Source organism: Melanostigma gelatinosum, assembly GCF_949748355.1.
Source record: "Melanostigma gelatinosum genome assembly, chromosome: 15".
In the NCBI taxonomy this organism is placed as follows: Eukaryota; Metazoa; Chordata; class Actinopteri; order Perciformes; family Zoarcidae; genus Melanostigma; species Melanostigma gelatinosum.
In genome coordinates, this window is record NC_136648.1 from 23,803,029 (window position 1) to 23,868,028 (window position 65,000).

General features: G+C 42.1%; 3 protein-coding genes across 3 annotated transcripts in view; 1 reads left to right on the top strand and 2 right to left on the bottom strand.

Moving 5' to 3' along the window:
* Window positions 1–319, bottom strand: part of LOC306788694 (protein Niban 1-like) — an 11,590-nt gene extending 11,271 nt beyond the window's left edge. Inside the window, exon 1 of the mRNA XM_079284299.1 lies at window positions 199–319. Coding sequence (XP_079140425.1) covers window positions 199–253 — 55 coding nt within the window. The 5' untranslated portion in view covers window positions 254–319. The remainder of the gene's footprint in view (window positions 1–198) is intronic.
* Window positions 320–15,388: 15,069 nt separating this feature from the next.
* On the top strand, window positions 15,389–40,939 carry xkr4 (XK related 4; the record flags this gene model as incomplete). The annotated part of the gene is made up of 4 exons (XM_079285112.1): window positions 15,389–16,086; window positions 37,342–37,541; window positions 38,786–39,140; window positions 40,339–40,939. 4 exons carry the CDS (start codon window positions 15,389–15,391, stop codon window positions 40,937–40,939), a joined length of 1,854 nt encoding a protein of 617 aa, XP_079141238.1.
* A 12,989-nt stretch (window positions 40,940–53,928) lies between these two features.
* Window positions 53,929–65,000, bottom strand: part of tmem68 (transmembrane protein 68) — a 12,394-nt gene continuing 1,322 nt past the window's right edge. The window contains exons 3-9 of the mRNA XM_079284462.1: window positions 62,909–63,082; window positions 61,609–61,708; window positions 60,229–60,396; window positions 58,818–59,011; window positions 56,267–56,327; window positions 55,610–55,749; window positions 53,929–54,508 (exon numbers count right to left, since the gene is read on the bottom strand). Coding sequence (XP_079140588.1) covers window positions 54,404–54,508; window positions 55,610–55,749; window positions 56,267–56,327; window positions 58,818–59,011; window positions 60,229–60,396; window positions 61,609–61,708; window positions 62,909–63,082 — 942 coding nt within the window. The 3' untranslated portion in view covers window positions 53,929–54,403. The remainder of the gene's footprint in view (window positions 54,509–55,609; window positions 55,750–56,266; window positions 56,328–58,817; window positions 59,012–60,228; window positions 60,397–61,608; window positions 61,709–62,908; window positions 63,083–65,000) is intronic.

Genomic DNA, 65,000 nt, shown 5'->3' on the forward strand with positions numbered 1-65,000 from the left:
CCCTGAGGACCTTAGTTGCATGTCACACCCCTGCCCTTTTTTTCCTGCATGTCTTAGCCGAAAGCTACACAGAACAACATCAATTGTCATCTGGTGCCCCCCCCCCCCCATGCCCCCGCCCCCCAAATAAGAAGTGTCCAAAGTTGCAGAGTACACTTTAGAAATGTGGAACAAAGAGAAGAGATCTCCCAGTTTTACCTTTGATGTTGCTGATTTTAGCCTCATCCAACAAGCCAGAGGAAGATGCTCCCATAATGTGTCTCTTTCCCTTCCTCTCGAGTGAAAAGCTCAGTTCAGCGTTCTCAATGTGTGCACACAGTTTACACAGTTTACCCACAACACACGTCAACTGAATGAGCTCTAACGTGTCAAGAGCTTTTTGCCCCGCTCATTTCCTCTGAGTCATGTGTGGTGAGCTGGGCGGTACTATTAAGACCTGAAGCGAACTCTAACAGCAACTTCAACATCACACACAAGTGTCACAGCCTCTTTTGCTGGTGAACACGGAATTAATATTCTGCAACTGTGTTAATCTACCATCAGAACTGCAACCATAGTTTGAGTCTTCCTAACTGGAAGATTGATTAACTGTCTATGTAAACATACTGCTGACAATGTTAACTTTCACACAGGGCTTTTTATGCTGTTTTGTGCTTTTTCCTTTGAGAATGTGTTGAAGACATGCAGACTCATCTACATACTTTACTTTGAGACCATGGCTTTCTGTATCTGTTGCCAGTACATAGCAGCAATACTCACAGTACATATATATATATATAAATATATACTACACCCATCTATCACAGCCATGTTGCCTGCGTCCCCTGGTGTCGCTCAACAAGCGCAAACAGTTCATGGCAGTGTAACAATGAACAGACTTCCTATGCATTCAGACAGACGTTATCAAGCTGGCCAAAAATACTTTCTGAAGATGCTGAAGGACTAAGGGTCTTTGCAGACTTCATAAATGCTCATCTGCCAGCTATGCCTCATGTAAAGGGCCTGGAAGAATCTGCCAGATTGGTCAGCAGCCAGATGGAACCACCAGGTTATAAAGGCACCGATGGAAGGTAAAGAGTTTCCCAGTTTCAAATATTGTGTTGTATTTCTTTATTGGAAGCAGAAGTTGCCTGCAACCCAGTCACCTCCATCTATGCTCTTGGTTCTTTGAGTTGTGAGTGACTAAAAGGAATCTAAAGGACAGCAAGAGGAACATGGCTAGTGTCTTCTGTATAAAACAGATGCACACTGTGACAAGCAAATACAGAGCAAGCCATGCTAAAACACACATCAGCTCCAAAAATCAAGAGAAGTTAGATGGAAGATAGAAGTACATATGTTAAGGACAATAAACTCTGTTGTGGCAGTTTGAAACAAGGTCACATTGTGAAGACCACCTGTGACACAAGAATGCACTCAACCTGCCTTCACGATGTCAACTACATCAAGGATGTGGAAAGAGAAAACCATGTGAGTACACAAATGAATATATCAGAGCGAAAACAGCTGCTATGTCGTTTAATGTTACCAGGGAAGGACATGCTGCTAGAAGTTCTGCGTGAGAGGTTACAGCTCGGCAACATACCTCCACCTCCCTCCCGTGTACACAAAGAACTACAAACCTGTAAACTGAATGTATCGCTGCTCTTCAGTCGTAAAGCCGGTCTCTGTAGGTTCGAACCGCTCCAGAGCATTAGCACCAAGCAACAAGCGATATTGGGCAAAGATGATGAGCTGATGAGATATAAGGTGGAGCGTAGTTCAATTCAATTCATTTTTGTATAGCCCAAAATCACAAATTACAAATTTGTCTCAGACGGCTTTATAATCTGTACACATACGTCATCCTCTGTCCCAGGACCCTCACATCAGAACAGGAAGAACTCCCCCCCCCCAAAAAACCCTTTAATGGGGAGAAAAGAGGAAGAGACCTTAGGGAGAGCAACAGAGGAGGGATCCTCTATCAGGATGGACAGAAGTAAAAAAAATTCCATATGTACAGAATGAACAACATAACAGAGTTACAACACATTCAATGCATATGACAGAACCACAGCAGTAGGCAAGACCATGGTCCAGGTGTAACCAGGATCCACGGAAAACCTGTGAGGCGAGAAAGCGCAAAGACTGTGGTGAAGAAGCAAAGTCAGGAATGTGTATTAAAGTTGGAAGTTTAGCACCTTTCCTCGAAACAGGTATGAGGAGCAGCCTTTGTCACTGTGTTGCTGTGAAGAGATTTTCTCATTAACATGATGAGATTTTCTCATTAACAATGTTGCAATTCGTGCATTAGAAAGTGAGTTAAAAGAAATCAGTGGGAATGACAACACAGTGTCTCAAGAGGATCTCATCTTCCTCTACAAACTTATGGAAGGCATATAGAAAAATGAGCATGGACAATATGAAATGCCATTGCCTCTTAATGAAAGGCCATACATGCCTGATAGCAGACAGCTCACAGAGGTCAGTCTCGGCCATCTCAAGAATAAATTCGAGAGCTACAAGGAAGATTATGCTAAGTACATAACTGGAATCTTCAAAAGATGTGACGTAGAAGAAGTTCAAGGGATCACGGCATTTACCACCCGAAGAAACCAGAAAATTGTCATGTCGTCTTTGAGGACCAGTCTTATCGAGCACCTTCTGTCTGGACCAGACATGACGAACAGTCTAAAAGGTGTCCTCGTATGCAGCATCACATAGCTTCAATTTGTGACATATGAAAAATGTTCCATCAGTTTCAAGAACAAGAAAAAGAGCGCAACTACCTCTTATTCTTGGACAGATTTGACTTAATATAGACATTACTGTAGAAAGTATCAATATATATCTGCAAGTTGTTAAATCCCTGAGTAAACTGGTATGTAGTTAATAGCATATTTCCACCTCCTAAAAGTTTATATTTATAAGAGCAACGTCACAGTATTTAAGCCTTTAGTAATGTGAGGCAAAGGCAGAAATCTGCCAGTGTGTGAATGTGTGTGTTAATGGCTGAATAACATAAAAGTGCTTTGAGTGGTTAGAAGATTAGAAAGGCACTAGACAAATACAAGTACATTTACGAATAAATCATATTTTGATAGCCATCGAGATATGAACTTCAGCAATAAACGCATCGCAAAAGACTGCCTGAAAGTTGATAAATAAGATAAATCATCATCATTACAAAGCAAAGGATCAAGCGTCGACCATTAGCAACACTCAGAAACCATTTCACTGCAAGCAGTTTTCCTGTTTAACGTTAAATTAATTTGTTTCTTGAACTCGACAATCTTGCACTAGTTGTAAGTATTTCGCTTATCATCAGCTGTATTCTAAACCTAAAACCAGAAGTTTCCCAACTTTCCTGCCAATTGGGGAGCACAGAATCCTATGCTAGTTTTGAACTACAGCTGACTAAAGTGGGCTGACTAAAGCCGTTTTACTGTTTTTTAATTTACCGACCTCCAGGTCCTGCAGGTCAGTTTTTATCAGAGTTCACAGACTTTCTGACCTCTATTATCAAGCTAGACAAAGTGCTTCTGGTTGGTGATTTTAATCTGCATATCAATGATACCACAGACTGTATAGCCACTGAGTTTCTCAATATTACTGAATCTTTTAATTTCACGCAACATGTTTCTGGCGCCACTCACAGGGGTGGTCACACCTTGGACCTTGTGTTCTCTCTGGGTCTTGATATTGATAATACCCGTTGTGAGGACCTATTGATCAGTGACCATAAATGTATTTTCTTTGATCTTTTTGTCAATGCTGACCCCTTGTGTCTGAAACAAACATTCCTCAACCGCATTATGACTCAGAGTACAGCTGATCAGTTCTCTATGCACTTCTGCTGTGATATTAACACAAATCTCAATGATGTTGAACTCTTGATACAGTCATTTAATGAACATTGCACCACTTTGCTGGATAAAGTGGCACCTCTTAAAGAAAGGACCAGGGCTGCCTACAGCATTTCTGCGTGGATGACAGACGCTGTCTGCAGCCTGAGACGGAAGTGTCGCAGGACAGAGCGGCTCTGGAAAGCCACTGGGCTATAAGTGCATCGCTCATATCTCAAAGACCTCAGAGTTTCTTTTAATACTGGGGTAAAGGAAGCTAGAACTGCTTATTTTGCCAACTTAATCTCTTCCTCAAAGAGAAATCCCAAGATTCAGTTTGACACAATTCAGAGAATTGTTTCACCGTCTGTCTCTACATTGCCATGCTGTTCTGTTGATGATTGCAACAAATTCCTTATCTATTTTATTGATAAGGTAACAGGTATTAGGTCTGGCATTCAGCCTGGGATCTGTTCATCTACATGTAGCTCCTCGCAATCTCCTGCTGTTCTGGACTCTTTCCAGCCTATCAGCCTTCAAGACCTGATGGACTTCATTAACAAAACAAAGCCATCATCTTGCCCTCTGGATATAATACCATCCTCTCTATTCAAGAAAGTTCTGCTAACTATTGGCCCTGCAGTAACATCCATTATCAATTCCTCATTGTCTACAGGAATTGTCCCTTCCTATTTCAAACATGCCACTATCCAGCCCATATTAAAGAAACCAAACTTAGATCCAGCTTTGCCCATGAACTACAGGCCCATATCAAAACTGCCTTTCCTGTCCAAAATTTTAGAGAAAGTGGTGGCCAAACAACTTACTGCTGCACTGGAGAGGCACAACATGTACGACAGTCTGGGTTTCATAAGCAACACTCTACTGAAACCGCTCACCTGAGGGTTTCAAATGACATTCTCATGTGTGCTGATGCAGGTGACTGCTCTGTGTTAGTTCTTCTGAACCTCAGTTCTGCATTTGACACTGTAGACCATGACATCCTGATTAAGAGGCTACGTGATTGGGTGGGCATATCTGGCATAGCGTTAGACTGGTTTACATCTTACCTTTTGTGTCAGTTACCTCTCCACTGTCTTGTGGTGTACCGCAGGGCTCGGTTCTGGGGCCTCTTTATCTGTTACCTTTGGGGCAGATTATAAAAAGTTATAATGTGTCCTATCATTTATATGCAGATGATATCCAACTCCATCTGTCATTTAAACCCAGCGAGGCATTCACATTAACTAGGCTCCTGGACTGTGTCAATGCCATCAGAGACTGGACGGCAGAAAACTGCTTACAACTCAGCGACTCTAAGACGGAGGTCCTAGTTATTGCTCCAGAGGAGTTTGTCCCCATGATCAGGCAGAGTATTGGTCCACTCTCCTCTGCTGCCCATTGCAACCTGCGCAATCTAGGGATTTTCTTTGATCAATCCATGTCGTTTGACCCCCATGTTAAGCAGCTGTCCAGATCATGTTTCTTCCATCTAAGAAATATCAGTAAACTGAGATCTGTAGTATCAACACCTGAATTAGAGATGATCATAGACACGTTTATCTCCTCTCGCATTGACTACTGTAACTCACTTTTTACATCACTCAGTGCATCTGCTCTTAACCGTCTGCAGGTCATCCAAAACGCTGCCGCCAGATCTCTCCACTGGCTCCCTGTAGCATCTAGGATACACTTCAAAATTCTCACCATCACTTACAGAGCACTTCACGGTCAGGCTCCGACTTATGTAGCTGATCTACTTCGCCCCTATTCACCCGCCCGCACTCTCAGGTCAAACGCTCTAGGTCTTCTGTCAGTCCCACGCACACGATTTAAGACCCGTGGTGACCGAGCCTTTGAGGCAGTGGCCCCGAGGCTCTGGAATGCTCTGCCTGCAACTCTACGCCTCGCAGATACTGTGAATACTTTTAAGAACCAGCTCAAAACCCACCTGTTTAGGCTGGCATTTGAGTAAAAAGTAAACCCATGTCCTAGACCTGCTCTTAAAATATGTTTTACATTTTTATTTTATTTATTTATTTTTTATTATTTTTTTTATTTTTCTCTGTGTATGTAATTTATTGACCTGAGGGTCACATTGTGTTTTTTATGCTTTTAAATGTCTGCTCTGTTAAGCACTTTGTGATGTTATGTCTGTGAAAAGCGCCATATAAATAAAATTCATTCATTCAACTGCAATTTGGAGCCGCGGATCTGGATATGACCACTAGACTGGCATCGAATTAAATTGTCACCTTTGGTATCAGCTGATCCAGCTTAAAGCATCATCAGCTGTAGACAGCTGATGATGATAATAAAACGGATGATTTATTTTCATGATTTTAGCTGATTGTTGGAAATGACTATAAAAGTAATAATTTGGAAAGAGTGTATTATGTTCCCTTTTGTTGCAAAACCAGCAAAATCATACTTAAATAAAATGAATGAGAAACAAAAAAGTACAACGTAATTACTCTAAGGATGCATACAGAGAACAGGGGGCTCCGGTGACTCACCTAAAATCATAAAACTGATTTATGGAAGCTGATCTGTCGTAACAACAATGGGTGTTCTCAGGAAATGTCTCAGGAAATGTGGCTCCGCCCCCTCAGCTCCGCAGCTTCTTGACTGGTGCCGAACTAGGCTCGCCTGCCACAGCTGACGCTTTCCGCTGAAGTGCCACACACTGCCGCTGAGTGCCACAGAGGTGCCAGTGCCACAAGAAGGATCTCGGCCCTGCACTTGAGCTGTGCTGTTTCACAGCGAAGCTCGGTGGCTCTCACGAGGTAAAGTGTTGTCGCGAGTCTTTGAGCTCAGAGAGGAAATTCGGGTGTTTCTGGAGGAGGGGGGATGTATGGATGAATTTTTACAACGTTAAACATCGGTCAATTGAAATTGTACACATATTATCCATATTATCCACACATATTGTTCGCTAAATGTCTATACCTACATCTGTTCTACTTTTTTTGCTGCCCTTTTTTATTCTTTATACATATATTTTCTTGTTTATTGTAAATTTGTGTTTGTACATTGAGAGCAGAGTGAACCGGAGACAAATTCCATGCATGCGTATGGCCAATAAATGGTCAATAAAGCTGATTCTGATTCTGATTCTGATTCTGATTATCCATACACATATTATTCTGCAAAGAAGAGGTGGACTCAGTTCATCATTTATTTCATATTTGTAACGTTACTCGTGCATATACTTTTTGTCGTCAAATTTATTAATTTAATGTTAATTATTAATTTGCAGGCAAGTTGGCTGATGAAGAATTTCTGATGAAACTGGCCTATCTCAGTGATATTTGGAAAGCTGAATGAATTAAATCTTCATCTTCAAGGCAAAGCACCTTCCTCACCTGGCAGATAAGATCAGCGGTTTCACTCGGAAGCTGGAGATATAAGGGAATATTGATTCCTTTGAAAATCGGAGTGAATTTGCTGAAACCAGTGATTTGGATGCCACCACAGTGATTCCTTGTCTCAAAGATCACATCTCTTCCATGAGATGATACTTTCAAAAATACTCCCCACACAACAGTGCTCAGTATGACTGGGTGAGAGATCCCTTCAATGCAGCAGCACCTGCTGATTTCAGCTCGGCTGAAGAGGACCAGTTTATCGAGATGACGTCCGACTCTACCCGGAGGCTGAGGTTCACAGCTCAAACACTGAGTGAGTTCTGCCTCGGTGTGCAGAGGGAGCATCCACTCATGGGACAGAGGGCTGTGGGCATTCTGCTTCCCTTCACCACATCCTACCTCTGTGAGATCGGCTTTTCTGCTGTTGCCTCTCTCAAAACAAAATACAGATCTAAAGTCAACATTGAGCATGAAGTGAGAGTGGCCGTATCTAGTCTGCAACCCCGTTTTAAAAAGATCTGTAGTGGAAAGCAGCTCATTGCAGCCACTACTACTGATACAGCTTGATAGCTCACACATATCTGCACTCATTTAGTTTTCTTTTGCACAGGTTGCACGTTAGTTATTGTCTTGAAAAGATATTCAGTGCAAAACAGGTTAATTGCAGCCACAATAAGCTATATTTTGCCAAATATTAGTTATTTTTTGCACAGAGGGAAATTTATTTGCATTGTTCTAACAAAGTGATTGCACATAGTTTGTTTTTGTCTGATGGAGCAATCTGGTTTATTTGAAAGTGATTGCAATTTTCTTTATTCTATTATTTGAAAAAGCACAGATGGAGGAAATGTTGTTATTTCAATAAAAGTTCAACATGGACCATTCTGTTACAGTTGTGTTGGGGCGGTGGGGCATGAACATTTTTCTTCCTCCAAAGTGGGGCGTGACAAAGTTTGAGAACCACTGCACTAGACTATACTTCTTTAATAGAAGACTATGTCTGCCACTTCTGCTGTCAGAAGACAACTTACAGTGACTTATTAGCTTTTGTACCAATAAGACATTGACTTGAAATTGTTGTACGTGACTGTTATGAGAAAACTTTGCTAAAACCACAGCCTTACCATGTGTAAGTGTCTGGGATCCAAACTAAAGACTCTGGTCCTTCAGACTAGTCGAACCCTCTTCCCCTGTCCCTGAAACGTGTGATACAAAGGTGACGAGCGACTCTACCAGAGGAACTTAAGGTAAGTTCCCTGGGTGAAGACTTGGCAGTGTTAGTCGAAATGGTGAGAAACATAAAATAGGCAACAGTAAGGTATAGACGATCTACATCACTACTCATACTGGGTGTTAGGGTTACATCATAAGAGAGCGCAGCCGTGCTAGACTCTCAGAAAGTTATATATATATATATATGTATATATATATATATATGTATATATATATATATATATATATATATATATATATATATATATATATATATATATACATATATATATATATATATATATATAATTTGGGTATATCTATATTCAAGAAGTCTAGTAGTAGTAACGTATTTGTGTAGTAAACAACTGTCAAATCAAATAAAGAAAGTACACATCAATTATATTTTAACAAATATTATTCTCATTTTTCAAATTTAACTGGATGGATTATAAATAATACATAGAAATACATGAATACATGTTATTCTCATTTCAAGTACAATAACGGCTGTATTCAAAAATGTATTACGTAACGAAATTCAATTTAGAAAACTTATTTTCACTGAATTGCCCTGCAGCTTTAAATTCAGTCCATTCAGGGTGAAGTGAAAAAGCCACAATATTATATTTTTCTCATCTTCTAAAAAGAGAAATTAGTGTTTCAAGAATTCACCTCTATGAGTCTGTCGAGTCTAATGACTCTGGTCTCTCTGGACATTTCTCTCTTTTGGAGATCGTCCTATGATTTGACTTTCACATCTCACACAACAGTCCTGCTCTGCTCTCTGTATCCTCGTCTCTCCCCGTGTGTCACGGTGTTTGTACATCTCACTCAAGTCAGGAAACTTGTCAGAATACTCATATATATTCACATGATGTGATTCACAATGCATTGGTCGGTGTTTTTCTGAATAATTCCGCTGCATAAAAAAAATGCCCTTCAAAATAAAATCACAACTTATTTTTCATTTTTATTTTTTATTTTTTATTTTTTAGTCAGGCAAAGGCCCGCGACCCACTGAAAATGGGTCCGCGACCCACTTTCAGTTGAGAATCACTGGTCTAGGCTATACATTAATTATTATTATTATTATTATTATTATCATGAGCAAGTTCCTTTATGTAAACCTAATTTCAAACAGATCTAAAATGTGATTTCACAGGACAAACAGTGCCAGATAATTTAATGATCAAATGAATGCTGAGGCTTTGATATGTGTAAACAATAAAAATAATTAGTCAACAACAGCAACTTTTGTCTTTGACCTTCTTGGGTCACCAGCATTTCAGCCTCCTCCTCGATGAGTCCACAGATATTAGTGTTTCTAAGTACCTGGGGGTTGTGATAAGGTACTTTAGTGACACCAAACACACAATTGTCTCAACATTTCTGGGGCTTGTTGAGTTGGAGGGAGGAGATGCCAGATCTATATTCCGAGCTCTTGTGGCTTTCATGGAGAAGTGTTGTCTTAAAAAAGAGAAAGTCCTCGGGATAGGGACTGACAATGCCTCCGTTATGATGGGGATTAACAATGGGGTCCATCAAGTGCTGAAGGAGGTGCATGGCCTCAAAGATCTGGCTCTTATTCGCTGTGAGTGTCACTCTCTGCAGCTTGCTGTAAGTCATGCTTCCAATGACACCATCCCCCGTAGTGTGGAGTACTTAGTACGGGAGACATAACTGGTTTTCAGTGTCTCCAACGCGCAGGGAGGCCTACAAGGCCATATATGAGACCATCAACTGTGGGGAGAAACCCTTACAAATAACCAAGGTGTGTGCCACACGTTGGCTCTCCATTGGACCAGCGGTTTCACGCATTTTAGACCAGTGGGAGGCACTTAAACTGCATTTCGCAGTCACCAAGTCCAGTGAACACTGCTACATGGCTGAGGTTTTATACTCCATGTACAGTGATCCTCAAAACATCTTGTATCTGACTTTTTTGAAGTCAGTGCTGGGTGAGGTACAGTTGGCCATCAAGGCTTTTGAGGGAGAGCAGGTAGATCCTCTTAAACTTCTTGACAGTTTGGGTAGCCTGATAATGTCTGTGAGTAGCAGGGTGCTGAATCCACTGGCAAATATTGATGTCCTCAACGAGCAAATTGGTCACCGAAAGGTCACCGGTTCGATCCTCGGCTGCATCGTGTCCTGTGTCGAAGTGTCCCTGAGCAAGACACTGAACCCCTAACTGCTCCCCGGGTGAATGTCATTGGCAGCCCACTGCTCCCTACATATACAGGGATGGGTCAAATGCAGAGAATAATTTCCCCACTGTGGGACAAATAAAGGAATGTTTCTTCTTCTTCAATTGATGGATACATCAGTCCCGAACTTTACCTTGGTTACCTTTTTGAGTCAAAGGCAGCTGAGCTCCACCTTGCGCCTGAGGAGAAGAACTGTGTCCGAAAGCGGTGTGTAGCTTCACCAGCTCCCTCACTAACGAGTTGAGGGTGAAAATGCATCGAAGCATTGCAGCACATGTCAGTTTTCAATGTAGAGGAAACTCTAAAGCACAATAAGAACCTGGGTGAAATAGCAAAAATAGCCAAGCGCCTTGTCTGGAGAGATAGACAAGATTGTCCAGCAATGGCGTGCCATCCATCTTAGTAAGTGGAATGAAACAAAAACACAGTGGGCTTCTGGAGTGAGATTTGGAAGTTGAGGGATGCAGCTGAGATCAACCTGTTTCAGGAACTGTTTCAGCCATGGCTGCTGTCTGTGTTGTCCTTGCCACACTTCAATGCTGAAGTCAAGAGATTATTCAGCCAGATGAGTGTGGTAAAAAGCAAACTTAGAAATGGGATGTCCTTGCAGACCCTTAACTCCATCCTGTATATCCGATATGGTCTGAAGCTGTCTGGTGAGGCTTGCTATGAGCACAAGCTGCCTGATAATGTTTTGCAGCTTTTTGGCACATCAGCTGCTTACTCATTTAAATCAGCTCCCTCAGTTGCAGAACCTGCCATAGAAAGCCTTGACCAAAATGAAGATGACCTACTCTTTCTGTGAGCCAGCACAGCGTGTGTGTGGAGGGGGGTCTGAAAAATAAATAAAAATGAACCTGAATTAGGGCCAGACCCTCATTTTCTCACATTGCCATTGACAGTTTTTTCTATTTTCTCTTTTTGGTCCATTTAGATTGTTAATGTTGTCAAGTTGTGAGTAAAACCGTTTACTGTGACTTGGAGGCTCCTAAGTGGAGCATAAGGTTAGAAACTAAACCGAACTTAAGAACCCCGCCCTCAACAAAAAAAAACCTAAAAAATAAATAAATAAATAAAAACCTACCGTAAGTAACTCTGCCAGAGGGTCTCATTTGGGTCACTTTGCCGGTCCCAAGCCCAGATAAAAGAGTAGGGTTGGACATAGAGCCAGCAATTCTACCCCACATAACAGTCTTTTGATTCAATTTGATATTCTAACATTCAACAATACAGGACAAAATTGTTTTATGTAATGTGGGTCTAGACGAAGCATGAAAGTCATGAAGTTATTTTGAAAAGTGATGGCCTATTATTTCAATGCAAAATAAAGAAAATAAAAAAGAATCAACAGAAGAAAGTTCATTTGTAGTTCGAAACATATTTAGGGTGTTTTTTACTCACTTTTTGTCTCCCCCACGACATTATTCCTCTCTCCTACAGCGTCCATTGCAATTATGCAAACTAGGTGATGACATCATTTTGCGACTTCTAGCGACTTTTAGGACAGCCAATAGCTACTTTCCTTACTGAGGAGTTGGCAGCACTGCACCCAACCTACTGACATATCGTTTAGAGCTCAATTGAGTTGTTGATTTGTGTCTATTGTCGCTGTGTGCGAGCGGTTCAACATGAATGACTTGGGGAGATAAACAATGAACCGTTTAGCCGTAAACTGATAATAAGTATTTATTTAGTATTCGTATTTTTTAAAGGAGAATAGCGTTGGTCCATTTCAGTGTGTCTGAGCGGGAGCACGTTGTTACAGAGTTGTTGCTAACTTTGAGGCTAACAGCCTTCACTTCAGTCAGCAGGTGGCTGGACACTGGAACTGGAACGTGTTGGTCTTGAGGAGTTGTAGCATGTATTCACCAACAAATAAACTGTAACGTTACACACACTTCACTTCTATGTTTACAGCTATAACCTTACTGCTAACTTCATCGTCACACACACACTCTCTGTGTTCCAATACCCAACACAACCATGCTATTCAGTATGCCAGAAAAAGAGTGTTAGTGTGTCACATAGTATGTCACTTGCAGTATGCCAAACATACCAGGACATTCTGCTCTATCTGATCACGGTTTCTGGCTATTCTGACCCACAATATTTGATATATAGGGACAACTGTGGCTAAGTGGTAGAGCAGTCGTACTTCAATCAGTAGATCGGCGGTTCACTCCTTGTGTGAATTTGGGGCTATGAATGGTTAACGACCTGATAGCAAGGTGGCACCTTGCATGGTAGCCACTGCCATCAGTGTATGAATGGGTGTGAATGGGTGAAAAATAACATGTAGTGTTGAAAGGACAGAGTATGCCAGGCAGAAACAGCTGACAACGTTGCAGCTAAGCTAATTAATGCGGCAGAGACATGCTAGGAAAGTGACCAAGGCTGCTAACTGCGGACTAAGTTTGCTGTTTTGCACATCCACTGAAACAGGTCACATCATTGTCTGCAAATCAGGTTGTTTGCACTTTCTAGTCGCACATAAACAGAAAAGACAAACCATGTATTCAGTGGAGTAACAATAATACTGCACATTACACACTAGCAAGTGAGACTGTGACTGCCCCCATCAGCATCACATTTTACATATGCATTAACATTCAAACAACGTTGATAATTATACCAAGTGGAAAATTTGGTCGAAATAAATGTACCGCCCCATTACACATTTTTCTGGGATAAACTGTAAACAGAAAAGATATTTCAGCAAAGCATCCTGACTATGCTATAAAAGACGTTCAGAGCTACAAAAAACCCAGACAATCTGTGTTCCTGTTCATGAACCAATAGATTGCATTTTGTTGTCCTGCTGTTCCTGTACTTGTACTGCTTCATATGTGAGGTGATCTTTATGTGTTGGTTTATTTGGTCATGGACAGTGCACATTAATAAAACATTGCTGTAAATGTGCCAGCATTAGCCAAGAGGCTATTTTACATCCGTAGTCCCAGGGCAGATGTTACAAAGTCAACCTAAAAATAGAATATAAGATTACATTTACAAAGTTATGCAATATTTACCAACTTCTGAAAAGTATTTCAAAGCACATTATCCAACTATTATTTCAAAGTATTGATGCACTGTATCGATTCTCAAAAACAATGAATCGATTTATAATTAATAGTTTACATGATTGATGATGATGAACAAAGATTTGTGGCACATAGTGGCTCAGATTGCACAAAAAGTATGATGTTGATGTATGAGAGATGCAAAGCGAATAGAAAGAGACTCACAATGACTACAAGGAGATACAAAGCAACTACAAAGAGACTCGAATGACTACAAAGAAACGCAAAGCAACTGTAAAGAGAAGTAAAATGACTACAAAGAGACACAAAGTAACCAAAGGGACACAACATTAATATAAAGAGATATACAGCAACCACAAAGACACTAAAAATAACGACCAAGAGACACAAAGCAACTACAAATATACTAAACTGCAAAACAGCTAAAAAGAGACAATAAGAGACTCACAGCAACGATGCAATGGGACAAAAACACAAAGAGACACAGCAGCAACAAAGAGACTCCAAATATTTACAAAAAGACACAAATCAACTACAAAAAGACTCAACATGACTACAAAGAGACACAAATAAATTACAAAGAGACACAAATAAATTACAAAGAGACTGACAAATACTAGAGACACAAAGCAACCACAGAGACACAAAGTGACCACAAAGCGAGGCTGAACAACTATAAAGTATGTGTCCTGCTCCTCAGGAGAGGTGATGGCCCTTTTGCATGTCTGCGCCCAGACATGTCTTATTATCCGCCCATGCCCACATGGGCCTGGTGTACTTTAGGTCAGGGTCGGCATCCTTACAGTATATGATGCTATTTCCCACATCAGTGGCCTATTCTTCCAACTCTTTGGCAACAGTTTGGGGAAGGTTTTGAGTGTGAGATGGCCTTCTGTTGGGCAAAGGAAGTGTTGCACAATATAAAATGATGTGGTGATTGCTGCTAATATTTCGGGATTAAGCACTTGACTGTAGGATTATGAAGTAAAAGTATCTGCAGAGAATGCTGAGTAACAGTAAGTAACTGTCCATGGTGCTGGAAAGCAGTCTGTACTCTGCAGGACGAGAGGCTGCTTCACCGCAGGTTTTTAACATCCCGATTGACAGGACATGTCGACGGCTGGCAGGTAAACTGAGAGGCGGATTGATTCGCCTACAATCGGAGATTTTGAGACAGAGAGACTGGCATTAAGAGGGAGAGAGTCATCGAGGGAGAGAGAGGAGGATGATGTCATAGTTTTTAGTTTGTGCCATAGAAGAAGCAGATGGATGCAGCCTTCCTCCTTTTCCTCTGCTCCTGTCTCCGTCTCCATCTCCACCCTCTGTCTCCACCTCCATTCACCTCCACCACATCTGCCTCAGCATTAGGACTCATCGAGGACAAAGAGGGAAAAACCGCAGAAGCAGAATCTGTTCGGGTAGCCTGTCTGCAGGCGGAGGACACAAAGCGGAAAAGCCCCTTCCTGCTGGATGTGAGCGGATCTCAAACCAGAGGAGAAGTCCAATAAAGACGTGATATGGACCAGAATATCAGCGCAAGCACTGGGGCAGTCCTCTATTTTGTCTCGATTGTGTATTATGAACAGGCGGCAGTGTGAAGGAGCTGCCCAGAAAGGAGGAGGAGGAGAGACACACACAGAAGGGTGTCGACGGAGAGAGGCAGGGGGAAGCCTAGAGGAGAAGAGGAGGGGAGGACCGCTGGAAAAATAAGAGAGTAACATTACAAGCTTCCAATAATGGCGGCTAAATCGGACGGGGTCCTGAAGATGAAGAAGAGCGACGTGGCTTTCACCCCGCTGCAGAACTCGGAGCACTCCGGCTCGGTGCAGGGGCTCCACCCGGGTGCCCAGCCCGACTCTGCGGGAACCGGGGACGGGGACTTCGCCAACGGGGAGTCGCGGTGCTGCGGCGGCGGCGGGGGCTCCAACTCGACGTGCCTTCGCCCGGGCAGGGAGCATCAGAAATACACGGTGTGGGACTGCCTGTGGATCGTAGCCGCGGTGGCCGTGTATCTGGCCGACGTGGGCACCGACGTGTGGCTCTCGGTCGACTACTACCTCCGCCGCGACTACTGGTGGTTCGGCCTGACGCTCTTCTTCGTGGTGCTGGGCTCCTTCTCGGTCCAGCTCTTCAGCTTCAGATGGTTCGTCCACGACTTCGGCACCGAGGACAGCGCCGAATCCGCCGCCGATTGCGCCCACATGGACGGGAACAAGCTGCTGAGCGGCTCGGCCTCGCACGGCGACGTTACCGCTCAACACCACCCGGCCACGCCGCAGAGACAGGCGTCGACCGCCAGCAAGAACACTACGACCAACAGCACTGCGAGCACCGCGGTGGGCGGCAGAGGCAGGAAACGGTCGGCCTACTACTCCTTCTGCGTCTGGTTCGGCCAGTCCGTCATCCACATCCTCCAGATGGGCCAGATATGGAGGTAGGATGGAGGCCTTGGGATGGGTAATGACGGTGTGTGTGGTGATGTGATGTGTTTGTTTATGTGTGTGTGGTATAAATGAATGAATGAGCAGAGGGCTGCTCTGACAGTTGGCACTCTTGGCACCATGGTGGACTCTTAATGAGGCCAGATCTTACAGTGTAGCTGCTATCTTTGACATGCTCCCATCTGCAGGGCCAACAGTCATTATCTTCTATATCCATATATTGATGGGTCATCATCACACGGGAATGATAGGTAGGGAGTTGGCCCCAGCCTGTCAGACACACCTGGTGTCAAGCAGCGGATGCTGCAGATGCTGTGGATAGTTCTCTCTTTTGGTACCATTGGAAAGAACTTCCTACACAGCCTCCGGGTGCAGACATGAATTTGAATGACCCCGTAACACAAGATGCACATGGTTGTGTTTGACAACAGCCAGCCCACAGTCATTCATTAAATCTATGTAGCTAACCATTGCTGACTTATCCTGGGGTGCACATGCTGCAGAGTAACCAGTGGTGGAAGATTATTTGTTGCAGCTCCAATGTTTTATCTTGAAATTGTGCAAAATCTCCTACATTCCCGAGCCTAACCTTGGAAAATGTACCAGAGTCTTTGCAACCCTGTCACTTAGTTTAACCTTCTGTTAGAGAGGACGAAGACAAGCAGCAAATCCTCAGAGTGTAACCAGTAACCCCCACATCCAACTAAATCAGATCACATGACCTCGGGTGGCCCTGGCTGCAGCTAAAGTGTCTTCGAACCTGTACATTCGTATGACAGTTTATTACAGAACTATTTACTGTTTTTTTGTGCGTGAAAATTATCCTGATGTGTCCATCAGTGGTGATATGGGATGGAAATCTCAAAACATCAGACAGAAATGTGAGATGTGAACATGCTAGTGAATCTGTCTCAGTAGAGTGATTCATTTTACGGTCTGTTGATGTTTTGTAGAAACCTAATTTGGAAACCTACATTACTGTTAACCAGTGGCGGGCCGTGCATTTTAGACCTGGGCCTTCACTACTGTCCTGCAGTTGAACCACCTAACCTCATTATGACGCCACAGCTACGGTTATTATTCGTGTTTTAGTTCCAGTAAGAAATCCTTCTCCATTCATGGACACCAGTGAAGGCAGTGGAGCCTCCCCAGTTGTATTTCTTGAATACGTTTTAATGCGTTTGAGGCTGAAAATGTCCGCTCCACAGAGGCAGCAGATATTGGGATTGTCACCGCCCAACATGTCACGCTAGCCCACTGACCAGTCACGTATGGCTAGGCCAGCTAGCAGCTCTGACACGTCAAAGAATACGCCCAACATGTCAAACTAAAGATCTGATTGGTTGAACACTATGACAATCAACAATATCGTCCCCATTCACTTAAACTGCAAAGGGATTCACTTGTGAGTCTGCAGGCCTCAGGCCTCTCTTCTTAGAGACACAGAGGTGAAATCTGATTGGATAAAAGCTCTACTTAAAACAAGCTGCACTGGAAGCAGAGCAACTGAGGAAGACAGTAGCTGTGCAATGAGGAAATAAGATAATGGGAAAAACGATTACACTACATGTAGTGTATTTATGAAAAGTTATTAAATTATAAAATAGCTGTAACTTTGTGATTCTGTCTAGGCCAGCAGAGAAGACCTTGCTGGCCCTGACGGCCCACCACTGGACTGTTAACACTAACAGTAACATGAGAAACAGGAGAAAAGTACTGAAACAATAAGTTCATTAGCTGACAGAATATTTTTCACCAGCAATGTTTGATCGTTCATTATTTTATACAGCTTGCTGTTCCCACAGTGTGCTTTGCTGCTTTTCTCCGTTTGCTGTCACTTTTAAGTCAATTCAATTCAATTTATTTTTGTACAGCCCAAAATCACAAATTACAAATTTGCCTCAGAGGGCTTTACAATATGTACACATTTGACATCCTCTTGTCCCGGAACCCTCACATCAGAACAGGAAAAACTCCCCAAAAAAACCCTTTAACGGGGAGGAAAGAGGAAGAAACCTGTGGGAGAGCAATGGAGGAGGGATCCCTCTCCCAGGATGGACAGACGTGCAATGATGTCATGTGTAGAACAGGATAGTGAATTACAACATGGTAGGAGGAAGGACCAGGGTCCAGATGAAACCATGCTCCATGGAAACCTGTGAGGAGAGGAAGCACAAGGACTCCATGGAAGAGACAAAATCAGTACTGTGCATTAATGGTATCGGTAATTGGATTAATAATGTTCATAATGAAGATCGTAGTAGGTGTCATGGCTGGTTGAAGAACCAGTGTCCAGATAAAACTGCGGTCATCCTGTGAGGCGAGAAAGCACAAATACTCCGGGGAAGAAGTAAAGTTAGTAATGAGCATTAATGGGACATCAATGCATACAGACGGAGGTGAAGAAGAGGAGGAGAGAGGTGCTCAGTGTAGGAAGTCCCCCTGTAGTTTTTGCTTATACCAGTTTGTCCATGGGCCGGTCCAAGGCAAGCCAGAGCCAGCCCTAACTATAAGCACTATCAAAGAGGAAAGTCTTAAGCCTACTCTTAAATGTGGTGAGTGTGTCTGCCCCCCGGACTGAAACGGGAAGCTGTTTCCACAGAAGAGGAGCTTGATAACTGAAGGCTCTGGCTCCCATCCTACTTTTTAAGACTCTAGGAACCACAAGTAACCCTGAATTAGTGGATCGCAGCTCTCTAGTAGGGCAGTATGGTACTATAAGCTCTTTAAGATATGATGGAGCCTGACCAGTTCGGGCTTTGTAGGTAAGTAAAAGGATTTTAAATTCTATTCTAGATTTTACAGGAAGCAAGTGCAGAGAAGCTAATACAGGAGTAATATGATCTCTCCTCTTAGTTCTTGTTAGTACACGAGCTGCAGCATTCTGGATCAACTGGAGAGATTTAAGAGACTTATTAGAGCAGCCTGAAAATAAGGAATTGCAGTAATCTAGTCTAGAGGTAACAAATGCATGAACTAATTTCTCTGCATCGCTTTGAGATAGGATGTGCCAGATTTTTTAAATATTACGTAGGTGAAAAAAGGCAGTCCTAGAAATAAGTTTTATCTGAGAGTTGAAAGACAAATCCTGATCAAAGGTAACTCCAAGATTCTTGACGGTGCTGCTGGATGCCAGCGCAATGCCCCTCCACCACCAAAAATAAAAAAGAGAGAAGAAAGTGAAAAGAAAGAGTTGACGCAACAAAGCAAACCGTGCCAACTCCTCACAAACTTTCCCAAAGTCACATCAGGTACCGGGTTGCCAGGTCTTCTTTCCTCCGTCCCCCTCCCCTATCCTGCTTTTCCTATGCAGATTCCTGGCACCGGGTTGCCAGGTTCCCTCTCCTCTGTCCCCCTCCCCTATCCGGCTTTTCCTACTACGCCTACTCTTCCCTCTATGCAGATTCCTGGCACCGGGTTGCCAGGTCTTCTTGCCTCTGTCCCCCTCTCTAAGCCCCCCTCTAAGCTGTCCCTTCACTGATCTCCTACACCACCTTTCTTCTGCCCGTACCTAGGCACCGGGTTGCCAGGTCTTCTTTCCTCTATCCCCCTTTCTAAGCTGTCCCCCCCTCTAAGCTGTCCCTTTACTGTTCTCTTACACCGCCTTTCTTCTGCCGTACCTAGGCACCGGGTTGGCAGGTCTTCTTGCCTCTGTCCCCCTCTCTAAGTCCTGGCACCGGGTTGCCAGGTTCCCTCTCCTCTGTCCCTATCCCGCTTTCCCACTACGCATACTCTTCCCACTCGGCAGATTCCTGGCACCGGGTTGCCAGGTCTTCTTGCCTCTGTCCCCCTCTCTAATTCCTGGCACTGGGTTGCCAGGTTCCCTCTCCCCTGTCCCCCTCCCCTATCCCGCTTTTCCTACTACGCATACTCTTCCCACTAGGCAGATTCCTGGCACCGGGTTGCCAGATCTTCTTGCCTCTGTCCCCCTCTCTAAGTCCTGGCACCTGCCAAGTCGTTTCCCCCGCCATGCTATGAAATCGGACCAATAGTAGCCACAGCATCACGTGGGGCCGCGGATGGCCCAGCAGTCCATCCCTTAAACTCCTGACAACCTAGCAGTCGGTTACCCAATCATCAAATGATGCTGCGACACCCGTCCACCAAGGGCGCGTCCTCGATGCAGCTCACGTCTGGGCCACCGCAATGCCATGGCTTTCTCGTTTCCCATTCCAGGAGTTCAGCCCTCCTGCAGACACCCGTCCAACATCGGTTCGGCCATATCCAACGCCGTCTTTAGACCCACAAATCCTCACTCGTCTTGCCGACCAGCGCACAGGCTTATTTTGGGGGTTCTGCAAGGCCCGGGAGCCGCAGTGGATCCTCAGCTAAGCCTCTCCCAAACCGCATCAGGCCAAATCTCCATCAACCATTCCTCACACTCCAAACAACCGACGAAGGCTCGCTCCGGCCGAGGTGGGGGCCTAAGATAGTGAATTGGAGATAAAACTTAGCTGAATTTCAGGAGCAGGACCACACCTCAGCCACTCGCCCACTTCCGGCCACACTCCTATAAATACCTACCCACTCTAAGCCTCGGCACACTCGCGTTTTCTGCACCCCACCCTCCCTCCCTCTTGTTAATGCTTATCTCCCCCCATAGTCATCATGCTCCTATCCCTTGGAGATCGGGGGTTCTGCAAGGCCCGGGAGCTGCAGTGGATCCTCAGCTAAGCCTCTCCCAAACCGCATCAGGCCAAATCTCCATCAACCATTCCTCACACTCCAAACAACCGACGAAGGCTCGCTCCGGCCGAGGTGGGGGCCTAAGCTAGTGAATCAATATTGTAAATAATTAGACAATACCTTGGTAAAATGTCCATCTTTGCTGATTTGTTCTAGTTGCATTGTTATAAAACATGTTTGTGTGACAGATCAGAGTTTAGAAGAGGAGACGAAATTTACAACGTGATATTTTATTGAAGATTTTATGTTAAATTGTGTCTTAGGCCTAATTTGACTTGGTATGAAATCGCACTGCCTCAAAATTTCGCTTTGCATCCTGGACCACACAGTCCTAGACAGATATCTCATAATCTGGACAAATAAGACCAGAATGCCAAATTCAGTTTGAGTAATTTTTGTTAAGAGAACATAAAGTCTACTTGATGCGGCAGTTGATTTGCAGCTTCGTCATTGTTGGTGTGGTAACAGCTGAACTCATTTCAGTGTGCTGCGATATCTTTATTTTGTGTATTTCCTGGATATTATGCGTAGCTGAGACTAGGATTAACAGCAAATAATAGAAACGTGATCCAGCAGAAAATACTTTCCCTCGAAACGTAATTAATGTAATCAAGTTTTGTTGTATATTCATTTTTAGTATAGCGATATCAGATATCGGGCCGATATTGACTCAAATAGCTGGATATTGTTGGCAATGGGGCTTATCTATTCAAATCAATTCTATGTTTATATACCAAATTAATTTAATACTGGAATTTTACTTCCTGTTTACGTTTTAGCAATTTGCTGCTGCATTAAAAAGTTTACATTTGAATTGCAATTCCTGTTAATTTTGAAGATTTTCTAACAAGTTGCTGGTGAACAATTTATTATTTTAACAATAAATAACAATTCCCTTTTTATTCATGCATTTATTTTTTACATTTTGTTTTACAAAGTTAGGAAAGCAGTGTTTAAGTCAAATATGATGTTGCCTTTCACATACAAAAATAATCCCAGTCTCTTCCACACAGTGAGGCATGCAGTTTATTAATGAATCTGTATCTGATCGGTACCTAAAGCGCAGCTATCGGTATCAGGACTGAAAAAGTTAGATCGGTCCATCCCGGAGTTTTAGGAGACCAGGCTGCCAGAGGCGAATTACTGGAACAAGACTTTAATTTGTTAAATGTACAAAGACAAACTCAGTAGCAAATAAAACTGGTAACTCACCATGAAATGAATACATGATGAATTTGAATCCTTGAAGTGGCGAGCTGCTTCAGTAAAAGTACAACTAGATGAAGCCACGTTCTGTGGACATCAGAGGTTAAACTAATTTATATCTTGAAAAACAGCTGCTATATTGGATTTTCCGATGACATCTTTTTTATGTTTTCATGTGAGCAGATGGAATTTGGTGCTTTTATCTACATTTGAACAATTCTAATTATGCACTGTAGCCTGAGCGGCTCCTGCCCCGTTTCTAGGCGGGGAAGTAGTTCGCACCTAACACGGTGGTCACTCCGTCGGCTGTCCCACTGCGAGGATATGCGTTCCTCCTTGAGGTCTCAGAACAATACCTTCGGCCTTTTATCTCACCCCGTAGCTAAATCGTTAGGATTTCGGAATTAATTGTTTTCTTGAAATTCTTTTACGGCTAATGCCCTAGGCGCTCTCAATGGGATGTAACCCTAACACCCAGTATGTAATAGTTATGTACATCGTCTATACTTTACTATTGCCTATTGTGAACATTCTCACCATTTATGACTAACACTGCCAAGTCTTCACCCAGGGAACTTACCTTAAGCTCCTCTGCATGTTTCAGTCGTCACATCTTATTGCACCGTTAACGGACAGGGGGAGAGGGGTACATTGTTTTAAAGGACCAGAACATTGTTTTGGTTTCAGTCACTTACTAATTGTAAGGGTGTGTTTTTATTTCTGGTTTTTCACACAAGATTCACACACAACAATTTCAATTCAATGAAACAGTTGCAGTGGCTACAATAACTCATTCTAGCATTCCTCTCTGTCAGCCTTCGCTGATTTTGTAATGAGGTCTTCTTCTGTCAGCTCTCTGGCATTCCCATTCTCTATTTGGGGGGGAGAAGCCCCAAACTCTCAGTATTTCTGCAGCTTTTTCTGCTGCTCTAAGGCTGGCACCTCCTTCATTTCATGTGTCACTCACACATGAGTCCTCTTTCTGAGGTGACACAGAATGTAACTGGTGGTAACTGGTTTCATCCTGCTAGAACCAGAAGCACTGTAAGGCTCAAGTGACTATTTCAAACAAAGTGTCTAACTCTAAACAGTTTATATGTTAAATCACAGCTATCATAAAATAAAACAATTCACATTTTGATGGTTATAAAAAGTCTAAACATGCTATATGTTGTGCTGGTTATACTTTGAAATCAAAAGGGTTACAGGTTGTAATAGCTATACTTTTATGCTTCCATAGTTGTCTACGATCTTTCTACAGCACCTAACTGTACTGAGGGCAGTGAGGAACAGACTATGTCTCACAGTTTCACCATTTGTTTTCTCAGTTCTGGTGCAGCTCACTTTTATTTTCATTACCCAGTAATGTTATATTTCACCCAGCTTAAGTCTGCACAACGACAGAAATAACAGGAGATTCTCATCTGCAGGCCCCAGTGATGTTTTCACATTTCTTATTCAGTCCGAACAACAATCCTGAAGCTGACGACACAGTTCTATTCATTATTGATGTGACGTTTCTGTCAAAATAACGTATTCAATATTTTGGAATTCATATTTCAAAACGATTCAAGAACAAAAAGAAGGTAAAGCATGATGGTATTTCTAGAGTATAGATCTATTTATTTATTTACAATATATTCATAAAGAAAGAAATAACACTTTAATTCATTTAATCATCATGGCATCATCATTGCCATCATTAAACATTTTTGTTTTAGCAGCTTCAAGAGTTGACAGCAATTTGGAGATACTACACTTAATGGATGTGAATTATGACGTACGGTTAAAATGGATCAAAGAGTATTTGAAAGCTTCAAAATCTTTTTGGTATTTCATACAACAGAGGACTACAATTTATATTATAATATTGTTTGTATTATCAGAAGTTAGTATTTCAAATGAGGTATTTTAAGTAATGGACTATTGATCAGTATGTGCCAATAACTACATTACAATCAACATATTGAACTTGGGGGCTCATCATACTTTTCATTAGCTGACGTTCAGCATTTTAATGAGCTTTTAATGGACATGCAGCTCTTTATTCTGGATCCATTCCATCCATCCCAGTGGATTCTCCTCACAGAGAATCATTCTGATGGCTCTATACACTATTGGATTCTATAATCACAAATTAAATTCAGTATTAATATATAATCTTTAACTATTGTACAGTGAGTGTTATAGAATATATTGTAAACATATCAATAGTCATTGTGGCTGGAGATACTCCCCGTCCTCTGCTTTTAAGTGTCTTGGTTGATGAAGCCAATAGTCAATTCAAATAGATCTACACACATGCATATTACACCATGTACTTGCAATGAAATAAGCTAGCAGTGTAAATTGATATTATACATTTTGTCGGGACAGCAACGTGCAGATACAGTAGTTCCTTGTTTCTACCTAAGCCTGCATGAATTCACGTGTTTGAGTCAAATGAATCGATGCAATGTGAAAATGTCACTTGGAGGGAAATTTCAAATTCCACCCAACTCTGCTACTCCACAGAGCTGTTTAGCCTTTAATAGCTGATTGTTTGGTTTTATAGCTTGCGTGTTTTGTCATCAACCCCACCCCCTTGTAGGCAGCCATTTTTGGTATCGGAAAAGTTATGGTTTCCACTTGTAGTCCGAGTTGACCAATCACGTTGGAGCAGGCTTTGGTTGAATGTAGGTAAACAGTCCATGTGGAGAGCAAAAGTGGCAGAATGCACTGGCCGCAATGTAATCTGGGAACCCACCAGCTATTGTTTGATGATAATTCATTGGTTTGAAATTTGCCTGTAAACTAGCTACATTTCCACTGCATCTCTCAACTCGACTCTCCCTTGTTTGGCTTTTCATTAGCAAAAGTTGAGGGTAGTACCTATTTTGTTTTCGGTTGAGCTTCAAAGTTAGCGGAGCCTATATTAGAGGGAGGAGTAAAAAAACTTCAGATCACTGATTGGTCAGAGAGAATTGTCACTTGCGGGACTCGGAACATCCTGCACAAGAGCGGCATTTTTAAACAAGCAACCGTCAGAAGTGGCCGCAAATTTTTTTAAGTGCAGAAGTTCTTTTGATTGGTTGCCGATGAAAGGACTCTGCGAGCGTCGCGTTGAAGATGATGACAGTGATGGCAGTTTCACAGGCTGCCGCGTTAGCGATCAGCTGAGGGGTTACTGTTCGCAGTGGAAAACAAAATAGAGAAAAGCACCTGGTACCAAAAGTGAGTTGACTCAAGTCGAGCCGAACCATGCTCTGGAGATGAGGCATTAGAGACCAGCTGGGGAACACAGTGGAGCATTTAGCAGTTAAAGAGCCAGATATTAATCTCAGGAGTTGGTGGAGACCAAACCAGAGTTAAAGTGAGTGAATATTGGACTTACACAAACATCACTGCAAATAAATGATCATGTTGATCCGTCTCTGCTGGAAACTGTTTGCTTACCTAATTAACGTCATGGTGTGATAATATGCCAAATTTGAGTTTTCAGCCTGTTGCAAAGTTCCACAGCATAAGAAATGTATTATTGGAGATAAAACTTAGCTGAATTTCAGGAGCAGGACCACACACCTTAGCCACTCGTCCACTTCCGGCCACACTCCTATAAATACCTACCCACTCTAAGCCTCGCCACACTCGCGTTTTCTGCACTCGCCACTACATCCAGTTGTTATTACACACATATGCACAAGTAATCACAGAAGACTGCTTTTTAAAATATAACAGAGTTTATTAAATCAAAATAATAAATCAAAATGAATCAAAACCAACAAACACTATCATACGATTATATGTCTAATACCTAAAGTCAAATGAATAAAGTTGGGTAAGGATATGTATATATCTATATGTACATGTGTGTGTGTGTGTGTGGAAAGGGGGGGGGAAGAACTACTCGAACAGTGAAAGGGGGGTAATCTAAAAAGGGGCGTGTGAGCCTACAAAACCAAGATGGCGGAGTCTAGAGACCTGCGACAAAATGGCTACGAGGGGCTACGTCTGTTACCACACGTGGTTACAGACGTAGCCTGTACAATATGGGTTGGGACAATAGATTACGTAACCCTACGTGTCTGAGATATTCCACAAAAATCAGTGAATCTAACTATTTGTGTGCACGGGTTAGTAGAGAGAGAGAGAGAAGGAAAACCTAGCTCTGCCTGCGGTGCTCGGCGCCGCCGTGAGAATGGGAGAACAGCTGATATATCTGTACAACTCTGCGGTCGGTTTCTGAACCGACTGGCCACGCTTATACTGTGATAGTTGCGGTTCTAAATCTCACTCACAGAGCCGATTTAAAGAAGAGAGAATAAAACCAAAACAAAATAAAAGAATCCCCAAAACAAAACAGATCTTTATCACTGCGGTGAGATGCGAGTGTTGCTTCCTTATCACCCCGAAACTCGGTCGGCGAGATGAGAGTCCGCCACCGTGGTTTTAGTCTTTAAAATGATAAGATCACAAACTCCACATCCACTAGTAGCGACAGATCTAATGCAAACAGTTACAGCAGGAAATACACAATATAACGGGACTCCGTGGTCCGTGATGCTTGCGCGATAACACATCATAACACGACAGTAACTTAACACAACAAGATACAGGAGTAACAACGACATAAACTAATACCGTACTTTTCGGACTATAAGCCGCTACTTTTTACCCCACGCTTTGAGGCGTCGGCTTATAGTCCGGTGCGATTTATATACGGATTTTTCCGTAGCTTTTCTCCGCCACAACAACAACCGCAACTTCCGGTTCCGGTCTAACACAACATTTACCAGCTCCCGACACAGAACAGTTGCTACCAGCAACCCCTCTGCTACCAGCTGTTACTGACAGGGTCACTACAATATGGATGAAGTACCTTTGACCTACCTCTCACTAGGACTGTTAACAAAAAAGGTTGAACGGCAAGATGCTTTTAACAGTACATGTCCGACTCGCTAGCTTCTAAGCTAATTTTAACATTACGGCCAATGGGGAAATGCTAACCGCGATTAGCATTAGCGAATATATAATATATCTTTGTACATCTTTTCATGCAGACATACTTGCATTACAGACTAAGGCAAGGCAATTTTATTTGTATAGCACATTTCAACAACAAGGTAATTCAAAGTGCTTCACATAAAACCATTAAAAGCATCAAAACATAAGGCAAATGAAAAGAGAAATTTAAACACAATTAAAGAACTAAGGTCTCTCACGGCTACCAAATGAAAAGCAATGAGGCAATAACTGTTGTTGCTCATAGCTCTGAATAGCTGTTGTGCTACCAGCAACTGGCCAAGCCAGTTAGCCGTAAATGCTATTCAGAGCTATGAGCAACGTAGACACGCTGCATGAGAAGAGCAGCTTTTTCTCAAGTCTGCCAGTGGATCCTAACAGTGTGGAGCAGTGTGAAAGAATCCACCATTACCAACAGGTTCCGAAAGGCTGGACTACTACGAGATGAAGAGGACAGCGCAATGAGGAGGACAACGCAAGCTCAAGGGCGGATTTGCCTCGGGAGCAAAGTGACACTGAGGGTGCAGAGCAGCTAGCAGAGCTACGAGCTACGAGCAACAACAGTTATTGCGTGTTTTTGTGTGCGTGTTTTTGAGTGAGAGAAATAACGGAGTTGTGCCCCAAACCGGACAGTTTTTAGCTAATGTTTCAATAAAATTCACTTACAATGTTGATAAAAATGATCGTGTCATGTTTTCAGCTGATTTAATGGTGTTAAACTGAAGTTAAACTTCGTACCTTTCAAACAAAATATTACAGGCTCGAGCGTCGCCCGAGCGTTCTTTCTGCTTCCTCTCATCAAAGTCACTTTCCTATAGTATTTAGACATATAAACGTCCATATATATTCATGAAATTTGACACGTAGATTATTTGATATGTATGAATTAATATTACTTACGTTTGGTTGGCGATCGCCGAAGAAAATGACAGCGTAATGACCGGAAAGGGATCCACGACGGAATCGTTCGAGACAGGTGTTGTGGAAATAAAGCTATCTTCCACACTTAGAGCGGATTTAAGAGGACAACGAAAGCTCTCAAGAGGCGTTTAGTTATATCAAAAGCAATAGGTTTATTATCAACAGAGTTATTCAGCCCAGCAGTTATACGTGCACGGGTTTCTAAGGCTTTTCTGTCAGTCGAGATCCGCCATAAGAACACGCTTGAACACAGCAGCGTGATGATTTATGTAGGTTCCTCTTATGGAAGCCCATTGGTCAAAATCAAAGAAGCAGGCGGAGCTTGTTTGTACAAGTTAGCCACCTGGTTGGAGCCTGGACAAATCCGTCCACACTGGCCCGTCCCAGGAGGTGTAGTCATCTGTCAGTGTGTGGTGAAATATTGTAGAGTGTGGAGGGGGAAAGTGGAAACTGCTAGGGCGTTGTCTCTTTCCTGTATCTCACTCGTCTGTTGTTCTACCTTTAACTAAAATGGCGGCCCATCCCTTGTGACGCAGTTAAGTCAGTAATCTTCCACTTACTTCTCCCTCGCCCTAGCGTGTACTGTGGGTATTGCGTGAGTGGTTATTAAAGCTGCATAAGCTAGTGGCTATTAAAGCTGCAAATAAGCTAGTGGCTATCTATTAAAGCTGCAAATAAGCTATTTTATCAATACACGCCAATAGCAGCTAGCGCCGACCGAGGCAGGCCATCGTTACGTTAAATCATCTTGGTTTGCAATATAACTCTGCTGTCCTGAGTCCTGTTGTTGCTCGTAGCTCTGCTAGCACAACAGCTACGGTATTCCGAAGCTACGAGCTACGAGCAACAACAGTTATTGCGTGTTTTTGTGTGCGTGTTTTTGAGTGAGAGAAATAAATCATCTTGGTTTGCAATATAACTCTGCTGTCCTGAGTCCTGTTGTTGCTCGTAGCTCATAGCTCTGCTAGCTGCAAGCACAACAGCTACGGTATTCAGAAGCTACGAGCTACGAGCAACAACAGTTATCGCCTCGTTGCTTTTAGATTCTAATGAGAAGACACGCTGCTTCGTTTTACTTCTTCCGTTTGATAGCCTTGAGAGACCTTAGTCTGTAAGTATGTCTGCATGAAAAGATGTACGAATATATATTATATTCGCGAATACTAATCGCGGTTAACATTTCCCCATTGGCCATAATGTTAAAATTAGCTTAGAAGCTAGCGATATGTTATGATGTTCAGAGAAGAAGACAACTTTAGTACTGTTAAAAGCATCTTGCTGTTCAACGGGGACACCTGCGGCTTATAGACCAGTGCGGCTTATCTATGTACAAATTATTTTATTTATTTTTTTTAATCAGCTGGTGCGGCCTATATACCGGTGCAGTCTATAGACCGGAAAGTACGGTATTCTAAATTAAACTAATGCTAAGCTAAGCTAGGCCCAGATACCAATGATACTCTCACTTGGAGAAGCTTCGTTCTGTAGGGTCTGTTTCCAATGGTAGGGATCACTCTCTCGGTGGCGCGGCTTCGGAGCTGGCGCAGACCCGGCCTCCTCGCTGCAGAGAGGGGCTTTTAACTTCGGCTGAGAGATGGGGGTCGCCCGTCTGGCCCGGAAATCTTCGGCGGGGAAAGAGGGTTAATCGTCCTTCTGCCGGCGGTGTGTACACAAAAAGGGTGGGAGAACGGGGCATAGAAGTTATCCGTTCTCGCACTACAGGATCCAAAACTCAAAAAAGAAAACACAGTCTGTGGTTCGACCAGCGAATGTAACATGTGACCTGATAGGATTTTGGTGAGGCAAGCACTTCCTTGTGGATCTTCTAATACCAGCGCAATGCCGGAGGTAAGAGGCCGATTCTAGCTGTGCTCGGGCTTATAAACCAGGTAGCACAACCAGTGGGGGTCCCTTTCTTGGCCAATGAGGGACCAGCATCAGGTTTCTGCTGAAGCTGGGGGGTGTGGTCATCCGGCGTGAGGTTTCTGGCAGACCCCAGATCAGGCCTTTGTTGAAAGGAAGGAAACATGGATGCTCATGGATGCTGTTTGAAAACACATGTGAGGGACTCAGCCAGCCAGGAGAGCAGGGTCAGATCCCAACACCTGTAAGTCATTTGTGTGATATTGTCAGAATTAGCATATCAATTCGGATAATCAGTTCATCCTTGAGTCCAGGTAGACAGAGTCCACCTCCATTCGTCCCAGATCCGGGACGCCACCATGGAGCCAGATCTCTGTAAAGATGTGGACACAGCAGTCCTCCCTCTGCTTCTGGGGCAGTCGACTGCCTTCAGTGGTGTTTGGTTCGGCAGGCCTGGTTGGGTAGTCGGCCTCAGGCGATGATCGTCTCAAGGTCCGCTCATCACAAATGAATCCAATCCCCACGCTTCCTTCTCAGATGTTGGACTTTTCCCCATTCTGAATTGTCCTTGGTAATATATTTTTTTTGATTTTCAAATTGCGTCTCATATTGATTGAGTAAGTCTCACTCTTCCACCTCCGATGAAGAGCGGGGTACGGCTCTTTTTTAATTCCTCCAGAGTCAGGACGGGGTTCTGTGTCTGTCAGATGGTCTGAAGGGGAAACTACCAAAACCAACAGAGCAATGACGTAATGCGTAATACGTTATTAAAACAAGTCGGGGTAGTTTTGAGGATGACGTAATTTCTTCATTTTTCTTACTGTCAACAAATCCCATGTACAGACCCAAACCAACAATGAATGTATTACAAATATTTTTAGTATTACTACTATTGTGTATGTGTCGAAGCCTGATATAATTTATTCCTTGCCATAAGAAAACACATCATCTAGCCTCACCATTGCACCGGAATACATGATACTTCATTGCCAAGAACTAAATCTTCAAAATCTTCAGCCTGGTCTCATATAAATTATGCTCCTTTCCTACAAAACTGCATTGTCAATTGTGTCATCAGGGAAATGTATTTCCTCCCAAATTACGTTTGTTTTTGACGTCAACATAAAAAAATATATATTTCACAACGTTAATATCATATTAAACACCATAACCAGGGATAAAATATGATTCCCTTGAAATGTAATTGGGAATGCAGTTTAGTTGTATGGGAACGTCATTTTGAAAAGTTGAATTCTGAACTCAAGCCATGACCTGATTCTGATGATCCTGACTGCTGCTGCCAAAGTTTAGACCAGAACCCGACCCAAGACCTGAGTTTAAAATTTTGCTCTATTGCATCCATCATAATCTTCATTTCATGGCTCGCCAGGCCAAAGGCCTCAGTAAACAGTAATTCAAACAGTCCCTGTCAGATCATATCACCATGTAAACCCCCTCTACGACCACGTAGCCCAGCGCTAAGACAAGTTTGAGCCACACGGATCTACTAAATAATAGAATCAGTTATATACAACTTAAAGGTTCTGTATTGGGGATTTAAAGCATTAATATTGCAGCAAGCAACAATTCGCTATGTGAAGGTATAGCCATTGTAATCCAAAATCTCTAATATCTGTGCTTTATTGACGTAGGTGGACTGGCCGTGCGTGCCCTTCAGTGCCTGTTAGTGCATGTTATCCCCACTAGCTAGCTCATGGCCGTCGCTCTGCAATGCTCTCATACAGTGCTTACAGCTGATAACGTTGTCCGACTGTGAGAGCATAGCGCCCACCCTCCGGTCCCAGCCCAGGCAAACACTGTTAGCTCTGTCAGCATTGTTGCCGTTGTTTGCACCGTTAGTGCTGTTAGCACTGTTAGCTGCTAGCTGCCAGCTCAGCCGTCACCATGTTGAACGCCGTTGGGAGCAACAGATATGCTCTGAACTTTGAATTGGCGATATCTTGAGTAGGTGAGTGAAAGTTGTGTTGAAAAAACTAAAAAGAAAAGAGAACATAAGGCACAGCACAGAGGTGAGTGGGGAGAGGGGATCAGCTGCTCTGACCTTTATGCGTGGGGAACAACAGGCCCAGGTGTGGTCCATCCGCTGTTAAAACTGCCACAGGTCAGCAGAAAAGGCAGAGCAAGTCATATGATCATTTGTTCGAAGCATAGTGAGGCCTTAATGCACTGCATTGGCTGCACTTTTTATTTGGGAGCAGACAGCAGCCCAAAACTTTTAGCCACCGTGGAACCCCGATCCATTTAAAAAAAAAGAATTATATCATCAGTAGGGACAGGGATGTACTGGGACTGAAATTCAGCCCTGGACTTTAAAATAGAGAGGTCTTCACGTTCATGTTCAGGACTGAGACAATCAGATTTCAACAAAAACGAGGATCAGTCCAAATTGATTTGGGCCGCTCGTATCGCCCCTCAATAATGAAAGTGTTAGATTGGCCAAGTCTCCTCTGAGGGCCAGGCTGGCCTGACATAAGATATTGAAAAATAAAAAACTCTACCACCACTGGCCAGTTCAGCCTGCAATGGATCGGCGGTTTAGGAGTCTTCCAGAACTTCTCGATGACCAGTCCACCCCAAAGAAGGGACCAGGGCTACGGCAGTCAGGAAGAGGTTTGGGCGAACACAATGGTGGTTTTGGTCTTTTCATTGGATTTAACAATGTATCTGCAACACAAAAACTTGTATTCAAATACAACAGCAGGACTGCAGCTTATGAAATACAAATGTGAGTTGCTTGGTACGAAAGTAGCCATCGTTATTTATCTTAAAATTGTCGTTCAGATGGATCATCAGTGGAGCATTGGTACCCCGAGCCTCTAGCAGCTAGTTTCATGCTCAGTGCAGACAAATGGTCCAGTGCCATAAATATCATATCATGAAGAGTAGCATTGCCATGGTAATGCTGGCAGTACTGATGGCGGTGACGGTGGCTTTGCTTCAAGGGTGAATGAGCTGACTTTTATTTTCTGTAGATGTGAGTGAGGCAGTCAGAGCACCTTCAGTAACAGTGTGAATGTATCTGTATCTGTATTTGCAGACACAGACACACAAACAGTGAGATATGTGTCATGTCCATCTGTCCATGTACAGGCTGCATCCTTATTGCCCTCAGCCCAGATTTCATTTTCAAATGCTTTATTGATCGTGTAACTTCATTTCACGGCCTATTAAGCTGCCGCTAAATGAATGCCATGTGTTGCTGATATTTCAGAGATAGACGGAGGGAGACTCATTAAAATATAGGCCACAGACAGACTGAAAAGTAATAATGAATTCACTTCATTAAATGAGCTCTTGCCTCGGGTCTGGAGAGATACAGTTGGAGCTCAAGTATGAGTGCTGCTCAGGCAACGTCCATGTTGCAATCCGGTCTTTTCAAATGCAACTGCATGGTGAAACCACAGACTATATAGCACAGGCTCTTTGTGTCAAGAAAGTTGATATTTTCCTTGCTGTTGAAAGGTACTTTGCCCACTTTGGGCATTGTAGAAAAAAAAGCGAATTCAAGCCATGCGCTGTCTGCAAATCAGGATTTGAGAGATTTGTAAGCACTGAACAAGTTTGAGAAGAATCATGATTTTGTGCACACTGGGGGTTGAATTCACAAATGGATGGCATGGCTTTTGCGGTAGCTAAATAAGACAAAGACAAACCGTGTGCGTATCAAAGCACCTCAATGGGTAAAATGCAAGAAAATAGCTTCTTGTTGCTCCTGTGCTATTTGCACGTTGTTATATTTGCTATTATTCAGACATTTGGTGTAAAATCGTGCATTTTCTGTGCAAACAAGCCTCAATGCAAACACAGCCCAATTCACAAAGATCAGTGCTGAGAGCCACACAGTAACAGTCACATTATTAGCATCTTCAGAGAGTTGATGGTATCTGAAGCACATTTACAAGGGGTGTCCACTCATTTATTGTGGTAGGTCGTGACAGGATGCAGTGACGATTGAGTCATGAAAAATAAATGAATAAAGCTCCCCTACATGTCATGTTTGAAATTACATGCACAACTTTGGCCACTTGAGCATCAAAAGTCAGTTAGGAATAAAAAATGGCAGCCAAGTTGCGGGCTTCATGTCAAACATTAAATAAGGCTCCTAGACTTGAGGGGAGATTAGTGATGCAGCTAGTGCTGGGGTAAGCATGGGTAATTATAATAACATCGGATTAGGAGTCATTTCATTTAAAGTTTTTGGACATCCAGTTTTTTATGTCGGCAAGGTAGGACATGATACACAAAATAGTGGTGGTGCCAGGCTTAATGGGGATGTACAACCGGGTATCATCTGCATAGCAATGAAACTCGACATTGTGTCAACGAATAACGTGTCTCAGAAGTAACATGTTTATGGTAAACAATATAGACCCCTTGGGGACCCAACAGAAGAGAGGAGCAGAGGAAGAGAAGGCATCTCCAAGCATTACAGAAAGGACCTGTTCGACAGATCAACCATCAACCAATCCAGCGCCACATCACTGATGCCAACAGAGTTCTTCAGACAGCTAATTAAGAAATTGTGGTCCACTGTGTCGAAGGCTGAGCTGAGGTCAAGAAGAAATCAAATGAAATACAGGCCTGTGTTGGCAGCAAGCAGAAGCTCATTTTTGACCTTGACCAGAGCAGTTTCAGTGCTGTGAATGGAGCGAAAGCCTGACAAAATTTCTCAAAGATTTCATTGTTGTCCATAAAAGACAAAATCAATTGAGTGAAAACAGTCTTTCATTTTATTAATTGCACAGGTTTTGTGCTCTTTTCTAATCCAATCTACAAAGGCTTTATAAAATTAGAAATAAGGGTTCCGAAAAGGTTCTTCCTGAAAGGCTGAGGTTCTACCCTGAACCTCTGAAAACACGGTTTTGGGAGAAAGAGTTCTTCAAGGATCGTTGAAAGCATAGGTCTTAAAAGATCATCGCAGCCCCCACACCCCCAGACACTCTGATTTTTGTGAACCAGGATTGTTGCGGGTTGCGGTGCACCACATCATTCGGCCTCCTCTCCGGCCCTTGGGGATCCTCATGAGGAAGCCTGGGTGTATTCTAGATGAAACCCTTGGAATATAAAAGGGTTCTTGTTGGAACCCACTGCGTGGGTTCTTGTTGGCACCCATAGAAGGTCTGGATAGAACCTCTAGAGAGGATTCCAGGCAGAACCATCAAACCATAGAAGGGTTCTCTGTAGAACCTCTCATAGAAGGTTCTGGGTGGAACCTTTCACAGATAATTCTAGGTAAAACCCTCTGAAAGGTTTCCAGGTGGAACGTGTACAATCCCAAATAGTGTTATGGGGACAAGCCAAAGAACCATATATATGGTGCTAACTAGAACCAGTACTCAGTATACTGAGGTGATTTTTAAGTGTTAGCCTGTTGTGTACACTACAAATCCCCAACTATAGAAAAGGATTTGGTGGGACTTGGCATGAAATTTTTCCACTGGTGGCTGGGAAGTATTTATTTTCTTAAATTCACTATTGAGCACTATAGCAAAATGTTCTGGCTAATTTTAACATTGTCATGGCATGATTCAGATATCATTGCAGATATCTGCTGTTGACCCAGCATAAACCTTTTGCCAATTAAAATAATCTGCCGAAATACAAACAGTTAATTTTGAAAGAGCCTAATGTTATCGTACTAGTGTAGTTACTTTCAGAATTGTCACCAAGTAATGTTCAAGGACAGAAATAAATTGAAACTCAAATTCAAAAGTCGTTAAATGATCCGATCCCTTCAAGCCTCCCTCCAAAGACAATCCCCCAAAATGATCAATATGAATGTAAACAACCAACATGTCTGTTGTTAGGACTCCCAGCTATCAAGCTAGCAGCTCGTAGAAGATTCTGGTGACGAGCAATGAGTGCACGGGCAGAAAACACACAGGTAGACAGGTAGGTAGATAGACGGGCAGGTAGGCCGTCCAATCATTTTAATTTGAATGAAATGATCTGACGGGCTTATTACAGCCTCCCTTTTTTGTCAGAGCAATTGATTTATTGATTGCTCTTGGGATGTAAAAACAATCGCAACAAACATAACAAAAAAATCCTAAACACATAATAACCCACCCTGGCTTTAACCATGCATGCAGACATTCAATATGACTTTGCATTCAAACAATAATTAGTTAATTTGTCCATTTGTCTGTCTTGACATTAGGCGGTAGTTCATTTTTTTTCCGTTGAAGTAAAAATTGAATATATTTTGTTCTAATTCTTGTTTTCAAAGGTTTTCCTTTTCTTTTCGTTTTAGTCTTGTCTTGGTTGTAAAAAATAGTCCACATATCATTAAGTGTTTGTACTTATACCGACGGAAAGTAATCGTAATCCAGAGCCAAGACGTGTAAGGCTGCCTCTACTCCACCGCTGCACGTATAGCACCGGCTTCACAATTAATTGTGTGTATTTTGTCATATTATTTGGACTGGCAGGCTAATTATGAACAAAACACCACGAGTCATAAATACTGCTGGGTTAACAGCAGATATTTGCAATAATATCTAAATCATACAATGACCATGTTAAAATAAACCAAATAAAATGTAAGGTTACATTTAAGCTCATTTTACAAAACTACTAATGGATAACCGACTTCAATAACCTAATAATACAAAACCATGGCAACAACAGGCCATGTCTCTGCCGTGTGCACCAGTTTTTCGTGTTCCCTGGAAACAGCTCCTTGCACGCCTTTCTGTATTCTGTTGTGTTTTTTGCAGCACGTGTTTTCAAAGGGGTGAAGATGTCTTTCTTAATTTGAGCTCTCAGGGCCAGCGCTCTATAGCCACTAAGGGTGGGAATCGCCAGAGATGTCGTGATACGACATTATCGCGATACTTGGGTCACGATACGATATTATCACGATACTTTCACGATACTGCCATATTCTGAGTATTGTGATAACATATATTGTGATTTATTACTTTTTTCAACTTCAAATTATGTCCCCAAAGGAAAACTGTGTCAACAACATGTTTTATCTGATGTCTCCATCTTTGTTTCGACCAACTTCCTACCAATCACGCACGCAGACCCGGCACCTCTGCTGACCTCACCAGAAAACAACTCAGCACCATCTAGTGGACTGAAAAAGCAATTGATTTGATTTGATTTTTATAAAATTAAAAAGAAAAAATAGTTTATATAATAAAATATCGATACTTGGCGTCCGTGTATCGATATAATATCGGCACGCAAAATATTGCGATACTATGCTGTATCGATTTTTTCCCCCACCCCTAACAGCCACGTCACAACCTGAAATCTATGTCCAGCCTGACTGTTATATATCTGTTACACTGATATATGGCAACATTTACTCACAGCTACCACTGCGCATCAGCACTGCAGCCATCAGTGTTTCATATATCGATATAAGTAGAAGGCTGTTTAAGAGGTAGATACATTTGACAAACTGAGAGAATGCCTGATTATTTTTAAAGAAGAGAAATTAAGACTGAATTCCAGTGTGTTGTGCCTTTCTCCTTCTTCGTTCACTGTAACATGCAATGTTGATGCTGAAGCATGATATTTTCCTCCATGTCCTCCAGGTATTTTCACACCATCTACCTGGGCGTTCGGAGTCATCAGAGTGCTGAGACAGAGCGCTGGCGTTACTACTGGAGGATGGTCTATGAGTTTGCAGATGTGAGCATGCTGCATCTCCTGGCCACCTTTCTGGAGAGTGCTCCGCAACTGGTGCTGCAGCTGTGCATCATTATACAGACACACAAGCTCCAGGCTGTGCAAGGTAACACACTCACTTACTCACAAGCACAAGCACTCTCACAAACCCTAATGTGTTAGGGTTAGAGGGTTATGCTATATATTTAGAGGAGTTTAATATTATTTAACATGTGCCTGTGCACCACGGGCTACACCCTCGGGATGTTGACTGCATCTCTTTCGACCTAACATAAACGTAATTCTACCGTGAACCTTAAAACCAAGTCTTAACCCTCAAACAGTCCTTTGAAGTAGCGAGAACCGGCCAAAAGAAAAGCCTCCTCTGACCACTGTATCCATCCAGGGGGAGAATGTCAAGGTGATTCACTCCTAAATAACCTCAGAATGCACCCGGACGACGGGCTAGAGTGGGCTGGGAACACGGGGCCCTCGTCAAGAAGGGTCAGAGCGAGCTCTATTACCTGTGGAGGCTTCAGAGTCTGCAACAAGATGCTGAAGAGACACTAACAAGCAATGCTGTTAGCCATAACACCTTTTTACTCATCAGTAGACTGAGAGGCTGCTGAGGTTAGCTGGACTCCCTAACTATATGGTACGCTTACATTTTCTGTAAAAATGTAAGCACTGGGACGGTAGTGGTCCAGTATGGATTGTGGACTGTAGCTGGAGAGGTGCCAGAGGTGCCAACCTCCTAGCCACTACGATTTGGCCTTGAGCAAGGCACCAAAGCCTCAATTGCTCTGAACTCTCTCCATACAATAATACAATAATGCATGTGTATAACAACAGAGTGATAAAATAGAATTTCCCCTTTGGGGATTAATAAAGTGCGCATACGTCTGGCACGATGCCTATGCCTGCTGGTCCTACAGCTTATTTTCCTCAGTTGTCACTTGCTGAACTTTGCACCCTTTCTGTTTATTCCACATTCTATTCATTGTATATTGTATCCTTTATATTATTTTGCAGATTCCTCAACTTTTTGCACTTCGGCTAAACTGCATTTTCTTGTCTCAGACCCTGTACTCTGTGCAATGACATGAAATATAATCAAAAAAAATGAAAAAATAAACAACCTATATTCTAAGCTAACACTTTCCCCTGCTTGCAATGTTTGTGCTAAGCTAGGGTGAACACATACTGGGTCTGTGTAATAGATGCACAGAGAGGAAATCCATACTCATCTGCTTATCTGACTGTGGGTCTGATTGCAATTCAGCATATTTTCCAAAATGTGTGCGTTTCTGTCTGTACTGTTCCCATGATGTGGCACTGGAATCAAACCCGTTGTGTCTCTGTGTGTTGCAGGTATGACAGCTGCAGCCTCCCTTGTCTCTCTGGCCTGGGCCCTGGCCTCCTACCAGAAGGCCTTGAGGCAGTCTCGGGATGACAAGAAGCCCATCAGCTACCTGGCTGTCATCATACAGTTCTGTTGGCACTTCTTCACTATCGCTGCGAGAGTCATCACCTTCGCCCTGTTTGCCTCTGTGTTCCAACTCTACTTTGGCATCTTCATTGTCCTGCACTGGTGCATCATGACCTTCTGGATTGTCCACTGTGAGACAGACTTCTGCATCAGCAAATGGGAGGAGATTGTGTTTGACATGGTGGTGGGCATAATCTACATCTTCACCTGGTTCAACGTCAAGGAGGGACGGACAAGGTGACACGCTCAACTCCATTCAATGTGACGTAGACCTGAAGAAATCAATCTGTTCTTTTTAAATGAGTTATTTTATTTAATTGTCATTCTGAGGTGCTTAAACAACCAGGATGTAGTACAGACTAAGACAGGTTGAAGCTCCATGACTGGATTTTCTTCTGGCTGCTTGGGAGCAGTCGAACAAGCTGTAACAATAGCATTGACATTGTTGTTATGTTAAGTTGTTATGGTAAAGGTGTTGACAAGCCTGTTTACACGTCTAACAGACACAGGGCTACATTAGTATGTATTTGAAGGTGTGCCAATGGGCTATGAGAGAATGAAAATCTCCATAGAGATGATAATGTAATATAAACTGGAAAGTCAGTTGAAGTTTGTGATTTCATCATAACTGTACCACCAGACAATGTGAAAGTGCCTTAAACCTGCATTCTTTCTACTGGCCATCAGGAAACAACTGCTCTGGGTGAAGATAGAGTCAGACTGAATGAGAAAATGACCCTACTTGACCCCACTTGAGTTTATGGTCTCAATCTCTAGTTTCAAGTCTTCTTCAATTCAGCATGATGTTCATTTAGTGAATGATGGTCCATTTAGAGTCACACAGAGCATAAAGCAGGGGATGCTTTAGGGCGGGGCTAACTGTGATTGACAGGTAACTACCACGATGTTGTCCGCTCTGGGAGTTGTCGGTGTTTTCGTCTTAGAACTTTAACCCTTACACAGTGGGTTTTCAGTTTATGAAAGTCAATTGTAACATTTTGGTTGCCCTAAAATGTCTTGTTGAGCTTTGGTTTGTTTATAGCTTCACCCTCTCGTGTCACTTCTGGTTGCAAAAGATGACGGCTAAAATGCCGTATTCTAGGCTTCAATACTGTTTCGCTGCATAATATTTGTGCTGTCTAAAAGTACTCTGTAAAAGTACTACTTAAGTGGAAGTGGTTGGCTTCATCGAGGCTCTAATGGAACAATCATTGGAAATCATACTCTAAATACTATAAATTTAGAAAACAGTTGTAGAGGTATCTGTGTTGGAAGAATGGTCTGACATATTAGTATAGCCATCCTCAAGCCCATTGTCCAAATAGAAGATAAGCATTTCCAAACTACACATATCGTGCTCATACTTGAGAGCTGCTTCATGCTTTGTTCACTGATTTGGTTCTTATTCATTTCTTTTCATCATGTCTTTGTGCAGGTGTCGGCTTTTCATCTATTACCTGGTGATTCTGGTGGAGAACGCTGCTCTCAGTGCGTTGTGGTATCTCTACCGGTCGCATCACACCACCGACGCCTTTGCAGTGCCAGCACTCTGCGTCATCTTCAGCAGTTTCCTCACCGGTGTGGTTTTCATGCTCATGTACTATGCCTTTTTCCATCCCAACGGGCCACGCTTTGGGCGCTCGCCGAGTGGCCAGGGTCTTGACCTAGATCCCACTGCTCAGTTCTCCACGCTACCATCTGAAGGTGCCACCAACTCACTACGTTCCAACCGAGGTGCCACCGCAACCCTGGAGCGTGACGTGGGAAAGTATTCTGAGCGGGACGGCTGCATGCCAGTTTTTCAGGTCCGACCTACAGTGGCATCTACGCCATCGTCTCGTGCTCCACGCCTCGATGAGATCGTCATCAAGATCGACCTTTGTAGGAACCGCTACCCAGCCTGGGAGCGCCACGTCCTCGACCGCAGTATACGCAAGGCAATCCTGGCCATAGAGTGCTCGCTGACCCCTCCACGGCTGCAGTACAAAGACGACGCTCTGGTGCAGGAGAGGCTGGAATATGAGACCACATTGTAGTTCCACCCTGCTCTCAGAACAGGGGTGCAGTCGTCAGGATTATCCTGCTATAACATGAACAGCAACAGGGACTGTGGCAATAAAGAATTTGCTACTAGCAGCAATTCCACTTTTCATCTCTCATTACTCTCTTTCTGTTTCTATTCCTCGGCATCAGTGCCCACCCAGGACAATTCAGCCCTGTAGTGATCGGAGGAACAATTTGGCACAAGTGCAGTTGATGTCACTAGATGTGTTTGGGTTCTTTGCAGGGTTGTTGCTGTTATTTTTACTTCCACTCATCAGGGAAATCCCTTCTGGAATGAACTAAATGCAAACGCTTCGACACTCTGCTCAGACGGTACAAGACGCTTGAGGTTGGAAAAGGATATATTTCCATCCAGACACATTTTAATTCATCGGATATTCCACCTTCACCTAAATGGCACCTGAATTACACAGAAGTTCTTCTAATGTGATGAAAGGAAAGGAACCCTCATTCAGCATCAGTGAAAACTTCAAACTGTTGGAAGTTCTGATGATGTGATCCTATAGTAGCCACAACTGGGTGGGTACTTCCATCACTATCTACATGAAAAAGCTCATCATTTCTGTTCTCTTAGTGCCAAAAAGGTTCTTTGGACATGTCTTCAAGATTCGGAGGACTTGGAACACCTCACGCTGGGTTCAGACTACACAATATCAGCCCGATCATAGCCTGACCCGGCAGACGTAGGGAGTCAGCTGAGATCAAACAAAAATGGGAGTCGGGCGCTTTGTCGGGCAATTGATCGTTTTATGTTGTGTAGTGTGGACAACTTGATGACCTCACAACATCCCAAAAGAAAGATTAGCAGGTGTTCCCTCATGACTGTAACTTTGGCCAGTAAGAGTATGTTTTTAGACTTTTTCCGAACTCAAGGCAGCCAGCATCATGCACACCGCCGTTGTTTGTTTACATTCTGCTACCTAGCAACTCCTTCCCGATGAAATCGCGTTTTGATTGGCCGGTGACCAATGTGTTGTCTGTCATGTCTCTCGGCCAAGGCCCGGAAAGAATTTATGACTTCATAATCTGACACAGTGACTATCGTAACAGACACAAATATTGTGTAGTCTGAACCCAGCATTAAGGATGGCTGGGAAGTCCAAAAAGTTATTCTCTGGACTAAATATTTCATTCTTCTTGGATAACTATGGTCTATACTGGAAGGTCAGACAGAAAGTGAACTACATGAAGACAGTGGTCAAAGTAGCATCTAAAGTCATTGTGGTGTCTTTGGATAAATCAACCAAGCCTGGAAGGAAGGAAGGATAGGAAACAAGAAAGAAGTGGTGAAAGCTGGACAGACACAACCTCACTATTCCATAAGGAAGTAAGTCAAACTCACACAATGCCAAGAAAGAAATCTTCCTGGCAGCTCAACTCAACTATTTGCAGTCTAGCCTCATATACCTGGTTGTGCAGTGATGCTGATCTCTGCTTGTCTGTGGACGTGAATGTGTGTGTGTGTGTGTGGGGGGGGGGGGCAAAACAGAATGACGCAGGAAATGGAAATGAGTCAAGGATGGAGAAGAACAGGCTAAGCAGCCATCTCAGTCAAACTAAACAAACCACCAGGATGTACAGCACTCTGATACAACATGCAGCATTTTTTTACGTAAGAGATGATGTGGAAAGTTATGAAGTCATTGTGTGTGTGTTTTGTTGTGGTGTGAGTGTGTATGTGTATGTGTTGGCAATAGGCAACATTTTGACTTCAAGTCTGCTTGTTCTTTGATAAACACACGTCACCTTCTGGGGCACATGTTCCTGTTTTTCCCAAAAGCTTTTAACATTCTTACACCAAGCCACACAACACGAGTCAGCATGTTGTTGGTAGTGTCCACGGGCTTTCATGAGCAATGCTAACTGAAGTGCCACTGTAAAAGCTTGACAACTGTCGTAGCACATATCACGGTCTGGGTTGAGCAACTAATGAAATCCATTTACAGTGAGGAACTTCTGTAGGAAAAACAAAAATTAATAATCGCAGGTGTGTAAAAAACACGATGTATTACAAAAGATAAAGGTCAATTCAACACAAGCCGTGTACATTTATGAATGAAGGCACAATGTTTCTTCCTCGCTCATGGAATGGGAGGGGGGGGGGTCTGTAACTGGTGGCCAAAAGATATGAAAATGACACGTCATGTTATTCATGTTTATGACACTTTTCATGTGTGAGGACACTAAATGTTGGTAATCCTGTACCGAAATAGACCCAGATGAACTACTACCCACAAGTCAAAGGGAGAGAAACAAGGGGACAGTGCTAACTTTGGATAAAATGGTTGCACAGATATACACTTTACAGAGGGAGGAAAGGAAGGGAGAGGACTGAAAACGATTTGCTGGCTTTCAGCTTAGCTGTGGCTTTGACTGACAACCTGTTGAAGTAGATCATAAAATGACAACCATCCTGTCATCCACTGAGTTCATATTTTGAACAATCATCCCATGCTGTTCATAAAGTTTATGTTCAGGTTCCATCAGATCAGCAGCGTGGTATGGATGTCCTGGATCAGGGAAGGACAGCAGCAGATGATGATGGAACAAGACTAAAGTTCTAAACTTCCTGTCAGTGGCAACATTAAGATCTCTGGTGAAAACGTCACATTTTTTAAATTTCATTCAAATCCAGACATTTGTTTTCAAAATACTTTGTGATGAATCAAAATGGTAGTCAAATCACATTCTTCACTAAATGGTGTCTTGGTTGCTGAAGTCATCTTCTCGGGCCCATGACTGTCCATGCCATGACTTCAGTTCAAAGTGTTGTTCAGGCCCCACTGATAATGAGAGCCAGTAGTCAAATTGTCACGGTGTCCTTTTCAACATGCTGTGTGTGTGAAAAACAAACCTCGGACGTCCTCAGTGATTTGAATCAGAGTGCAAAGAGACTGCAAACAATGGAGAGCTGCACCATTTACACACTCCCAACCCAAACAGCGTGACTTCAGGGAACGCTGGGAAGATGGTGGAAGATGGTGGAAGGTGGTAACGGTGTGTCTTTGCATTTTTAAATGTCTGCACAAAAGAAAGGTTTCCAGATTTCTTAATATCCGTCACAAGTGCAATGTCTTTTTTTCTAAGGATGGCAAGAGGAGAGAAAAGCACAAAAGGAGTCAATGGGATAATCATGGCGTGAGACTGTAAACCTCTTCATGAGGCGCACTGAGCTGTGTATGAAGTCTTAATTCTGTTGCAAGTAATTACAGATAATGTCCAAAACTTAAATAAACTTGATCATCTTCTTCTTTTGGTTAAAAAGATATCACTAAACAGAGGATTTGTGTGTAGTAAAGTATACAGACCACAGAGAGAACCAGATGGATGTGTATACATGATCCACTTTCCCAGCAAATATGGGAATGTTCCAGCTATTATTGGCTATTATTTTATAAAAATATGAATAATGTGTAGTTAGGGCTAACATTTTCAAAAACAGTGGTATGGTTCTTTAAGTTTGTGAAGGTCATTTTATGTTAAATGATCATGTTTTCAAGTGTCTTATTCTTTCAGTATATTGAACCTTAAGACACACTGAAATACATGCTGTATGGCTCATTCATTTGCCTTGTTGTTACACTACTGTGTGTGTGAGTTCTCATGAGTGTGTTGTTTGACTACACTGAGCAGTGTATCGATAACATTTTTGTTATCTATCTCTTGTTTTGACATTTTTATTTTATTTTATTCCTTTTACTTACTTTTGAGCTTTGGGTTTATTTTTTTAATTTTACACGTCAAAGTCTACAAGACTTGGGGAGTCGCCTACAGGTGAAAATAAGTTATATAACGCATTATGTGGCGCCAGGGGAAGCTATATGAAATTGGATAAATTGCCTCATGTCATGTCACTTCAGTCAGCGTTGGTTGGGGCCGAAGACTACAAGTTCAACATCTGGATGTGTGGAGTTAGAAAGAAGTGAGTTTCCCATTGCTCATCTCTGCTGCAGGTTAGAAGCTGCAGGATACATTAGCCTCTACGAGCATTACGAGGGATTCATTTACACTTCTGCAACAACACGGGACGGCATTATCAGCGCTAATCGCTTGTGCAGTGCATCGAATGGGTATCGAATGAAGTACTCTGTTGGTATCGGTTTCACTTTTAGGGCACAGGTACTGGTACTGGCATCTGAATTTCCGACTGAACTGTCAGTGGTCGAGGTGCATTGTGGGTAAGGTAGACATGATGTTTCATTTAACTGTCCAAGTGGAAAAAGCACAGGTTTCACAATGACTTATCTTTAGTGGAATCACAACAGCAGAAAAGCTATCTGTATTAATTCACCAGCAGAGGTCCTCACGGGTTCATCTGCCAGCATTCTGGTTGTAAAAGTTCATGCAATAAATGTTCAGTTTGTTTGCCAGACAGTTGCTAAACAGAAACAATAGCTGGAAAGAATCTTCATGAGAAAGTATGATTGAAGGTTAAGAAGGCCATTACTTCTTTGTAGCCTACTCTGTGTAAATGCAGCATTATATTATTTGGGGATGCCAAAGCATCTTATGGAAGTTTATTTGCAGTGTTTCCCAAATTCGGTGTAGCCATCTCATGAACTAACATACACGTATACTGATATACTGCATATGATGTGTACTGATACCTACTTAACATAAAGCTACCTCAGTTTGTTTCATCGACAGAATGCCCTCCTCATCTGCAATGTGTGTTCTTCTGTAACGCAGGAGATGCACAGGTCCCTGTTGTAAGGAAGACAATAACGCTGAAAATACAATTTGCCAAAATTTCCATGAACAAATCATATTCAGTGTACTCCCAATGTACGGAAGCCCCGACAGGCAAGTGAGAGGAAATATTTCTGTTCGTCCATTTTCAAAGTCTGATCTGAATGTGTCTATAACTTAAGAACTGGCGAGAAAAAGGTTTTGTCAGGATGACTTTTCTAAGCTTCTTCGTTTTTTCAGGTGGGGACTGCCAGGTGAAAAAATTGATTTCAATTGAAAATTGAAAAATGATTATTTATTTTCCTCTGGGGAAAAAAGAGTTTGTTGCCATAAGAGGCTGATGTGCACCACCACCCCATGTTCAATAGGACTCAGAGCATTTATGTTTTCTTTAACACACAATGTATGCACCTTGAGTTTAGAGTGCATGGAGAAATAAAAACAACTGGAAGAAAACATGAATGCTTGTAGTAGAACATGGAGGCACTTCAGTCTCTTGTGGTCAAAATAAGTATCACAACAAAAAACACTCACCCAGCAAAACTTTCTCTCATCTGTTTGATGAAAAGAGAAATCATGGAAACTGAAATGATTATCCTTGCGAAATCTTTTTTTCACTATCGTTCTTTAAGTCATAAACACAGGAGAGAAATAAGTTAGCAAATGGATCACCAGAATTGTTTGTCTCACTTGTCTCTCAATGCTTCCGTAACAAAGCTAAACACAAACATAATGCAGACGTGCCAAACTGAAATTGCAAATTGTTATTTTAACTTGAATTTCCATGATGTACTAATTTTCCAGATGAAAAAATGTCGATCTCATTAAAGTGGGTTCACTCATTCATTTGTTTTCATTTGAATCTATCAATAAGAAGTCTCTTTCTGCATTTTAATTGGTCATGAATCATGAACACGCATGTCAGCACTGAACTCATGCACAGATTTTCATGAATCTGGCCCTTGGGTTAATATTTCTTTCAGTAGAGCTGAGTATATTAAAAAGCCATTTACGAAGGAGGGCTTTGGTCTGCCTCGAGATGTGTTTCATCTCACTGGAAAAGAAGAGGCTCTGTCATAGACAGGCGAATCCTCTATTAATGTTCCACATCTTCTGATTGGTGGTGGGTATTCTGCTCACTGCAGGACGTGAATCACAAAATAGGACGTGACACATCGACAGACCCAATCGCTCACTCTGCTCATAACTCTTAAACGCTGCTTTCTATGTTTAGTTTGCCTTAAAACGAATATTTGTGTCTTTATTTCAACCTCATCATCCAGGACAGCTTGATTTTGGGGTTAGCCCGTGGTGTGTGTGTGTGTGTGTGGGGGGTGGGGGGTGGGGGGGGATTTGTGTGTGCGTTCTTTTTACACTATTCAATAATAATGTGTCGACAGCAGTTACTGTGCTTGTACTAGGACTGAGCCGTTGTCCAATAGGGAGGGTGTATCGACTTCGGTCCTTCATCCTCTCTGATGAAAAGCTTTGTGTCCAGCTGAAGGAAACATGGCCGACTGGTGATTGTGTTTGGTTGTAATCCAGGCATCAGTTGTGACAGTGCTGTAGCTGTAAATGTATGTAAATGTAAAATGAATGCGCACTGTAGAGGATCCCAACATTTCCCATTACATTCCCATTGTGTCTTTGTCACTGAAGGAAAATGTTTCCGTTGATCCTTCTCTGCCTCAGCTGGTGTTAGCTGCACTTCTTCATCCTGCGGTGTTATAGCCCACAAACTAAGACAGACAAAGTAAAGGTGATTCAAAAACTCCTTGTGCTTAATTTCAGTAACTGTCAGAAGGAACACCAGGGTACAAACATCAGGGACATAATACATTTATAATGTGGTATCAAAACCATTATGCATCAAACAACTACGTTCAAAACATTTATAACAAATAAGTGTGATCATAGGATGCCTTAATTCGTGTCATGATCCATTCTATCCCACCTTTAGAATTCTTCTCACATGTGTAGGACAACGCAATCTCATCCCCACTTGTCATATTTTCCTGCTTGGCCAGTCTTATGTGTAGTATTGTGACACAGTAACACGTGGTCAGCATTGTGAAAAGGTGAGGTTTAGGCAATGTTTGGGTTCAAAAAAAGTACGTTTGTTATTCGGGGTGTAACGGTTCACAAAATCCACGGTTGGGTTCGATACAGTGGAGCCACGGTTCGGTACAGTAGAAAACTATAAATGCCAGAGAAATATACTTGATTTTAAAATATATTGATTCCTTACAACTAACATCATGAAGTTATTCTTTGACTTTGAACAATGATGGAACTATACCTGAGTGACTCATCTTCTGGGGTGTCTTCTTAGCAACACATAAGCATAAAAAACAAAAACTGCTCCTTAATGTGATGTAGTATTGTTACTTACATCTTGCTTACATCTTGTATTGTTACTTACATCTTGCAAAAGAGATTTTTAATCTCAATGGGACTACCTGCTTAAATTAAGTTGTTTTTTTTATTCAAACGTATTCTGTTCGTCATGCGTACCGAACGGTTCAATACGAATACGCGTCTCGTTACACCCCTATTTGTTATGTTACTGAAGCTACAAACATCAGGACGTGACTCAGTGATGTCACGTGACAAAACATCACGTGACATAACGTCGTCAGTAAAAATCATTCAACTTTTGGTTTCATACGGGACAAAAGCAGGTGAAAGTCCTTCGTTTGACCCATCCAACTTCCCCTCCTGTTCGCCCTTACAGACTCTTTCTCTTCTAAGTCGGTTGCTGTGACCGTCTAATAATGAGGCGGCTGGGTTTACATTGGAGTTAATTGAAAGCCTGGCGGTCAGAAGGTTTGCCTTGCGCATTGGTATCAAGACGCCGAGGGCTACTGTCCAAGTGTTGGTATTTGATGCAAGTGTCACCAGGCTGTCAGGAAGGACGTGTCCCACATCAAGCAATCGCACCAACACACGTCTTCGGTCACAAGTGTTCATGGTGGGAAGCCAGTGAGGGGTCATGTCTTTACTGCTGCACTTCTGCTAGTCAGGTTTTCCATACAGAAGGGGGTTGAGCTCCAGAACCGTAGCCAAATAGTTTAAGATTCCTAAACTTTACCAAAGCTTAGGCAGTTCACAAAACAGTCATATGAATCATTTTTGTAATGCTCATGTGTCTTTCTGAAAGGCTCTGAACACAGACACTCTGTCATTTAGGTGTGAGGTATGTCTGAGGAGACATGTGGCTGTCCACAGTGGGATTTAGCAATGACCACTCCAGCACAAAGCTGCAATGTATCGTGTTCTTCTGCCCTCTGTAGCTCTCTGAGATGTGAACAGGCCGTGTTTCTTGTGAGCGTCTCGGCCCCGAGGCTGTCTCTGTTCACCAGCTGTAACGAATCAAAGCTCTGCTGTAGAGGTCTGGATATACCAGCCAAACACAACGGAGGAGTACACTTCTTCACTCTCAGCTCACGGCTGTGTAACCAGAAGAAATGACTATTTAGTTTGGATGGTCAGAACAAGATCCGTGCACCAGTTGGAGATGAGAGAACTCAGCTTTAGTAGAAGCACAGTAACCAGCAGGTGGATACTGCTGGGATTCCAGTCACACTTGTATAATCATTCTGTACAGATGTCTGTTTAGAGAGATGGTTGAACATGGATACCACAGATAGTGAACTGATCAACTTAAAAGCTTGTCTGTAAATAAATGTATGCAAAGTGTACACGCTAAAAAAGAACATTCCTCTCTTTTTGAGTTCTGACTGTGAAGGGTGTCTTTAGAGGTTTGATGCCACCATGATGGTGGGTAACTATGACGATATACTACAGAGAAAAAAATGATAAATGTGGTGTATGTGGTGTATTTAAAAAAGATACAAATGTTTAAGACAAAAAAAAAATTGGTCTTTTCAGTAAGTTGCATTGTGTGATGAAAGTCTGAAGTGCTAAAAATCTTTCAATGGGGAAAAAGTACATTTTATTGTAAAAATAAATCAAGAGTGATAAACATGTTCAAAATTGCATTTTTGTATATCTGGGATTTTTGTAAATTTTTATTTGAATCTAATGCAACACAAACTACCAAAATTCATTCAATAAAGTACACTGTGGTAATTTTTCTGGCCTCAAGACTTTTCATTTATTCTTGCATTTATTCTGTGAGGTTGAAGGGTGAAGATTCTGGGATCATTTATTTATCGTCTTGTTTTTGAGGATTGAAACCTACAGAGCAACAAATCAAGGTCAGTATGTAGTATTGGACGAATATTTCCGTCCAAATTCTAAAAATAACAACATTTTGATCTCTTAGAATTGTGTTGTGGAAAAAAGTCCTATACCCGCTTTGCGTGAGTCTTTTAATGCTGAAATACATAATACTAAGAAGGTTCAATCATCACAACAGAATGCGTACAGTCTCAGTGAGGAAGAACCAAGAAAAAAGTGAACAAACTTTCTTTATACAGGATGAGCAACGGTGGGGGCCGATGGCCAATGTTAGACATTTCAGTCCCAGATTTTTGGTCTCAGACTGATAGGAACAACATCTCCGCGACTTATTGAGTGGCGTAATAATCGCGCGACACAACGAATCGAAAATTAAATTCGTTGCTAACTCTTTTAATTATCGATTTTCATCGATTTTATCGATTCGTTGTTGCAGCCCTACAGACAATTGGAACAGCAGCTTACTTGATGACATCACCACCTCAGCTATAAGAATAATAATGCATTCTGGGATATGTGGCTGTCCCAAGTACAGACAAGTCACCTCCGATGCATCCCCGGTAAAAAGGGCGGAGCCACATCCGGGCATTAGGACCTGCTTGGCTCGATGTGAACTTTGAATTGGAACAGTACTTTGGCTGAGACTGATGACGTTTCACAAGTCCACGAGTGTACAAGTACAGAGAAGTACGCATGTTGAGAAAGACACGATCACTTGTTGGAAATCCTCTTTATGGGTTGTTGCATCTCTTGTCCACCTGTTGTGATAGTTTTAATGTCGGCACACAGACAACATGCTATCTCATCACTTCGACTTTCTATCTCATAATTTCGACCATGGGGATATTTTTATTTTCACATCTAACTTTTCATTTTTGTAAAAAAAACAAGAATAATAATGATTTAGAGTGAACCAAAAAGTAGATTCCCAAACAAGAGTCCACACAGCTGAGAAGCCGTTCGGATGTGACGTTTGTGATGCCCAGAATCTTTGTTACACAGGTATTTCTTTTTTTTTATTATTCGTTTCGCAAAAGTGAATTATACCACAGAGTACACATGTGTGTACCCCCGAGAGCCCCCACATTCGGGGGCATCGTGCTTAAGAGAGACACACGAGGGTTCACACAGGTGAGAAGCATTCGTATTGTACCGCTAGAGGTGAAATTCTTGGACCGGCGCAAGACGGACGAAAGCGAAAGCATTTGCCAAGAATGTTTCCATTAATCAAGAAGTCAGGATGTGACGTCTGTGACAAAAGATTTAGCCAGCAGTCAAATCGTAAGAGACACACGAGGGTCCACACAGGATAGAAATTGTTTTCACAAGTTTGTTGTGAAATATCAATTACATAATTGTAATGGTAAGAACCACATCAGTTTTCATTGTGTTTTGTTGTATTGTCTTTGATAAAATGTTATGTTAACCTTCCTCTTGTGTTAGCTTTCTGTTACCATCTCTTATGTTAATGAGTCGGTCCATGTCTTAAATTAGCTGTGAAATACACTAAAAACAATTATCTAACATCCAATTTGTTTCTCATCTCTTGGTTACCTTGTTAGGCTTCCTTATCCAAGAAAATATTGGTTTTAATATTTTTGGTGTGGGCCTCTGGGACTTTTCTTTGTCAGTATACCCCTCGATTTCAATTTAAAAAATGGTAAAATTAACCTCAAGAGCAGGGGTGTCAAACATACGCCGGCGGGCCGGATCCGGCCCGCCACGTAATTTTATGTGGCACGCGAATCCGCCAGCAAAAAAAAAAAAGATTATTATTATTATTTTATTAATTTTTTTACAAAAATGAAAAGTTAGATGTGAAAATAAAAATATCCCCATGGTCGAAATTATGAGATAGAAAGTCGAAGTGATGAGATAGCATGTTGTCTGTGTGCCGACATTAAAACTATCACAACAGGTGGACAGAATGCATGTTGCATCAGCAACAGGAAACAATGGCGGAGGAGAAATCACACATCTGGAAGTTGAAACTTTCGAAATACTACTGTTGTTAAGTCACAGAAAGTCATTTTAGGATGTTTTGAGCCGAGAAGTTAGCTAGTTGTTTAAGCACCAAATCTGTGGTCGGTTTGTCAAGATTCAGCCGATTTAAAAATCTGCTCTGACGATTTCGGAGATGTGAGGTGTTGCTAGCGGGATCTGATCCACATACATATATATATATATATATATATATATAGATATATATGTATATATATATATATATATAGATATACATAGAGCTATATACATAGAGATATTATGTAGCAACAACAGGTGGAAAGCAGGAACAGCTTCTTCGCTATCCCTGGGAACGACTGGACTCCCACAGCAGCAGGAAATGATAGAACGGGGCTCACAAAACACCGAGAGGAGAGATGCGTGGACCGAGCCCTGACTTTCTGTCTGTTGCTAGGGATACTTACCGGTAATCAATTCTTGTGTTTTGTGAAACCACAGATCTATATTTTTTATGCTTTGATGCTTGACTTAATAAATTGTTAATACTTATAGATCGTCTGCCGTCTTCTGTTCATCGAATGTATTTCTAATCAAACGATCTGCGCGGGGTCCTTCTGAAAGTGTAGTCTTTTGGAGTCAGATTGTACGGTGGGCTTTTTGCCCGAGGGTAAATCCCCAACAATACACATAGAAAACAGAGAAAAGCACCACATCCTCAGTCACTGCAATCGCCATCTATGGCATAAAGTACTTCAGTAAATATCCCTCTCATGAATGTTTCTATTTTCTGCAATAATCCAAGCCAATGAACATATTCTATTTAGCACCGGACTGGTTTCATCGAAGCGCTAACTTCTGAAGTTGGCCTACAACAATACGTCATTCCTGCAGCTCTGTATCAGAAGACACTGAAAACTCGACAGTAACTCAGAGTCCTTACAGACTGGAGTCTGGACTTACAACAGAAATATTCGCTCAGTTATCAGTTCATCCACAATAAAACAAGAAATATTCATATTATGAGTTATCTACATGATTAATATATATGCCTGGGATTTAGTTCATTTTAAAGCCAAATTCGATTGGAAATATTAAATATCTGTGCAAAATCACTGGCCTCTCAGGGCTTTTGTACAAAATAATAGGAACACCGTACAATATGATGTCATTTTACACAACATAACCTATAGCTTGACAAATGAAATACATGACTCAACACTTGACAGCCTCTGGTGTTCTAGTTACTTTGTTCAGCCTCTGTTCATGGACCATGCCAGCTATTTAGACGTCACATCTGTCACTGGCAGTGTAATAAGACTCACTATACCGTCGAGTGAGTAAAGCTAAGGTTAGTGTCAGGAAGACAACTGTCTCATAGAACTGGGACTTTTTCATTACTGAGGGCCTGACATTTTGAAAGGTTCTTTAGGTAACGCTTTATCCAGTCCATTCATTTCCTGGAACTTTTCTGAGTCAGTAAGTATATGTACCTATTGAATGACTAGTTTCAGGTGTTAGGTGATACATACCGTTTCATTTGAGTGTTTACATGTTAGCTGGACGAGTGTAGTTCGGTAGATTATAAGTCATTAATATCCAGGGGGAAAGAACTTTCTCCTTGTCCCTGTAATTACCCACCCTCCGTATAACTATACACAGTTAGATTGCCCTTTGTTTTAATTATTGGGACAATTTCCAGTAAATTACAATAAAAGAAAGCTTTTGTTTGGGGCTGCACGGTGGTGTAGTGGCTAGCACTGTCACCTCACAGCAAGAGGGACCGGGGTTCGATCCCCGATCCCGGGTGGTCCTTCTGTGTGGAGTTTGCACGTTCTCCCCGTTGCAGCGTGGGTTCCCTCCGGGTTCTCCGGCTTCCTCCCACAGTCCAAAGACATGCAGCTCAGGTTATTTGGAGACTCGAAATTGCCCGTAGGCGTGAATGTTTGTCTGTCTCTATATGTGCCCTGCCTTCGTCCAATGTCAGCTGGGATCGGCTCCAGCAACCCTCAAGGTTTATCATGACAAGCAAGTGTCTGCACAGTCACTGCAATCTATAGACATGGACAATACACCACATTTATTGACCAACGAAGAATCTCTTGCTGACATTGTTGTACTTGTATCACAGTTTTCAAATAAGAAATTGCCTGAATCCCATATATTTACAGAGAACATCTACAACGACGAAGCTCAACCACCAATCGGTCCTAAGATCCATCTTCTATCTGACCATACAGTAATTAATCAAGATATCGGAACACAACAAATTAGATAGTGTGCCTATCTGTAATGAAAATATAAGAATCCTTTCATTTCATCCTTTCATTTCAGCTTTTAAACAGATTCATCAGATGGAAAAGGGAGTCGATGTCCGCAAGGAAACATATCAGAAACGTGCGATACAAAAAACACGTGGAACCTCAGCAGCTGCAGCCGGTGGAGTTCAGAATCAGTGATGAAAGCTGTGCAAATATTCCAACATGTTCCACCAAACCTGTGCACACTGCAGCCGTCTGAGCCAATGGGACGTGTCGTTTTGGTCACACACTGGATAGTTTGTCTCCGTTGTTGCACTGCTGATGTTAATGGTCTTTGTGTTTGGTGTGAAATCTCTCCAACAAGGCTCTCAGGATGTTCCCCGGGATCTGCTGGTGCTGGTCTATCAGAGACTGAACTGCCTGCTGCACCTGCAGAGCAACAGCACTGTGTATGAATGGTTTCTGCTTTTCTCACAGTATTACAGACATCCTGCAGGACACCACAATCAGAGAGCTTTGCCTGGTTGCTCGATAATTCAACAAATGAATGCAAGTTTGTTTACATAATGCCGCACAAAAACACAAAAATTGAATTATTTTGTGTACACTAGATGCTGGGGGACTTTTTTATTCTTTTACAGTCTGAGATGAACTGTCCCCTTCCTAAAACTAAATCTCCATATGTTGATAGTACTTTCCACTTTCACCGAGTTAAATCTGTCTAACTACCAAATAATCATTACATTTTACATTCTTAACCCTTTCAAATTAAATTTTTTCACAATGTATGTTGATGATTAGCAACCCATAGTGGAGACCAGGAAATTAAGATGAAAATTCCTTCCATCCATCATCTTCCTATTATCCGGGGCCGGGTCGCTGGTGCACCTGGAAACCCCGAGGCGTTCCCAGGTCAGACAAGATATATAATCTCTCCAGCATGTTCTGGGTCTACCGCTCACAGCACCGAACCGCCTGTCCATCGCACGCTCCATTTCTACCCTCACCCGTGAACAAGACCCCGGGATACTTGCTCGCTTGGGGCAGCGACTCACTCCAAACCCAGAGGGTGCAATCCAGCGTTTTCCGGCAGAGAACGTGACCTCAGACTTGGAGGTATTGACTCTCATCACGACCGCTTCACACTCGGCTGCAAACCCCCTGAAGGTCGCGTTCTGAAGGAGCCAACAGAACCACATCATCTGCAAAGAGGAGGGATGCTAACCTGAGGTCCCCAAGTCAGACAACCTCCTCATCCCGGCATCTCTTGATAGCTATCGGCCGATTAATCAGCTCATCAATTCATCTGCTTTTCTCCTGCTCCAAACTATCGTTATTATAACGACCTTTAAAACTCCACTAACAGTCAACTGTTCTAACTGTTGACTGGGGATTTGTAATCAAATCTAATTGTGAGGCCAGTGAAGATTCACACCTCTAGCTTATGGCACCTTGAAGCACATTGTCAAAAGACTGTGATGGTCAATGCTCACATGATTTGAGGAGAAGAGAAGAAGAATGAATACTGACTTTCTCTGCCAGCTCTGCAGCGTTTACGTTGGGGTCGTACGGGATGGGGTCACCAAGGAAGGTCCGAAACTTCACAGGGAATCCTCCATAAACTGGAGCAATGGGCAGGCGAAACCTCTCATACACCCAGCGGAAAAATCCTGAATAAAGACACACACACACGCGCACACACACACACACAGCATGTTACATGGAGAAATATGAAAAGAAGTCTCAGATTAAACTGCAGAAGATGACAAATGAACAGGTCACCATCACATTCATATCATTCATTGAGTCCGGGCAGCACACTGCCCTTGCTACCACACTATTGTGAGGACTATATTTTTCTGCTAGTGCAGACCAAAACAAACTGAAAGTATATCCACGAACAAGTATTGTGTGGCTATCAAAGCCTGATATATCAGCAGCTACATTGTTGTCCTAAACTATTACCAACACGTAAATGAGCCACACTGTATCACTGGGGGACAAGTGCCTTCATTACCATGAACACACACGTGGATTATTTTCACACCCATATCCCACATACACAAATACTCAAAATGCGATGTTTCTCAGTAGATCATAGAGGAAACTCTCCATACAGCTGGATGCAATGTCCTTACTCAGCTTGGTGGTGCTATCTGAGAGATTTGAACTTGCTTCTACACTTACTGAGTGTTCCCAGCGATCTGAAGCCTTCCCGCAGATTTTGAGTAAACATTGGAATTACTGGCTGGAAGACAGGGAGAGCAAGAGAAAGGAGATTAGAGAGGAGGGCTTTCTACATTGCACATTTCTAACATGAATGAAACAGATGCTGCAATTAGACGGTGAACTATGACACTAATCTGGCCTGGTTTGTGTGTGAGGCACTAAGCTTTACATCAGGAGTGTCAAACTCATCTCCACTCTGGGCCACATCAGCATCACGGTCCCTCAAAGGGCCGGTTGTAACTGTAAGACTGTATAACTAACTTCTCCTAACATATTGTTCAATAACTCTCTCTGCATTTGATTATTGTTTATTCAAGTGTAAACATATTGTACATGCAGTTATATAAATGATATTTAAACACATTTCTGTTATTATAACATAAATCATTTTAATTGAGGGTTAAGAAACCCACATGACTCTATCAAAGATCAAACTATTAAAGAAAATAACAAAGACAAATATCAAACACAAGTTCTGACATTAACTTTGTTCAAAGCTGTTTGTGTCACCTCTCTGCATCACTAATGTTCCTCCCTGTCGTCGTCCTGTGCATGCAGCTACATCCAAGAGCTGCTCACTGAGAGTCAGGTCTGATGAACATGGATAGATGATGTATCCGTGTTGTCTGTGCTTTCATCAACAGTTCATTACAAACACGAGTACCTGCTCGTCTCTTAGCTGCTGTGTTGTTAGATTGCTGCTAGTTCATGAACTCGGTCTGCGATGGTGTTTCTTCACAAACTGACATTTGTAAAAGTCTGTATCTGGTCGGAGCTCTACTCACATACCTTCAGCATGCACTGGGCTGTAGCTGTGTAAATATATTCTGCTGTGACTGCAGTCTGCCTTTTAATTCTTGGACAATTTGATGTTTTTCTTGGAGGCTAAAAAAAAAAGATGAATTAATTTATTTTTTTGCTGGGGGATTCGCGGGCCACATAAAATGACGTGGCGGGCCGGCCTTGAGTTTTACACATGTGCTTTAGACATTTAATACATGTACTTTGGCAAACAATGACTAACTTGTCTGCGTTGGCGTTCCTGGTGCGTTTTAGACAAAATAAGTTGCACATCCATGAATGTTTAGCTGGCTGTTTTTAGTGTGACAATATACAAATGACCACATGGTCATCTGATGATGAACGGCCGCATCAATTTGTGACTTATTTTGTGCCAGCCAGAACGTTCGTCATCACACATATGAACTTCTGCTGGTCAGCTGCATTTACATGTACTAAAATATGCAATACTTGTTTGCATCTGCAGTGGGTAATTATGCCAGGAGATTCAGTATTAACTATCTAAACAAATAAAAATATATTTTTCCATATTGACAATTTTCAATTAAAAGCTGCAATGTGGTCAGAATTTAAGTTTAAGACATCTATAAAACGAACTAACATGATGAACAGAATGTGTAGAGGTTACAATGTTGACGTGATGTCAAAGACGTCGATGTGTTGTGATGCAGAGGTGTGCTGACTAGATCGCCCCGCCCGTCCTGTCCCGTCTTGTAGTACCACTTGTACCTCCAGGGGCAATAGTGAGTCACTGTAGCGTCCAGTCTGTTCTCGGTCCAACACGAGAGGACCAAGAAGTAGAGCTGCCCAGAAGGCTGGTCAGTCACGTTAACGTACAGGGTCCGTGTACATTTTGATCGTTTGTTTATTGGATTCAATCAAAAGGGGCAGAAACAGAAAACAACGCATGTTTTAGAGATGTGTTTGCCTGGAGAGAGAGACATTCAGTTGAACCACAGCGCCGGGCAGTCAGCTTCTCCCAGTTAGGATTCCTTCAGTGTTCATCCTTCAGAAGGCTTTTTACCACAGAGGTCTCCTCCTCTCCAAAATCAACGGACGCGGTGACTTAAACCAGTTAAACACTGGATAAAGGTGTTTCACGTTAAAAGTCTGCTGTTCGGTGGACACAGGACGTCCCGGAGGGGCTGCGAGCCAAGCTGCTGTCAGCTTGTTTCTCTCGTAACTTAAGATCCAAACGTCCAATGACTAAAATCCGTCATTTAACCAAATTACCTCGTTAAAAACTACCAAAAACAAAAAATGTATCGGAAAAATGTGGCTTAAAACTGTATAAAAAGTATATTTATGACAGCTTTTGACGCATGCACAACAGATATATTGTGCCATTGATATTGACGTCCAAATAGAACGGAACTTGATTAAAGTTACATTATTCTCTAGGTTTGAACATTTTTGGAAATATTTGAGATAAAGTTAGCACACAACTCAAGAAATATTATATATATATATATATATATATATATATATATATATATATATATATATATATATATATATATATATATATATATATATATATATATATATATTACAACACATTTTTGTACATTTTAATGCTGAAAATGTACATTCTATACCTGCAAGTTTTATAATGTGAATGTTGTCTACAATGTCGTGCACTCCAGGTTGAAACTTTGACAAAAGCCCTGACGGACAGTGACGGTAGATTTCAGGAAGCATAACGCACCACTTGAGAGTCGATGGCGACCTGGGCGAAGCCTTTGCGTTTGCCCCAGAGAAGAGGGTAGGTCTCATCACTGAACAGAGCTTCCCGCACCCCACCTGGAGAAATCCCCAACAGGTGACCACTCCTCAGAGCCCGCACACACTCCTCCTGAGGACCGTGGATCACACTGAACACCTCCAACAGTAACTTGAAACCTGGAGGAACGGGACAGGATGATAAAAGTAAGGATACATTCAATTAAGAAAGAGCCGAGGTGAAGATAAAAAAATGAAGATGAAGCTAGTATTTTGAACAAGTGATTAACTGACGAGACTTCCTGACGTGTGTCACGTACAGAGGTGACCAGAAGGGTGTCAGAAACAGACTTCACCAACAACACATGGTTCTGTGTCGTCAGGGGTTCTGAATGGTAGTGCAGCTGGAGTCATTCAGTGACTGAACTGTGAAGGTGGACTCTTTATAGTCATATGCACAACAATTACAGAGGAGCCCTTTAATGTTTGAAAAGGTTCAATATCAACAACGTTTGAATGAACAAGCAAACAACGCTCTGCGCTTCAGGGCTCGGTGGAGTCGAGTATGCATTTCACTGTTGCTGCTGGATATGCTAGTTACCTCCAAACTCTTTTCCACTTAATTGTAGTTAACAAGCGATAAGTGGTTCTTGAGAAAGGGGCCAAACAATCGGCCCGTTACGAACGGACGTGCTCTCCAAACGAGCATAGCACTGATTTCGTAAAAGTTGTCAAACTAGACAAGGTAAACAAATTGTCATTCCATCCCGACACCCCACAACTTTCTAGTACAAACATCATCTGACCGATTTCGCCGCCACCATCTTGGATTATTGCCGTCACCATGTTGGTTTTTTCGCAACCAATCAACGTAAGTGACCATATTTGGAATGCAGAGGAGTGTACGTAGAGACGCCATATATGCTCTGGAGAAGGCAGCAACCTGTCAATCACAGTAGCCCCGCCCCTAAAGCATCACCTGCTTTATGGTCTGTGTGACTCTAAATGGACCATAATGTACTAAATAAACATCATACTGTATTGAAGAAGACTTGAAACTAGAGATTGAGACCATAAACTCATGTTTACAATGTTTACTGAGGGAATAAATCAAGAGAGAAGTAGAGTCATTTTCTCATAGACTTCTATCGCCCCCTGGTGGACACTAGAGAGAATGCAAGTCTTAAGACACTTCAGCATGGCTTCAATCAGCAGAATCGGAGGTTGCCGCCTGGTTTCAACTCTTTAGTTTGGGTTAAGCCCTAATTTATGAGAAAAAATCTATTAAAACAACTAATTGAAAAGCAAACCAAAACATACACTGAACATAAAAGGAGATCAGCAGTACTTGTGGGGATCGGTAGAGTATGCATTCATGTGTGAAACAGTGCAAGTACCTGGGACCTTGAAGAGGAAGTGGTCAGCTACAGAGTGGCAGGGCCGTCCCTTCTGGATGATAACATTGGCAAGAAAGTAATAGTAATCGATGGGAATGGCTCCATGATAGTAAACTATCAGTGCTGGTCCTTTGTCAGGGATCTTTTCCATGCCATGGATCTCATAACCTGGAACACAGAGTACATGAGGCATACATGTTCTTCCATTAAAAGCCAATAAGTACAGGGATTTATTGATCTGGTATTGTGCCTAACTTTAGTAAATCCTAACATATCGGTTATGGAATTATTCTGCAGATGCTATGGATCAAAATCAGACAAAACTTTTATATGGATGTCAGTTATTAGCAACAACAAAGGCCAACATATGGCCTGCAACAAAATAGCTAGTTTTCCTGAAATGCCTGTATATAGACTTAAAATAGGAATGTATTTCAAGAGGGGATAATGTAGAAGTATATTATTTAAAATATTTATTGATTCATATTTTCCATCTTCTGCCCCCACCTCGTCGTGAATCATCACGTACAATAATAAATAAATCCAAAGTTAAGTTAAACAGCCACCAGAGGTTCCACACTGCTATACTGTCTCTGAACACAAATGGAATTGTGTTACAATGTGGGAGTGAGAGATAACAAATATCACTGTTTCATTAGTATTACTGCGATCATTATATATGATACTTATTGTAGACACATTTTGTAACCAATTATGCTCCAGCCTATTTTCCACAATATTAGAGTAAGTAAATATGAATCAGTAAAAAAGATTCTGATGGGAAGTCATTTATAAACATGTTAAAAAGATTGGGAAACTGCAGAGAATAAAATATTATTGGGTTGTCTCATTTGGAACTATGGGAGGAATATGAATTGGATTTAAAAACCAAGCATTTACACATGGAGTGATCCTTTCCACCACTTTGAACCAGAGATCTGTACAGCACGACATTACTGCAAACACAGAGCCAGTTTAGTGGCTCTGCCTACAACACAGAAGTAACGATAGCTTCATCGGAACTATTCATATAATAACTAGCAAGCACAGAAAATACACAAACCCTGGTCTTTGCTTGTTTTTCCCTCTGTGCCATACATACATAACAATGCATATCCATGTTTTACATCAATACATGTTTAGATTAATTCAAAAAATAAATAAAAAATAAAGCACAAAGAAATATAAAAATATTGTGCTCAGGGAGAGGAAGCACAAGTAAATACACATTAGAGTTGCGTTAACTGTAAGAAACAAGATAAAATACGACTGATAAACACTAACAACATATTTCTATGGCAAGGCAGCAGTTGTAAGAAATGCTATCTGAATCAAAAGGATGCCACACGTCTTCAGTAAATGAAGCCCATGGTGTCTTACCATGCCATATGGCTCCATGTCCGTCCCACAGAGTAGCCAGGGTCTTCCTGGCTCCGTCCCACAGGTTGTTGCAGTAAGCCTCCCTCAGCTGATTCTTCCTCTGTTAGAAGGAAACATCAGAAACGACATGAGCAAAGGACCAGGACCTGGGCCCTGTTTCAGATAGCAGGTTCAACACACTCAGAGTTTAACCCTGAACTCTGAGTAAACTAGCACAGAGATGGGAAACTCTGGGATTTCAGTTCCAGAACAGCGAATCAGAGTTTGTTCAGTCAACTCTGAGCTAAGCTCTTTGTGGAGAAAGAAAGAAGCTATCGTCAAGGAAGCTCCGATTCCACGATTCACCATGGCAACAGGTACTTAGAAGGCAGAGCCTCTATTTGAATCCAGTGGAAGTAGAGATATGAATGCATGTACGATGTACAAGGACTGCGCTCATTTATCGTTAAACAAGAGCCGGATTCAGAAAGGCAAAAAGTGTACAATTAGGTTGAATTCAGTGTTCATTCATTCATCATTTACTAGACTATGAAAAAGTGGTGGCATCTGGCTGTGTGTGTTAGGCTCTAGCCTACATCACATTTTAAATAGAAATGTTCAGTTTTAATCTGATAGGGACAAAACACAGGGACCAGCAACTGAAGATAAAAAATAGAGTTGAAGATTGATGATTGTAAGCTCACAATCTGATCCAGCAATAATGTGTTTGGTGATTTAAAGGTTCAAATACAGTGGATTTTAAATATTTGGATCTTGGTTCAACAGCATTAAGTGACTTTATTTCAGTAACTTCAACAAATGTAGTAAAGTTGAACACCTTCACTGGAATGACTGAGGAGATGAAACAGCGTGTCTGTCTCTGGAAGAGGGAGGAGTCAGAGAGAAACTCAGGGTTTGTTACAGCTGCCAGGTTCACAGAGTCAGTCACTCTGGTAACAGACCCAGAGTTTAAGTTACCTCTCTTTCTGGAAGTGAAAACCCAGTTTCCCTCATCTCAGGGTGAACTAACTAGTCTCCTCTGAAGCAGGGCCCAGGATCCATAAGGCCTAATCCTAATGTTCACCTCTGTTTCAGCTTCACTTCAACCACTGTGACAGTATGTCAATGTCAAATAACACATCTGGTCGGGCTGACAGTGCCTTATTTTAAGTCTATTCTTATATACCCCTCTCATACATTACATTGCAAATACATATTCTAAATGTAACATTAGACACAGGACCATAACTGACAGCATTACATTCTTCAAAAATGAGACCAACATGTAAAGTTACAAGATTGTGCAAAGAGCGGTTGCTACCTTGTAGACATGAAGGAAGAGTATGGAGAGGTAAAGGAGGATGACGATGAGGAAGGGCAGGATGAAGACGACGGCCAGAGGGGTGAAGACCCACAGCAGGTACTCCAAAACACTCAGGTAGTCCTCCAGCTGACCAAGACCGGCCCAGTCCTCCCACGCGTGGAACACACACACCTGTGGACCGAGACAGACGGGTCAATACTTCGGTCCAGACCGACACGTCTAAACAGCTGTCGGCCGGATTCCCATGATATTGTGTGGACACATTCGTGTTTATACGGAACACATCTGGGGTTAGAAAACCAGATGTGTAAATCCGAATAAACGCTTAAACCCTGCTTTCGGATCTGCAATCAGTGCACAAGGATTAGTCGTGGTACCATTGTGACTGTGTCGCAGAGATCTGTTCATACCGCAGTACTTATAATGAAAGTGCACAGACTTCTTGACCAGAGATTTTGGTTCTATTCGATTCCATGAGAAATATGAATGTTTTAGTATTGTTAGAAAGACAAACTTACTGTCTTTCATTTGAAACCATTTCTTTTTTTCTTTTTATAAATGTTTTATTGAAAGACACGAGACAATATTAAGACAACACATAGACATAACAACAAGAGGATGACAAGAACAGTGGGATAAAAGCCAGCAAATATCATATCGTCAGTGTGTGTGTATGTGTGTGTGTGTGTATGTGTGCGTGGGTGAGAATGTCCTTGAGCCTTTTGAGATGGAGGGAAAAATATATAAAAATAATAATAATAATAAAAAAATTAATTAAAAAAAACACAACAAACCACAAAAAATAAAAATAAAAAAATGAAAAACAGGTAAGTATGTGTGCATATGGATGTTCATGTATGCATGTACGTGGGTTTCAATTGGTTGTCCGGCAAGAAAAACAAAACAGAAATCAATAATTGTAAAAAATACACAAAAAAAAAAATATATATATATATACACCGGTATATATACACTATACATATTTCAATATTAATAGAATGGGTGGTGTCACGTTTGCAGAAACATATTGAGGGATGACCAGGTGGAATGGTGTTCTGTTGTATTGTATATGATGGATGAGGTTAGATTTTCCATTGAAATATATTCTATCATTAAGTTTCTCCAGTGTGCGATGTGTGTTATTCCTTGATTTCCAGTTCATGAGGATAGTTTTCTTGGCGATAGTTTGGGCCACGAGGAGTAATTTGTGGTTTGTTTTACTCAGATGTATTGTTGAGATGTCTCCTAGTAAGCACAGTGAAGGGGATAAAGGGACGAGGCAGCCCAGGAAGACAGACAGTGACTCACTTATTTCTTCCCAAAAGTGATGAACTGGTGTGCAGTGCCAGGTGGCGTGAACAAAGCTATCCGGGCTGCTTTGAGTGCAATGTGGACAGATATCTGACGTGAATCCCATTTGAAACATTTTTTGCCCGGTGTAATGAATTCTGTGAAGTATTTTATATTGTATTCGTTGTAAATTGGCATTTTTAGTCATGAAGTCGATGTTATTGCAGATTTGGTTCCAGAAATCAGCATCAGGAGTGATGGATAGGTCTGATTCCCATTTTCTTGATGGTATGGATGATGTTTTGTCAGACTGTGATATTACTCTACATATTTTTGAGATTAACTTTTTTGAAGAGGGGATATTAATAAATTCTGAGGTTGAGGGAGGTAGTTCTAGGTTAGTGGCCTGAATGTTAAGTTTGGATTGAACGGATGATTTGAGTTGCAGATATTCCAAACATTGATTGCTCCTGATGCCGTACTTCTGAACCAAGTGAGGGAATGAAACCATGGTGTTATTATTGAACATGTGTTTCAGATGAGTGATGCCTTTAGCGGACCATGTGTGGAGATTAAGAGGCGTCTTGTGAGAAAATTTGAAACCATTTCTGTTAGACCAACCTTTTTGAGACTGAGAGCCTCTTAATGGACTAATATGGAAGGCTTCTTCTTTGATATAATTATACCTGTTAAAGAAGCCCAGCTCTGTGGCTGTAAGCTCGTGAGGTGTCTTTCCCTCTGGAGTAACCTGGTTGACGCGCTCGTTGTGCTATATTATCTGTGCTGTGTGTTGCATTCG